General features: G+C 33.9%; 4 protein-coding genes across 4 annotated transcripts; 2 read left to right on the top strand and 2 right to left on the bottom strand.

The window, feature by feature from the left end:
• Window positions 1-4976: 4976 nt before the first annotated feature.
• Window positions 4977-16765, bottom strand: LOC138315660 (mRNA export factor GLE1-like). The gene is made up of 5 exons (XM_069256846.1): window positions 15798-16765; window positions 14343-14987; window positions 8520-8566; window positions 7879-8025; window positions 4977-6486 (listed from the first exon to the last, which is right to left on the bottom strand). Exons 1-5 carry the CDS (start codon window positions 16552-16554, stop codon window positions 6403-6405), a joined length of 1680 nt encoding a protein of 559 aa, XP_069112947.1. The 5' UTR covers window positions 16555-16765; the 3' UTR covers window positions 4977-6402.
• A 27-nt stretch (window positions 16766-16792) lies between these two features.
• Window positions 16793-26841, top strand: LOC138308834 (60S ribosome subunit biogenesis protein NIP7 homolog). The gene is made up of 11 exons (XM_069249858.1): window positions 16793-16902; window positions 19996-20082; window positions 22690-22756; window positions 23161-23217; window positions 23829-23834; window positions 24249-24260; window positions 24596-24652; window positions 24959-25051; window positions 25322-25384; window positions 25774-25935; window positions 26502-26841. The coding sequence occupies exons 1-11, from the start codon at window positions 16847-16849 to the stop codon at window positions 26619-26621; spliced, it is 780 nt and encodes a 259-aa protein (XP_069105959.1). The 5' UTR covers window positions 16793-16846; the 3' UTR covers window positions 26622-26841.
• Window positions 26842-28287: 1446 nt separating this feature from the next.
• LOC138315650 (cdc42 homolog) lies at window positions 28288-36404 on the bottom strand. The gene is made up of 5 exons (XM_069256834.1): window positions 36261-36404; window positions 34929-35064; window positions 33687-33869; window positions 32741-32938; window positions 28288-31755 (listed from the first exon to the last, which is right to left on the bottom strand). Exons 1-5 carry the CDS (start codon window positions 36332-36334, stop codon window positions 31666-31668), a joined length of 681 nt encoding a protein of 226 aa, XP_069112935.1. The 5' UTR covers window positions 36335-36404; the 3' UTR covers window positions 28288-31665.
• A 4668-nt stretch (window positions 36405-41072) lies between these two features.
• On the top strand, window positions 41073-59832 carry LOC138308826 (myb-like protein D). The gene is made up of 4 exons (XM_069249846.1): window positions 41073-41193; window positions 56766-57537; window positions 58175-58674; window positions 58796-59832. Exons 1-4 carry the CDS (start codon window positions 41073-41075, stop codon window positions 59830-59832), a joined length of 2430 nt encoding a protein of 809 aa, XP_069105947.1.
• The last annotated feature ends 5293 nt before the right edge of the window (window positions 59833-65125 follow it).

Raw genomic sequence — 65125 nt, 5'->3', positions numbered from 1 at the left:
CGGTTGATGTTATTTAATATGATTTTTGAAAGCAAACAATTTTTCCTAGTTTTCAAAAATCAGGCATTCAAAACAGGAAGTGCATTTTGTTTTATGAATAAATAAGTCAAAATATTATTTTTTTCTACCCAAAATCGTACTCAAATCGTCTGAAAATTACTGAACTTTTACAACATATCAAAGTTATTCTTTTATATTCAACTATTTCAGAGTTTATCTAAAAAAAAACCTAAGCACATACAGAGGTACATCTGCCGATCGTTAAATTGGAGGAGTTGCCAATCTCTATGTATATATGTTTCCGCCGCTACCGATTCATATGGAAAAAATACAGTATAGACTAGTTTAATTGGTTGGCCTACAGCATTTTAGTTGTATTGAGATGATTTTACTGTATATAAAACATTAATTGTAACTGAATTATTTATAAAAGTTAAAAATGCTCCACCGCCGAAAGAGCATAAAGCAGTAGTGTAGAACAAATCATTAATAAAAGTTAAAAATAGTATATGGCCTATAAATTTGAACATTGAGGAACGCGATGAGTAATGTTCCTGGTGTCCGTCATGGTTCCTGACAGAGTCTCTTGCTGTTTTTTGTTAAAAGGTACGATTTAAACCAAGATAAATCTGGTGACATCAATAAGTAAATGAAGTTTTTCTAATAAAACAACATGGTCCACTAATTAAAATCTACAAATAATACTCCAGTAAAAAGACCATGTCGATATTTTTTACCATGAATTCCCAATATTTAACAAACAGCATTTTATAGTGTAATTCTTGGTGTAAATTGAGTTGGCCTACTTGTATTTCTTAACCCTAAAATATTGAAAAAATATATTTAAATGGGATAAAACACAATCATGAACATTTTGCTGGATTTTAAAAGGACGATATTTTTCCTTTTGACATGCAAACTACCATCAACTGAAAGCTTCTTTTTTTCTGTTATGGATTAATTCTTGAAAAAAACCGGCGCATTTTTGTAGCCCAACCCACACATACAATGTACACACATATATGTGAATACAATTAACTGAGCACTACATCTTTTAAAGAAGACAATTTATTGTGCTATATGGCATCATTAATTCCAATATGGTAGAGTTTGTGTAACTCGTGACTTTTTATCCATTTAAGGATTAACTTGAATAGATTTTTTTATGTAATTGAGTGTTCTCTAAATAAACCGCGAAGCGGTTTATAATGAGAGTACACTAAGATTTTTGTGTTATATCTCCATAACATTAAAAAAATCTATTCAAATTAATCCTTATAATTCAATTTACTAAAGATAATCTCTTCAATATTCAAAATTTATTTTTTGGACTCTTTTGCCTATGAAATCATTACGCCGTCATCTCAGCCAACCAGCAGCAACCTAACAAACGGCGACGTCATTTTTTCATTTATGGGCTGATAAAGTAAATTTTTAAGCCAATGAAAATGCTTGTAACAAGCAAAATTGAATTACAATATCTGTAATTTCCCGAAAACTCCAACATAACCCATATACTACCGCACATAACTTTATACCACCAAACCAGTCAACTCCATTACATACAATAATATTGATAAACTGGTAAAACTCATTATGTGACGGGTTACTAAAATCTCACTGATCACTATTTCAATACATACGTACGTGTATGTTTAATGGAAACAGCGCATGGTAAGAAGAGCAAGTGCTTTGATTTAATGTGGAACATAGTTGGATAAATATAGACTTATAGGCTTTTAAGTACAATTGATTTCACCCAACATAACCCAAAACAGCAAAAGCCAATCTAATGCTATCAAAAACCACCCACTACAACTTTATAGTTGGCCTACTATACAAACAAATCAGAACAACCCAAAAGCACCTAAATATACCCAAAGTACCAAAAGTACTCAAGAATAATTTCTTAGCTTAATTAACTTATCAGTTATCTCAACTGCAAGCAAAGCCATCCGAAACCGAATAAATCGACAAAACTCCATAGCAAACCAGTCGTAAATACAATCGTAAATCAGTTTCATAGCACACCCGTACACTATCCAACAGTCACTGACAACCCAATACAGCCAAAACAGTACAGCTCTTCATAGCACACCCGTACACTATCCAACAGAACCCAGGCATCACTGACAACCCAATACTACTATTAAATAAAAGCATTCCGTTATTTCTCCTATTACAACCCAAATTTCCCGTTAAAATCAAAGTATAGGTATCATTTCTTCAGTCGTGTACTCTGTATCCAAATTCATATTTCCCGTTCCACAAGAACAGGAGATCTGATCAAGCAACATTATTTATGGACTTAACAGCAAGTTTTAAACGAATGCACCATCAGTTGTTCTTTTTATGGACAAATATAAACGAGGAAAGAAGCAAAGTTAGAGAGAGAGAGAGAGAGAGAGGAGAGAGAGAGAGAGAGAGAGAGAGAGAGAGAGAGAGAGAGAGAGAGAGAGAAGAGATCGGGAACGATGGCCATGGACAAGTGATGTCAAATGACAAAAAATATTAAAGGCCCACTACCTTTCCGGAGCAAAATTTAAAGGTTTCTTAAAAACATTACTAACAAAAGAAAATATATGTCAATGGCTTAAGACGAGGTTACAACACCAAACATATGCAAGATTTCCTGTCTAATGTACGATAACAGTGGGATTCATTTCGCTGTTTTGCCTTCTGGCGCAGCGATAGTCAACTACCGCACGGCATTTAGGACGACGGCGGGAAACATAAAACGACCCGCGTTATGAAAATTAACATTTTATTTATTCTAATGAAACAGTTCTGAAGGTGATGATAAGTGTGCTAGTAAACGTATAGTTAATAACTTCTGCAACTCTACAAAATTATCGATCTCGTTTTACATTCCTATTTTAAAAATTAAAAGCCGTTTCGGAAAGGTAGTGGCCCTTTAAAGAAGAGGCGTCATAGACCATCAACATTCACACATTATATAGTATGTAAAAATAAATATAATTTGTCTGATTTCTAAGAGACAACAAGCTTACAAAGGACGGCATTCAAGCTGGAAAAAAACCCTTGATGCATTTCAATTAAAACAGAGTTCCATTTGTAGATTGAGCGGTCATATTAACATTATACCAGGACACTTTTTCATTATCGCCAACTTGTGTACACCGTTTATATCAGAGAGGGAGTGATGAGCATTTATTAGTCTCTCTGTCTTATTTCATCTTTTGGGGGAATAATAACGGATTTAAACAATTGATGAATACAAGAACTCTTGAAAAGATGTAAAAGAAGAAGAAAAAAAAAACACAAAAAAAAAACCATGATAAATAAAAAGATTCCTGCGAACGATAAACTTTTTCTGATTCATTGGACGATATACTTTCGCATTACGGCAAATAAAAACAATACAATTCAGTTAAAAATTATGTTGCATATTTTATTATTTATAATTCAAATACATGTATCACAGAATGTTGTCAGAAAATAAGTAATTCTTCCTAATGTTAGATTGACTAGAAATATTAGGAGACAGTCGCCCTATCTATTAGTATATTTCACTGTGTGGATCGTATTACATCAAATTACTCCATTACTTCATATACTGTTGTGGGTAATGTTTGTTGTGGGTAATGTTTGTTGTGGGTAATGGGTAATGTTTGTTGTGGGTAATGTTTTTTGTGGGTAATGGGTTATGTTTGTTGTGGGTAATGTTTGTTGTGGGTAATGTTTGTTGTGGGTAATGTTTGTTGTGGGTAATGTTTGTTGTGGGTAATGTTTGTTGTGGGTAATGTTTGTGGGTAATGTTTGTTGTGGGTAATGTTTGTTGTGGGTAATGGGTAATGTTTGTTGTGGGTAATGTTTGTTGTGGGTAATGGGTAATGTTTGTTGTGGGTAATGCTTGTTGTGGGTAATGTTTGTTGTGGGTAATGTTTGTTGTGGGTAATGTTTGTGGGTAATGTTTGTTGTGGGTAATGTTTGTTGTGGGTAATGTTTGTGTGGTAATGTTTGTTGTGGGTAATGTTTGTTGTGGGTAATGTTTGTTGTGGGTAATGTCTGTTGTGGGTAATGTTTGTTGTGGGTAATGTCTGTTGTGGGTAATGTTTGTTGCAATCCTTTCTTCATAAATAGGAAGTTATGTTATAACCATGGTAGTAAAGGGATATTAAAAGTCTAATATGTTTGAACTGGGACGTGACATCAATTCAGTAAAATTGATTTATAATAGATAATACTTAAAATCTGATAAAACTGGCTTGGCAACATGTATGTGATGTATTACCAAATACAGAAAAACGGAGAATAATAAAAAAAAACTGATTACTGAGGACAAATAAGTAAACATACATGTTCATTATGTCAATATTAATAACAGAGGAAATAACTGCTTTTAAAGAAAATAGAAATTTTTATATTACACTGTACATTTCCTGAAAAGAAAACAAAGGATGAAAAGTAACAAAAGATACGTGGACTTTAGACAAGCCCTTATAATACGACAGTTTTGTTGTGTGTGGTATTGACATATATTGACAGACGAGTCAATCAATACTTATGTGTGGTACATGTATATGTGTTGCCAAATATAATTCAAATTATGTAACTTAGCGTAAATCGAGTCATATACATGATGCAGTTCAATTTAGATATACTATTTTATACAGGGTAAATGAGATTCACTTTCGTTAAAAATCAATTTATTCAACAACGTTTCCCCATATTGAAACGGCATTTTATAAGTTTTTCTTTTTCATTAGATAATACATATATATATAAAAATATATTTGCATACTGGTCAGAAAGAAATTCAAGTTCCTTTATTCACGCCCAACTAGAAATCTAAAAAAATGTCAATCAGCATGATTTAGTAAGTCACAAATCTATATCCATTATATAATCGTGTCTAGAGATTCAGTACCAACTTTGTCTGCAAGTGACATATTACAGGAATATTGAATCAAAGGACAGTAGCAAATAAATAGACGTACATGATTGGATTTCCACTCCACATCACATTTCTCTATTCTGCATTTTATAATTTAATAACGTACTTTCAAAGAAGTTGGAAGCATGATTTGTTTCCTCTCTCTATATAAGTGTACTACATATTACAAACACGTATCCGGGGAAGTTTTGCCTGTCATCATAAGATCAACAAGATCTCGTATCATTTTTTTTTTGTATCACTGGATAACCTTTGATTTTCTTGACAAAATGTAAAACTGTACATAAGGTACATCCAAGTAAGTACGTTTATAGAAGCATATTACTTCCTTACAACATTACAGATACAATAGCAAAGTGAAATATAGAAACCATTAGAGTGTCACATAAAGATATTATATATAACAATACGAACAAGCATTTCCGCTTTGTTTTATCACAGATCTTTTTGGACTTTATATAATCCCATAAAGTTAAACACAAATGTAAAAATAAATTCAATAAAACATTTGCTATTTTTATAAGATTAAAATAAAATAAAATTCACATATAAATCCCACATTTGCCCCCTAAAACTAAGGGCCATACATGACGTATTTCTAAAAGAAGATAAAATCATAAACTTTCTAGTAAACATTTTTAAAAATCGTGTACACGTATAAGAAACAAGATCTAGCAAACAATGGAAACATACGAGGACATTTTTTTTCGAAATTATGATTACACGTCGACATGTAATTTACTTTCGTAGTAATTTTCTTTCAAATCCTAGATGTTCATCCGAGAATAGTACCATAATTATACAAAGTATAGTAGCATAATAATGCCCATGTCTCAGCGTAAACTGTCCTTTTCGTTACCACAATGGACCTATGAGCCTACTAAGATACCATGTTACAGACTAGAATACATCAGCAGGATGATAAAGGCTATCTAGTATATAATGATCTATCCTACTGGAAGCCGTGGCTGACTACATTCGGAGTCCATCATAAACATCTCGACATTGACGCACAACTAGAAATTAACATAATCTTTTAATTTATCATGATTGTATTAAATAAAAGGTATATACATGCAATATAAGCAGGTAGTCTTTTACATTCACAAAACATTCATTGTGGAATAAAATGTTCAAAATGTTTTTAAAAAATGAAGAAACATTAGATTATATCAAAACTAGAATTAGTAATCAGATTCCGAGATCTTCACATCTATAGAAAAACAATTCTGGACATTTGAGCTGTATTTAAATGAAATATAGGACCACAAAAATTGTTAAAAATAATGATTTGTTTACAATCAGCTTACACACTCTTCTCCAAGCAATATCACCACACACAGATATTTGATACGCGATAGGTGTAGTCAATAACGACCCACACAACTCTTAACCATACATTTTCCCATCACAGACTCTATACGACAAAGACTAGGAACTTGTCGAAATTTGCCTTTTGAGTATTTTCTAATAATGTATACATGTCATAAAACTATTCCCTTCTTCGCACAAAATTCTTGAAATCTTTGTTGTTCTAACTCTGTCATGGCTTTATTCAGGGCATAAATCTGAAAAATAAGGAATAAAATTAGAGATTTTAAGCAAAAACCTTCAAACGGTTAAACATGCTAAATACACATGTACATGACTTTTGACCTCAATACAATATTAACGTTACAGTGCTCAAACATTGCAACAAAATCGGAAATCGATAAAAAAAAAATCAAGAATACTCATGTAGTCTACATGGTCAGATAACGCAGAACATTAACCGAAATATGAAAACAGAATAAATACTTTTATTACAAAGCAGACTAGAAAAGAGATTGTACTACGATTTCGTAACAAATGACGACACAAGGGAAATAACTATAGAAATGTTAGTGTATAAAGCACAGTTACTCGCACCTAGATAGCTTTATCAAAGCAACTGTTAATAATACACCAATAGTGGAGTTATTTTTGAGATCGGGAATGACTTAGACGTGTGTACTGAGTACTATAATCTGAAGACATAACTCGGAAAAATATGCTATTTCAGATCGAGCGAGACATCAAAACATGCTCATAGCAGGTACATCATGAAAATGATATTTTTTTTTTTTTTACACTTTTTAATCACGTTAAGGATTTGCATACAAAGGCGAAGTAGGTTCAGTAACATTTCTCAATTCTTTCGAACTTGTGAACATAAAGTTTTCCACTGGAAACATTGCACACAATAAGAACAACAATCTCAAGTTAAAGAATTTTCCTGAACTTCTGTAATGTTTTTCTATACAGAATATATGGTAAAAGGCGTTTTCTTAAGTTAAGAAATATTAATGAAACTCGGCTCTGTTTTTATAATGCATTTGGCGTCCTATGACGGGATGATTTGATCTGGTTTATTTTTTTTATCGAAGAACGGCCTCTCGTGAATGTGGTGTTTTGCGTTTGTGAAGTGCGAGATGCGTGGTTTGGAAGGCTGGTATATTCGTGTTGTGTCTTCATGTATAGTGAAACTATCATCCTTTTTATAGTACTACATGATAACATCAAGGAAGCATGCCACCGATGACACACCCCACCCGGTCACATTATACTGGCAACGGGCGAACCAGTCGTCCCATTTCCTTAATACTAAATATAAGCAGGAGCAGAAACTAATACCTTTATAGATTATGTTGTGTCTCGATCAGGGGACAAAACCCAAAGCCTATCTCACAGGGGCGAGCGGTCAATCGAAGGCCAAAACTGAGGTGGTGGTAAAATAAAACCGTCACAACGACATTACTTTTACATACACCTCAATGAGATTTGGACGGTACATTGTTACATGATAATTATGTGTTAAAAACGCTACCTTCGTTTATAATTTTTATGAAATCACGCTTGTAAATGCCTTGTGACACTTGCGGACACTTTTGAGGACACTTTAAGAAAACATTAACAAAGATACGTAATCCAATTTTATATACCTCATTTCGTTGTTTCATTTTTAATTCCTTCTCTCTATCCTTCATTTGAAGTTTCTCCTGTCTCGCCTTTTCCTCCTTTTGTTTCTCCATCTTTTTACTAGCTTCCTTTTCTAACACTTGAAGCTTTAATTTGACTGCTCTTTGTGCCTGTAGACGATAAAAAGAGAAGTACGTAATCTATAATTTCAACACGAAACGAGAGGCATATGGACGTAAAAGAACGCTTTAAGGGAGGTATACACATTCCTTTCTCTTGAAAAAAAAATCAACAACATATTATTTCCTACTTCTAAATGGTGTTGAATTCTAATTTGTTTGGATGAGCTAATAGTATATCATATTGACCTACATTTTAAATAGAAAATAGAAATTACTTTGAAAAAAATTCATTCATTACCAAAAAAAGAAATATATATAGAAAATGCAGGAAGACATATGAATTTATCACGTTTTGACTATGATTAGTTTCATCTTTCTAAGACTCATCAATGATGTTTTATACTTATCACCTTCTCGTTCAGACTCGGTCAGATAGATTAGTGTATACAGCCTGATTAAATCATCACAGATTAAGACAGGAGAATAGAAAACATTACAATTTCTCCAAATGAAAACATTGTTTATATGAATTCTCAGCATACCCTGATGTCATTCATGCTATGGACATATTCCACCTTCTTCAGTTGATCTGAAACAGGGAAACATAATTTTTTATTTAAATGGCAAACCCTTAAATACCTTTGAAGTAAACATAGACTTACCAACGATTCGTTACATTACAAACGTGATATTGTTCTTTAAACATATATGGCCATATGATGGTGCTTGATATTTATTTTGTACATCTTAAGTCATGTCTACTGAACAAAAAGATACACAAAATATTTACGACTACGGCACAACAGTTGTTTTGTCATTCAAAACCTCGTCAGATTTTCCTGTATATAGACATACATTGTATACTGTTAATAGGTAAGCCATACAGGTAGATTTGTTGTTTCGTTCTGTTAGGACCTAACAAAGTACATCATTCATCTGTTTAGTGCTTTAGGACTGTCGGGAGACCCCGATGACACCGGCACCAGGCACACTGATGCTAGGACTTTGTAAGTGATGTCTTGGACAAAATCAATAGCGACAAAATCCGAAATCTAATTCGGATCAAAGAAACATTCTTTGATAATGTATAGTACAAATGATCCGCTTTAAATATTTGAAAGTTTGCTTTTTGATGATATCACATTGCCTTTAAATATTAGACAATTAAAACCAAGCATATCAGAACTATTTAGGAAACAAAACTAAGTGAAAAAATACTATATGGCACCAGCAAATAAAAAAAACATGTACCCTAATTTTGAGTGCAGTATATTTATAAACTCAATGTCCCCATAACTGTAAACTTACCTGGCGATATCAATCTATTCTCCTTTGACGCCACATTAACTAATGTTACACGGGATTGTTCAGATACCTTTGGTAATTGTACATTTGTTACTGCTGACGAAGTGTTTTTAGATTGTAAACCAGTATTACCCATTGTGTAATACATCTTGATATTTAGCGAAAACTTTCACACATCTGTTTCTATCAAGTTTCTATCGAATCCTTGTCCAAGGACAGTCAGAAATATCGAAATATATACATGCTGAACACTCGGTCACTAATACTGCTAGTCCTTTCAGAATGTATCTTTATATTCTAGGTATCCAGATCGAGATCTCATGTAAAGCGGTTTCTCGAGGTGACCTCCCTCCAAATGTATTGACTGTCCTTCATTTGCATAATCATCAATTACATTTCCATATTCAAATCACATACATGGGGTTTGTTTACAATAAGTCCATGATTTAGACCACATATACGATTAGGCTTGTAGTAAATGTCTGTTTGCTTATTCACTACTTCTATTTGGTTCAGTTACAAATTATCCTTTTGGTAATCCATCTGGCGTAGTAAATTTGAGACACTTCATTTAGCACTGAGAATCCTTCCACCACAGAGCTTCATTATGGTAGCTGAATAACTACCATTCCCTGTACATTCTCTACCGTCCAGATTTTGTTCTTTCACTATTAGAGCAGAAATTTAGCTCTTCTAACAATATTCCATTTGCCAACAGAATATACATGTATATATATTTATATAAATATCGAATTACACTTATGCCTAACCAACATACAGGCACACTTTATCCTGCCCTATCTAGACAGGTTAAATAATCTATAGAGTTGTATAATACACAAATAATCCAAGTGTAGGTTTATGAAGTTTTCTGCAATGACCACTGTTTAAAAGAACGAGACATGGACGTTTGCCAAAACTTCTTCAATTTTCACTTCTACAAAATCAATTATGTGTATGTAATTCAGAGGAATAAATGGGTATCATGCAATGGTTGTATAAAGAGCAAGGTCAGTCGATAACGACTTTAATAAGTTCTTCAATGAATCTCAATATATACAATTAATCTAATGCATGGAAATGTAACCTTTGCTCATAGTTGTTGGGTTTTTTTTTTAAGAAAAAGGCGTAGGTATAGTTACCCCATCGTGTGCCCCATTGATGTTAACATTAATCCTGAGTTGATCCTTAGGTAAAGGGTCGAATGTGTACAGCAAATACACCCGAATGTGACTTGGAAACAATACTCAAACAGTTTATCATCTAAACAGGTATTAAGTACTTCGATCTACATTTTACCTTCGACATAGGCTCTGTCGTTCAAGTTAACTTTTCAGACTTGCCTTTTGATTCAGAATTAATGTGTACAGAAAGATAAGCTCAGATCACTGATGATTACATAATTTGTGTTTTTATCACCTTCTGAACAATACATATCCCGACTCGATTACATAGAATCATGTATATCAACATCATCTATTTTTGTTTCCAAAAAAGTGCCGTAAATAAAATTATTCGGAATCTTACTGACAGTTAATGTCACAAAAAGTGTATAAAATATTTCCCTTTTTCAACGACATAAAAATATATATATATATACCAGTGAGTAATTTTACCATTCAATATACGCAATGTCCATCGTTATTTCAATTCAAGTTTTGAACATAGTCCCCTTTGGAGTTTCAGTCAAACTTTGCCTAAAGTTTAGGAGCTGCTAATCAGCCATACTACGCTGAGTAATAATATCATATCTATCATCAAGGGTATATTCTATCAGCATTTCTTTTAAGAGCATTGGTCTCCATTTGAATAAGGATAATTTGGATAAGGGAACCCATCACTAAGAAGAGTGTTGCAGACTAATAGTACTTCTCTTCCTTGGACATATTTTAGCCCTCTTCCTTTGAACAATGTCAACTTGATTCTCCTTATAGATAATCTTCCGTTGAACTTTAAAGATGCTCCACCGCTGACAAATGGTATTTTTTCATTATCAAATACAGGAGCAGAAGATTTAGTATTTTCCTTCAGTTACAACAGTTACTTTCTTTACGCCATTACCATCATTAAAAAGTTTGAGCTTATTGTTTTACTTTAAGTTAAAAATATGAAAAATAATTAATTGCATCCCGAAAAAATTCCGTGGCACTATATCCTATATGGAATGAAGTACTAATTGCGCATGCACCAAAGGCAAAATAATTTTTTTTTTTTTTGTTAATTAGACATATATATACATGATTAAACACCAATTAATGTTCAAATGATGAATATCATTTATGCTCTGTCGGCGGTGGAGCATCTTTAAGTTATATTAAAATTAAACATTATTGTTTTAATTTCTTGGAAAACAAATTTAACATGTTCGCAACTATATGATCTGTCATCCCTCACCTATAAACTAATTTTCCTTAAGTGAAACATGGCATAATTGCCTCTCTTGGTTCGCAATACCCGGGCCAACTGTAACATTTATGACAAATATTGCATATTCCTTTCCCGAAAGAATGAAAGAAAACATTTTTTATCACGCTGAAAAAAACAGTATGATTCACTGTACAGATGCCGAAACGTATGTAGTTCACACCCTTTCCTTAATATCTGACCCAAAACTATGTATGGTATATATAACATCACCAATGTATGTAATACATTATCAAGTGATCACTTGATACCTAGTCATTTGAACAAAAAATCATATTCTGAAACATAATACCATGTTTGTCAGTGTTTTCTTTGAACGAAAACATGGTTCATTGAACTAACGAGTGAGCAACATTCATTATTAACTGTAATGTTACATTTTGTTTCACCTATACCTTACGTGAGCTCATTGTGTCATAAATAGGAGAGCTGTATCAACTTCTGATCTAGTACGACATACTGCTATCAAAGTGGGCTAGTTATCTCAACAGTCCTACAATCATTTTAATAAATACTGCTGTAAGAATGAGTTTCTTTGACGTTGTTTTTTTTCACTGAAGAGAGCTGCCATCCTTTGATCTGAAGTGAGTGTCGTTGGTAGCTACCTCCGGTTATCTATAACAGCTGCCTCCTTTTCATCTATAGTATGCGCCTGTGGTATATATGCGTTTGGTGGTATCTTGAACTAGTCTTTTCAGATCAAATAACATTGGCATGTTGCTCATTGATCCCAGAGAACTTTGTCCATTTCGATAAAAAGGACACAGTCATGTAAAAGATAGCTTACCATGAGCAAGTTTAATCTTTTATTTCCAAGCATGGCACATTGATTGCATGAAGAGAGCCTTATCCCTTTTGCTCCCTTTTGCTCCACAGTATGGCTTATTAATTGCAATAAGAGAGCCACATTCCCTTTTGCTTCCCAGTATGGCTTATTTATTGCAATAAGAGAGCCACACCCCTTTTGCTTCCCAGTATGGTACACTAATTGTAATAAGAGAACCACGTACATTTTGCTTCACAGAATGGCTTATTGTTTGCAATAAGAGATCCACACCCCTTTTGCTTCACAGAATGGCTTATTGATTGCAATAAGAGATCCACATCCCTTTTGCTTCACAGAATGGCTTATTGATTGCAATAAGAGATCCACATCCCTTTTGCTTCCCAGTATGGCTTATTGATTGCAATAAGAGATCCACATCTCTTTCGCTTCCCAGTATGGCTTATTGATTGCAATAAGAGAGTCACATCCCTTTTGCTTCCCAGTATGGCTTATTGATTGCAATAAGAGATCCACATCCCTTTTGCTTCCAGTATGGCTTATTGATTGCAATAAGAGATCCACATCCCTTTTGCTTCCCAGTATGGCTTATTGATTGCAATAAGAGATCCACATCTCTTTTGCTTCCCAGTATGGCACATTGATAGCATTGATTAATAAGAGATCCACATCCCTTTTGCTTCCCAGTATGGCTTATTGATAGCAAAAGAGAACCACATCTCTTTAGCTTCCCGGTATGGCACATTGATTGCAAAAAGAGAGCCATTTTCCCTTTACTTCCCAGTATAATTGAATGCAGTATGAGAGCCACGTTCCCTTTGCTTCCCAGCATGGCGCATTGATAACAATGCATTGACAGCCATGTCCCTTTTTCCTTTTGCTTTCCAGTATAATTGACTTCAACAAGAGAGCCACACTCCATTTGCTTCTCAGTATAATTGATTTCAATAAGAGAGCCACATCCCTATTGCTTCTCAGTATAATTGATGGCAATAAGAGCAACATCCCTTTTGCTTCCATGTATGGCACATTGATTGCAATAAGATAGTCCCATCCCTTTTTCTTCTCAGTAATAACAGATTGCAATAAGGCAGTCCCATCCCTTTTGCTTCTCAGTATAATAGATTACAATAAGGCAGTCCCATCCCTTTTGCTTCTCAATATAATAGATTGCAATAAGACAGCCCCATCCCTTTTGCTTCTCAGTATACATATTGCAAGAAGAAAGACTCATCCCTTTTGCTTCTCAGTATAATAGATTGCAATATGAATAAGACAGACCCATCCTTTTTGCTTCACAGTATAATAGATTGAAATAAGACAGCCCAATCCCTTTTGCTTCTCAGTACAATTTTGCAATAAGAGAGCTACATCCATTTTGTTTCCCAGCACGGCACATTGATTGCAATATAAGAGCTACATCCCTATTGCTTCCCAGTATATTTGATTATAATCAGAGAGCTACATCCCTTTTGTTTCCCAGTATGGCCCATTGTTTGCAATAAGAGAGCCACGTCCTTTTTGCTTCTAAGTATGGCTTATTGGTTGCATTAAGAGAACCACACCCCTTTTATTTCAAGCACAATGCACACTACTTATATTAAGAGAATCAATTTTTTTTTCTCATGAATGGTATACATTTCTTGCCTTAGGAAAGCTAAATGCCTTTGACCAAAAGCATTTTTTCTTAACTTTTCATGCTTTTCTACAGATAATTTTAATTCAAGGATTTCCTTGAAATTAAGGAATGTTCATGAATGAAACTGGGCCCAGGTAATATTATCTAATTTCTGTGAAATCTATTATTATAATCTGAGCAATGAATGATTTGATGAGAAGGGTGGAGACTTACCAGGTGTTGGTGTAGCAGGAGGTGCACAGGGATACTCCATTCCCAAGTCCTTCATTGTACCAGAATGTTTCTCGGATAAGTACACTTTTGTCACCTTGGCGACTTCATTGACTGATGTCTGATAATAAGTTACACGGTTTTCATTATGAAGTAAAGACTTTGAGGTATTTAGTAAATCGCTACCTGAAGAAGTATGTACACTTGGTTCTTGACATGGATTTTGTTGCACTAGATTATTAATTGTCATTTGAGGCAATTTATCAGGAGAAGCTTGAGAATCTACTCCTCTTCTTGATCCTCCTGATGATTTACTGTAAGGCTTCAAAGCATCAATTTGAGCAATTTTGGGCCTCAAGATTTCTGACATAGCACCAGACCTATGAGAATGTTTTGATGGTGAAACTGGAACTTGTTCCTGTTTTGTTAATGTTATAGGTTTACACTGCGCTTGTAGAACACTAGTAAGATTTGAAAATGAACTGTCATTTGCAGAGATTCTATTTGTTGTCTCTTTGTCTGTTTTCACTTTTGTTGCTGGTGGTATCATCTTCATCTTGCCCTGCTGGTAAAGTCTATTACTTGTCTGTAGTTTCACTTTCATTTTCGAACTCAGTGTAGATTTTGATCTTTTTCTGTTCTTTTTACCTGTTAAGAAAAATACAGTCATAAAAGAAAAGATATTTCATAATGCTTGGATTTATCGACATTACCTCCATGATTATAAAAAAAATCAATCGCCAGGGACAACTTAGGCCAAAAAAAATTATATGCATGTTTTAGGTTACATGACTGAAAAAAATAGGGTAGGTCGGTCGGGAATTTATTTTATTTTTTTGTTTTATTTATTTTTTTTAGGAGAGGTGGGGGAGGAGTTGAGTGGCTTTATTACTACATTACAAAGTAGGCTGGCTAGAAGTCTTTTATTTATCATTACCATAATTGAACTTTATCTGGATAAACTTAAAGCCAGCGTAAAAATCTAAATTGAAAACTCAACACACTACATTTTTGTTTTGAAAAAGTGTGATAAAATAGGTAGGGTCAGAGGTAAAAACATAGGGTATAGGTAGGGGTACCTGAAACATACATTTTTTTTTTTTGCCTTATCCCCATAATTAGAATTTTACTTATTTTCTTAGTTATTTTAGTTTAGAAAAAAGAACTATCATTTTCTTGATGTTTAATCAAAAGACCAGTAGGACTATTTTTAATATATATGGTTGTAAGACCATAGTTTGACTATAATTTCATAATAAACAAATTACCAATTCAATATATTATCTTTCATGGATCATTTATATATTCTAATTTCTCTCCCAACCCATCAAAATTCATTGCAAAATATGTATGCAATGTTTAAAAGACAATGATAAAAAATAGATTAAAATTGTTCACTGGATACAAGTAGATCTATTCGCACCACAGACACTCTCATTGTATACAATATATATGTACCTTTCTTTGTGGATGATTTATTTGGCACGTTGATGGCTATGTCAGGTTCCTGCAGATAAGGATTTCCAGTTAAAGGAAAGGTATTTGCTAAATTGTCCTTCTCTTCAATTTGATCATTATTGTCTTCATCTCTATCATCTTCATCTGAAGGGCAAGTATGATTGTCGCTCTCTTCGATAAAACCACTTTTTACTGTGGTGGCCGTTTTGCATCTCGCAAGATCTGTGAACTCATGATCAGGTGGCTTGATGTCTTTGGATGTGTTTTCACGAACTACACGTTGTCTTGACGATGGTGGTCTTCGGTTCGCTTCGGATGTTAATAATGAATGGATATCAGCTACATCTAATGCACGACTGTTCTGTATTTGTGATAATGACTGCTTTACCGTAATAATACCATCTGTAGACGGCGTTCTCTCTGGGAAAACAAGAGGCTGTGAATGAGATTGTATCGCCCTTTGGCCTGAATGAGGACTGGCAACCGACACATTAGATTCCTGTACAACAATTGTTTCATTGATGTCAAATAAATTGTTCCTTGTGGAAATAGTTGAAAAAGCTGATGTTGGTTTGCTGGTAGAGCCAGAGTGTGTTAATCTGATGACAGCAGGGCTAGCGCCGTCCATATACATGGGGACACGTCCCCCTAGGGCACTCCCTACAGCATCTGAATCATTCCCTGGGGATGCTGAAATTGTCCTTCGAAATGTAAAATCGTGGAATTTACCCTTCGTTAGAACTGATTGTGCAGTCATTCTTTATGCTTTGATGGTATCTTACACACATGCCCTGCAACAGGTCCCTTCGTAAGCCTCTCAACTTACGTTGATGCCCCAATTAGTCCGAAAGGGGCTTGGGAAATTTATTTACACCGCCATTTCGCTTCACATTTACCATAGCAACCGGATAAGGTTGTTTTCGGACACTCTCTGATTTTTTCCTTATCGTACATTAGTGTCCCAATGCGCATGGCCATTTAAACGGAACAGCACGCATGCAACTTCCGGTAGAAATGCACATGGTTTCAAGAAAGAAAACAGTCTTGAGATGAGACCGCTTACAGACGAAGAGACGAAAATATTTTTCGAAAAACTATCTAAATAGTAAGATGTTGTTAGAATGACATGATATGTTATTTTGTATTGACATTTAGATATATTCTGCTTTTGTTTAAATCAGTGTGTTGACACTCATCCTCATAACATCCTTACACCTCTACGAGCAGTCTAGTATATATAAGCAATATATGTTTTTTTACCTATTCAAGAATTCATATCAGAACAGATTTAAAAAAAAACGAATATTTTATATGGTATCTTGAAGCAAAAATATCGTTCATGAAGGTAAAATATTTTCTCATAAAACGTTTTGGGTAAATCAAACACAAACGTAACAAAAATTAAGGCAAATGTATTTTATTTATTGCCGTAGAAGTTTAGAAATGAAATATAAGTAATAGTGATTTTAGATCGATCCTAGCAAAGTGTACAAGATCTACTGATTTCAACAAATTGAATAGCAGTCATCGTCACCAATGTCACTCAGTCATGTAGTCAAATCAGGTTGGTACTGTGAAAAGAGGGCCACGTGCCAAAATATATACTCTGACCGGGCCTTGAAATATAAGATAACTAGCCCAAGTTTCATGAACATTCCTTAAATTTATGGAATCCCTTAACTTTAAATTCTCCATAGGAAAACAGAGGCATTACAGATTTTAAGGGAGGCTCCTTAAGATTTTTTCCTTAACTTTAGTAATGCTTTATTGAAATTAAGTTAAGGAATTCCTTAAAGTTAAGAAATGTTCATGAAACTGGCCCCTGAGGTGTTAATTAATTACCGATTGCCATCATACAATTGACATGCCTGACAGCAGACATTTTTCATGCAAAGTCTTAAGAGTCAACTAAAATCGGGACACAGACTATAAAAAAGTATGCATCCTTATTACATTTAAGGTACCTCTGCACGTACTGATGGAAAAACTTGGCAAAATTTATGTTGTTGTAAAGGTTTGTAAGACGCTTGCTTGTTGGAAGAGACAATTTGCAACTAATTCAAACATCAGAATGACCTTGAAACTGACAAGTGAAAATGAAGCCTGTAAAAATTTGCCTTGGCTTGTCATATTTCCTGACAACAATATGAGGAGCTGTGAAAAAATTATTTATTTTTCATTTTCGGAAAATGGGAGCGGGAAATCCGTCGAACAAAAACTCAAATTGGAATGGCCTAAACATAAAATTAAATACTTATCCTACCAGAACTGTATAATATTCATTTACTATAATGTGATGTATAGTTATATATTTTGTATGCAATATTTTACTAAAAGAACGTCCAACTGGGGTTATACTCCAGTGACAAATAGAGTGGTGTAAGATTTGAATACATTACCTAAAAAAGTGGTGGAAGCAAAATTATTAAATAGTTTCAAAAGCAGTTTGAATTATCACTGGAAGAACCTGGAACTGAAATTCAAGCCTAACTGTTATTAGTCAACTACAACTTGATCAACATAGATTATTATAGAAGAACAAAAGGACCTTTAGAGATTTAGTGGGGTTATCACGCTAATCTTGATTTGATTAGGCTTTAGATAGTGATGTGAGGATTTAGTAGGGTTATCTTGCTAATTCTTACAAATGAATAGACTCAAATGCCATATACACGTAATAGGAAGAAAATGAACGGCCTACAAGGGATAGACTTTTTTTATCATTTTATTGTTTCGTAACAACTCTCTCTTTGCATGCGCAAACCAGAAAGTGAACAATGGAAATTTATCAAGGTCAGTCATATAAGCTTGAAGCTATCGACATCAAGACTGGAAAAACAGTTAAACATAATGAACATGATCATGAGATATTATAACAAGTAGGCCTTTGATGGTGAAGTGACTGAGAGTGGCCTTTGATGGTGAAGTAACTGAGAGTCGGACACATACTTGTAGAGATAATTACACTTGTATCATCAGATACTCCAACAATGTCGCGTTGTATCTAACAGATGGTAAAATAATGTCAAATGATAAATAACCAGACCAGTTCTCTCCCTTTTTATGGGAGCTATAGATATAGTACATTTGATCATGATGTACAATGTACATAAGTATCAGGAAATATCCAGAATTAAAAGGTTACGAACAAGTGAATACACCTGCTGTCAAATATTTTCCGATGTTTCTGGGTACCTAGTGACATTAATATGACATGATATATATTGTATCGTATACCAAAATAAAGATAAATTATCTGACTGTTGATTGAGAGTATTCCAATTATACCATCTTATAACGATCACACTTTTTCTGAAATTGGGTAGTGTTATATGGCCAGCCGAGTTATAGACCTTAACACAGTGTTACATTTATATATAGAAAAATGTCTTTATAGCCAAACGCCTGTGATTGAGATACCAGATAACTGACAATCATCATATGAAAAGGAAAACATCAATATAACATTAAAATGAAACAGTTTACAGGAATTAAAGAAATATGGTCACTCAGAAGGAATAATCACAGAACCTTGCCTACACTTAATTCTTAAAAACAAAGGCATAGACTGAGAGTTATTTCTCATTTCTAGATTGCATAATTTAGTATAAATAACTTGTAAATGTTAAAGATGCTCCACAGCCGACAGACCAAAAATGGTACTCATCATTTGAACAACAATTGGTGTTTAATCGTGTATATATATGTATAATCAACACAAAAAATAATATAAAACAATTCATTTTGCTTTTGGTGCATGCGCAGTTATAACTTCATTCTATATAGAAATAGTGCCATGGAATTTTTTCGGGATGCAATTAATTATTTCTAACATTTTTATCTTGAAGTTAAATTAGAAGCTCAAACTTTTCAATGGTTGTAATAGTTGTAAAGTAAGAAACTTTTGTAACTGAAGAGAAATACTAAATTACCTGATCCTGTTTTTGATAGTGAAAAAATGGGAGCATCTTTAAACTTAACTTATTTGCAATGATGTACAGTTAGTAAGTACATGTAGATAATTTTTAAATTATCACAATCACAGCGTAAAGCTTATATTTTGATAATGATAATCAAAATACAAAATATAAACATATTCAGTAAAAAATTTGAAATGGATATTGGATATTTAGCTTATGACTTTATTACTTTACAAGTTAAAAAATTACATTTGTATATTTCTTTTATCTTCTTTCAGCATTGGTGAGAACATAAAGTTATTGCTAGATCGTCCTGATGGATCATACTGCTTCAGACTACACAGAGACAGAGTCTTTTATGTCAGGTAAAGGTTATTATCTCCCCTTAAACTACACAGAGACAGTATTTCATATCAGGTTACCATTATTATCTCCCCCTTACACTACATAGAGACAGAGTATTTCATATCAGATTACCATTATTATCTCCCCTTACACTACATAGAGACAGAGTATTTTATATCAGATTACCATTATTATCTCCCCTACACTACATAAGATGACACAGTATTTTATATCAGGTATACCATTATTATCTCCCCTTACACTACATAGAGACAGAGTATTTTATATCAGATTACCATTATTATCTCCCCTTACACTACATAGAGACAGTATTATATATCAGATTACCATTATTATCTCCCCTTACACTACATAGAGACAGAGTATTCTTATATCAGATTACCATTATTATCTCCCCTTTACACTACATAGAACAGAGTATTTCTATATCAGATTACCATTATTATCTCCCCTTACACTACATAGAGACAGTATTCTATATCAGGTTACCATTATTATCTCCCCTTACACTACATAGACACAGAAAATTCTATATAAGGTAACGGACGTTATTATCTGTCCATTACACCCCTACACTACAGAGACAGTAAATTCTATATCAGGTAACTGTTATTATCTCCCCTTACACTACATAGAGACAGTATTTTATATCAGGTTACCATTATTATCTCCCTTACACTACATACACAGATTCTATATCATAGATTATCACTAGAGACAGATTCTATATCAGGTTAGGTTATTATCTCCCTTACACTACATAGACACAGATAATTCTATATCAGGTTAACGGTTATTATCTCCCCTTACACTACATAGAGACAGCATATTTTATATCAGGTTACCATTATTATCTCCCCTTACACTACATAGAGACAGCATATTTTATATCAGGTTACCATTATTATCTCCCCTTACACTACAGAGACACAGAAAATTCTATATCAGGTAATGGTTATTATCTCCCCTTACACTACATAGAGACAGAGTATTCTATATCAGGTAACTGTTATTATCTCCCCTTACACTACATAGAGACAAGCAGTATTATATATCAGGTTACCATTATTATCTCCCCTAACACTACATAGAGACAGTATTCTATATCAGGTTAACGGTTATTATCTCCCCTTACACTACATAGAGACAGTATTCTATATCAGGTAACGGTTATTATCTCCCCTTACACTACATAGAGACAGAAAATATCTATATAGGTAACGGTTATTATCTCCCCTTACACTACATAGAGACAGTATTCTATATCAGGTTACCATTATTATTCTCCCCTTACCACTACATAGAGACAGGCATAGTCTATATCAGCGTTACCAGTATTATCTCCCCTTACACTACAGAGACACAGAAAAAATTCTATATCAGGTAATGGTTATTATCTCCCCTTACACTACATAGAGACAGAGTATTCTATATCAGGTAACTGTTATTATCTCCCCTACACTACATAGAGACAGTATTATATATCAGGTTACCATTTATTATCTTCCACACCCTCCCACTCTTACACTACATAGACACGAAAAATTCTATATCAGGGTAACGTTTACATTATCTCCCCTTTACACTACATAGAGACAGTATTTTATATCATGGTAACGGTTATAATCTCCCCTTACACTACACAGAGAAAGTATTCTATATCAGGTTACATATTATTATCTCCCCTTACACTACATAGAGACAGTCATTCTTTATTTGACTATATCATCTACCGGTTACACCTACAGAGACACAGAAATTTCTTTATTACAGTACAAGTTGTGGGTAAAGCCGAGTGATTTGATTACTGTGTTTCCGTTACAGTACAAGTTGTGGGTAAAGCTGAGTGATTTGATTACCTGTGTTTCCGTTACAGTACAAGGTGGGGTAAAGCCGAGTGATTTGATTACCTGTGTTTCCGTTACAGTATAAGGTATGGGTAAAGCCGAGTGATTTGATTACCTGTGTTTCCGTTACAGTATAAGGTATGGGTAAAGCCGAGTGATTTGATTACCTGTGTTTCCGTTACAGTATAAGGTGTGGGTAAAGCCGAGTGATTTGATTACCTGTGTTTCCGTTACAGTATAAGGTGTGGGTAAAGCCGAGTGATTTGATTACCTGTGTTTCCGTTACAGTATAAGGTGTGGGTAAAGCCGAGTGATTTGATTACCTGTGTTTCCGTTACAGTATAAGGTGTGGGTAAAGCCGAGTGATTTGATTACCTGTGTTTCCGTTACAGTATAAGGTGTGGGTAAAGCCGAGTGATTTGATTACCTGTGTTTCCGTTACAGTATAAGGTATGGGTAAAGCCGAGTGATTTGATTACCTGTGTTTCCGTTACAGTATAAGGTGTGGGTAAAGCCGAGTGATTTGATTACCTGTGTTTCCGTTACAGTATAAGGTGTGGGTAAAGCCGAGTGATTTGATTACCTGTGTTTCCGTTACAGTATAAGGTGTGGGTAAAGCCGAGTGATTTGATTACCTGTGTTTCCGTTACAGTATAAGGTGTGGGTAAAGCCGAGTGATTTGATTACCTGTGTTTCCGTTACAGTATAAGGTGTGGGTAAAGCCGAATGATTTGATTACCTGTGTTTCATTTGCTTCAGTATAATTAAGGTGTGGGTAAAGCTGAGTGATTTGATATCTGTGTTTCCGTTACAGTACAAGTTGTGGGTAAAGCTGAGTGATTTGATTACCTGTGTTTCCGTTACAGTACAAGTTGTGGGTAAAGCTGAGTGATTTGATTACCTGTGTTTCCGTTACAGTATAAGGTATGGGTAAAGCTGAGTGATTTGATTACCTGTGTTTCCGTTACAGTATAAGGTATGGGTAAAGCCGAGTGATTTGATTACCTGTGTTTCCGTTACAGTACAAGTTGTGGGTAAAGCTGAGTGATTTGATTACCTGTGTTTCCGTTACAGTATAAGGTATGGGTAAAGCTGAGTGATTTGATTACCTGTGTTTCCGTTACAGTATAAGGTATGGGTAAAGCCGAGTGATTTGATTACCTGTGTTTCCGTTACAGTACAAGTTGTGGGTAAAGCTGAGTGATTTGATTACCTGTGTTTCCGTTACAGTACAAGTTGTGGGTAAAGCTGAGTGATTTGATATCTGTGTTTCCGTTACAGTATAAGGTATGGGTAAAGCCGAGTGATTTGATTACCTGTGTTTCCGTTACAGTACAAGTTGTGGGTAAAGCTGAGTGATTTGATATCTGTGTTTCCGTTACAGTATAAGGTATGGGTAAAGCCGAGTGATTTGATTACCTGTGTTTCCGTTACAGTACAAGTTGTGGGTAAAGCAGAGTGATTTGATTACCTGTGTTTCCGTTACAGTACAAGGTGTGGGTAAAGCCGAGTGATTTGATTACCTGTGTTTCCGTTACAGTATAAGGTGTGGGTAAAGCCGAGTGATTTGATTACCTGTGTTTCCGTTACAGTACAAGTTGTGGGTAAAGCTGAGTGATTTGATTACCTGTGTTTCCGTTACAGTACAAGTTGTGGGTAAAGCTGAGTGATTTGATTACCTGTGTTTCCGTTACAGTATAAGGTGTGGGTAAAGCTGAGTGATTTGATTACCTGTGTTTCCGTTTTACAGTACAAGTTGTGGGTAAAGCTGAGTGATTTGATTACCTGTGTTTCCGTTTACAGTGGGTAAAGCTGAGTGATTTGATTACCTGTGTTTCCGTTACAGTACAAGTTGTGGGTAAAGCTGAGTGATTTGATTACCTGTGTTTCCGTTACAGTATAAGGTATGGGTAAAGCCGAGTGATTTGATTACCTGTGTTTCCGTTACAGTACAAGTTGTGGGTAAAGCTGAGTGATTTGATTACCTGTGTTTCCGTTACAGTATAAGGTTGTGGGTAAAGCCGAGTGATTTGATTACCTGTGTTTCCGTTACAGTATAAGGTGTGGGTAAAGCGATGATTTGATTTGATTACCTGTGTTTCCGTTACAGTATAAGGTGTGGGTAAAGCTGAGTGATTTGATTACCTGTGTTTCCTTTACAGTACAAGGTGTGCATAAAGCAGAGTGATTTGATTACCTGTGTTTCCTTTACAGTACAAGGTGTGCATAAAGCAGAGTGATTTGATTACCTGTGTTTCCTTTACAGTACAAGGTGTGCATAAAGCTAAGTGATTTGATTACCTGTGTTTCCTTTACAGTACAAGGTGTGGGTAAAGCCGAGTGATTTGATTACCTGTGTTTCCGTTACAGTACAAGGTGTGGGTAAAGCTGAGTGATTTGATTACCTGTGTTTCCGTTACAGTACAAGGTGTGCATAAAGCTAAGTGATTTGATTACCTGTGTTTCCGTTACAGTACAAGGTGTGCATAAAGCTAAGTGATTTGATTACCTGTGTTTCCTTTACAGTATAAGGTGTGCGAGTGATTTGATACTGTGTTCGTTCAGTAAAGTGTGTAAAGCCGAGTGATTTGATTACCTGTGTTTCCGTTACAGTACAAGGTGTGGGTAAAGCTGAGTGATTTGATTACCTGTGTTTCCGTTACAGTACAAGGTGTGGGTAAAGCTGAGTGATTTGATATCTGTGTTTCCGTTACAGTATAAGGTATGGGTAAAGCCGAGTGATTTGATTACCTGTGTTTCCTTTACAGTACAAGGTGTGCATAAAGCAGAGTGATTTGATTACCTGTGTTTCCTTTACAGTACAAGGTGTGCATAAAGCTAAGTGATTTGATTACCTGTGTTTCCTTTACAGTACAAGGTGTGCATAAAGCTAAGTGATTTGATTACCTGTGTTTCCTTTACAGTACAAGGTGTGGGTAAAGCTGAGTGATTTGATTACCTGTGTTTCCGTTACAGTACAAGTTGTGGGTAAAGCTGAGTGATTTGATTACCTGTGTTTCCGTTACAGTACAAGGTGTGCATAAAGCTGAGTGATTTGATTACCTGTGTTTCCTTTACAGTAAAGAGTGATTTGATATCTGTGTTTCCGTTACAGTATAAGGTATGGGTAAAGCTGAGTGATTTGATTACCTGTGTTTCCGTTACAGTATAAGGTGTGGGTAAAGCTGAGTGATTTGATTACCTGTGTTTCCGTTACAGTATAAGGTATGGGTAAAGCTGAGTGATTTGATTACCTGTGTTTCCGTTACAGTACAAGTTGTGGGTAAAGCTGAGTGATTTGATTACCGAGTGATTTGATTACCTGTGTTTTCGTTACAGTATAAGGTATGGGTAAAGCTGAGTGATTTGATTACCTGTGTTTCTGTTACAGTACAAGTTGTGGGTAAAGCTGAGTGATTTGATATCTGTGTTTCCGTTACAGTATAAGGTGTGGGTAAAGCTGAGTGATTTGATTACCTGTGTTTCTGTTACAGTACAAGTTGTGGGTAAAGCTGAGTGATTTGATATCTGTGTTTCCTTTATAAATTACAGTATAAGGTATGGGTAAAGCCGAGTGATTTGATTACCTGTGTTTCCGTTACAGTACAAGTTGTGGGTAAAGCTGAGTGATTTGATTACCTGTGTTTCCGTTACAGTATAAGGTGTGGGTAAAGCTGAGTGATTTGATTACCTGTGTTTCCGTTACAGTACAAGTTGTGGGTAAAGCTGAGTGATTTGATTACCTGTGTTTCCGTTACAGTACAAGTTGTGGGTAAAGCCGAGTGATTTGATTACCTGTGTTTCCGTTACAGTATAAGGTGTGGGTAAAGCCGAGTGATTTGATTACCTGTGTTTTTGTTACAGTATAAGGTGTGGGTAAAGCCGAGTGCTGAGCAGCAGTTTGTGTATGGTCACCACGTCATGAAGTCGGGCCTTGGCAGGATCACAGAAAACACACCACAGTACCAAGGGGTTGTTGTGTACAACATGAATGATTTACCACTGGTAAGGCATCAGTCTTCAACATCTGTCATGCCTAGATAGCAGAGGAAATCCCTATATAGATATCCACTGGAAAACAAAAGCTTTTTAAAGCTAATAATAAAAAATCAGTATTGGGTATCTGAGAAAAATTCTTTGATCAGCCCTCCCTCACCCAACTCTTAGCAGCTAGGTAGAGGAAACTTTGACAAGTCTCCCTTTCTCCCTATAAATGGCTCATATAGAAAGTTCAACGTGTTACTAAAGTTCTTTTCACAGGCAGTAGACAATGCTTTTATGACATTTGATGGCATCATATCTATAAAGTAATCATAGGCTATGGGGGAGATATATGTCATGATTTTCTGGCAGGTTACATACATGTACTTCTTGTTTTATGCAATAAAATATACTCCATACCTTAAAAGCTTACATTTATTAGACATCAGTTGATACTCCAAATAGTATAGCCTGAACACATGATAATTACCGAAGATCTTATCATATTTTGTTTTATAAACTCTTACTGTATCCTGTTTAGTTACACAACAGATTTACTTAAAGTTTTAACTCTATATCGTTTTTCACAGGGCTTCGGAGTTGCAGCCAAGTCAACACAAGAATGCCGACACACTGACCCAATGACCCTTGTTGCCTTCCATCAGGCAGATATTGGAGAATTTATCAGAAATGAGGACACCTTAGTGTAGCATTTACTTCTGGGAGGGGGACATAGACAATGTTACGGAGGACTGGTTTCATGTCAGAAAAATTTATCATGTAACTGAAGTGTTGCATTTCTAAAATTTACTGAATTAATGGGCTTTCTGACAGCGGCACAGTGCATTCATTAATGTTACAATTGTTTTCATATTCATCATTGGATAATATTAAACTAGTTGTCATTAAAATTAACTTAAGATTTTGAAATGTATTTTGTTTCACTTTTTTTCACTATAAATATAAGTTACTGAGTGAAATTGTACAGTTTGATAAGTATTTACCAAGCTGCATTCCAATAGCTTTAATTCGGCTTTACCCATCCCCTTACATTCAAAATGGCTGCCTTTTCTACATTTTCCTATTGTTTTGGTGTCCTGATGCACAGTTGATAGGACATATAAAAGGGCCAGTCTGAGTAGTCATTTCATGTTTTGAAGATGTACAGTCAGATGATCTTGGTCGAGTCTTGGGTGTACAGTTAGATGACCTTGGTCCAGTCATAGGTGAACATTCAAATGACCATAGTCCAGTCACAAATGTAGTCAAATGACCTTGGTCCAGTCTCGGGTGTACAGCCACAGGTGTTAAGTAAAATCACCAATTTTTGATGATTAGGTATATAGTGCTAGGTATATTTTATTTGAACGCTGATGACTTTTAAAGGTAACTTTGACAATTTTACCGTAGAGATTAATATAATCTTACATGGGTCTTGTCAATTTGACAGGGATATCTCAACCTGAGTGAAAGATTGTAACTGGTCAACTAGAGGCTTGCCGAGGGTTGGCAGCCAAAATCTTTCACAAGGTACAAGGGCCAGAAACATCCTTGGGGGATTAGGAACATATTTTGCATACATTTTGGCTCTGACCCCCGGGGGCAAGCGAGTTAAATTGCTATTAGTCATAGAGTTCTAAATGGAATGTAACCAAATTTGGCCAGAAACATCCTTTGGGTAAGGGGAACTTAAGTTTGGTTAAATTTTGGCTCTGACCCACCAAAAGAGGTGTTTGAGAACAGTACAGCTCACCTCTGGCAACCTTAGACCTTAAAGCTTAAAATCTTGCATGTACATATTTGGCCTCTTGAAATCTTATTGCCACAATGACATATCATGTAATCATTACGCTTCTATCTAAGCAGAAATCAATGTCAGTTTAGGGCATATTGAAATTCTCAAAATTCTTATTTTTCATTCGTAATTACTTGTCAATACCAAAATCCAAATTTATAATCCAACATACATTTGTATATATATATGAAGAAATTCATGTCAGTTGTTCACAGATATCAGCATTCACATGAACCAACTTACACTTGGTCATTTCGGCCCATTTGGGCCTTTTGTAATTCTCAAAATGAAGCATTTTCTTTATTGAATTGATTGTTCATACCCATCACAATACTTATAATCCTGTATTGATATGGAAATCAATATCGGCTGTTACAGATAACTACTTCAACCCCAAAACCTTCACTGAACCTGGTAACTTCCAACGCCAACTCTAGTGGGATTTCATAGGCTGCTCTCTCTTGGAGAGGCAAGCTAAAAATAACATTGAAATATGTATATATATCCATCTTTACTTTGTCTCAAGATCATCGATATATGGACGATATGCTAGTTCGCCTTAAAACATAACAGACAATGTATTTCCATTAATAGTGTCAATTTTAATTGTCAGATAACCACAGACTTCTATACATCTTAATGAGTACAATGTTTAAATGCTTTAATGTTCTTGATTGATTCAACTTATCATTAAAATGGAAATTGGGGTGGAAAAGGTAAGCCAGCTTTGAATTACTGAACTTGAATTAGTACACTGCCACGCAAACATATTATATCGCAGCTTAAAAGAGGAGTTTTCTTATCTCATTAGCATTTCCAAATTTAAAGTCCTTTTCTGAAGAGCCCAATATAAACAGACTGATATCGCCAAAACACTTCATTAAGGATAAAGAAACCTTGAGAAAGATTTAGTGTAAAATGAGACAATGCATGTGCTTTTCCCATCGAAATACACTTGACTTGTTTAGCAGTGAAACATTGACAAGTAAATGAATAAGGAAACAATCTTAGACAAGTTTGGCACAATTAAAATTAACTTTCCGCGGAACAAAAGTAAGCAAGATGTTGGTAACGAGCAAGCGTGTGTTGATTCTGCAATATTTTACACATGTATATAGTGTATATCAGGGACAGTCTACATGGTAATGTTGTTCTTGACTCTCGTATCATCTGTGTTATACAAGGACAAAGCAATATTGCAATAACATTAAATAAAAGTTACAATTCAGCAACTGGCACAGAGAAGTGAATATATACACAGGTTGATCTCTAAATAATAATCATCTAACAATGAAATATATACAATAGACTTCTTAGTAATAGGTAAGTGAACAAAGATATGATATCTAGATACCACTTAAAGAGTATATAATGTAGATTTAAAATGAGGAGGGCCACACTTGGAAACCAAATAAGTTATAAAATATCTCTCTCATTTCTGATCAGTTTTCAGGACTAAATTGTTTTCACACAGAAGACAGGGCATTATTGGCCGACTATGCTTTACTGTAGATTGCTTGGTCTATTTAGAATAATAGAATATAGGAAAACCTGCTATCACTGAAACTTCATACATTATATCCTGTACCAGTATAACTAGAACTGGAAGGTAACGTATATCATTGATGGATACCCACATAATCTAAAATCTTAAATAGCACGACATGTGTATCCTGAAATATATGGGCCAGAAACTGAGATGACAAGCAGTATGAATCTAAGACAGGTAACATCTAGCTAGTATTTGTTGAGTACAATTACAATGGATTATTTACATACAAATAAAATATTGAGTGCTTTGTTTTATTATTTAATTATACTAATACTTTTTTTATTGAAAGACATTATTTTCATATTCATGTGTTCAGAATTATCATCAAAGCACACTATTTCCTATGTCTTTTCTTGGAAGCAATACATAATAAAAATACATTTTACTTTTTTTTTTAATAACTTTTCAGATCTATTTTAACATAGGGACACAAGAAATCTGTACAGTATCAAATGCAGTATATTCTGAATTTCAACAATCACCATTAGTAGTTTAGCACAAACACAAGTTTTAATTTACACTTTTAGGTGAGAGATGTTTACTACTGTAAAGTGTGTTTATTGACAACTTAATTGCTGAAGAGAAGTACTGAGTCAGGATATATATTTTAAGAATAGTCATATATTGTATATACAGATATATTTCTTTCTTCTTTTCCTCTTCCAGTTATAACATACAAACACTCATGTTCCCTTATATGGTCAAAAATATCCATAATGTATGTAAAATAGTATTTTCTCCTAACTATAAAAGAAATGATTGTTTTTCCCATAAATGGTAAAATAACAAGTAAGATCAAAATTTTGACAATATTCAAGCTAGTAAAAAAAACCATGAAACTTCTCTCATACTTTTACGTTCGCAGTGCCTTAATGCAAATGTATAATGTTTGTTAGCTAATGTTTCAACATTCGTTTTTGACTTTTCAAATATCTGATATTAAATGTGTATGGCCAGAAATTTTTACCATTAATTTTTATATGAAAATAATAATTTTTGGATACAATAATTATGATTTACAAAAATTTCAATATAATGCATATAAATACACAACTGATGTGTACATTTGAAATTTTATATATTTACAATACAAATATTCACTTCAGACACACTCAGCATCAACAATCGATTCACACACATTTTCATTTCCACTCATCATTACAACACAACACTAACAGGAAGCTTTGGTCTACAGACATGCAGCATATAACATTTTACTCTTCTCCACAACGCCAGAAAAGCCTGTCAAATATATACTTCACACAATATTCCGATTTAATTTGCTTGAATAAGATGGATTCAAAATTTATGTTTAAAAAAAGAAGGGTTTTCTAAATTATGTCTTTAAACTGAAGTAAATATAAAGGAATTTTCATGCATATGTCTAGCATAATATTTTTTTTTAAGACTTACAGAAACAAAACATACCTGTATGTGGCATAATGCATTTCGTATCTAAAATCACTTCGTAGACACTGTGGAGATATATTCATACTGACTACTGTTCTCTGGTAATAATAGCACTTGTTATCTCTGCAGGCAAATCATTTACATTGTATAGGTATTATGATATATATAGTGGGGAAACATTTAACAAATCCTTATCATATAGCCAACGAGGGAAAAATTATAAGTAATATTGTCACTAAATAAATCCTCAAAAAACAAAGGTCAGTACATGAAAGGTGTGTACATGCACAATTTATGACATGCATATATCATTGTATATATTCCTTGAAATACGATTTCTGAAAAAAGATTGAGAATGAAATAAATCTAATATCGATAACTTCTGAATGTTTGAAAGAAAGAGAAAAGGGAACAGTTATTATTTCCACAATGCATACATAATCTTCGATAATCGGCCTGCTGTACATGTGAACAGGATTTTCTTAACGAGAATATAAAGATTTATATATGTATATTTCAGGCAATCTATGAATAAACATTTCATTTAAATACAGCAGCAACATATTTCAACGGTCCACACACATGGAGATTAGTCTAAATATTAAATGTAATTGAAATCTGTGTTTCTAGTGGAGTAAAGTACAAATATTTCCATATTTAAGTTGAAATAATGCCAAAAGTTAGATACCCAGGGATCCATTTTTTCTACACATAATTTATAATCAGGTTGGTATTTGCCAGGAAACTTTAGCTAATTTATCATAGATTGACATAAAATGTAGAATAACCTTTCCTATTGTTTCCATTCAATTTTATAGAAAACTGATTGCTGTTTGAGCTTAGGATAAATCTCTGCACATAACTAAACCGGCCTACAGATTACTGTAGATCGTGATGTGTAGCTAGTTTAGTCTGCTTATTTTACGGTCACTCTGAGCTCATGCAGTTCTATCAGTCAGTTTGAGTTTTTGAGTGCATTAAATTGTGTTCCCTAAGTTTATAACAGCACACACTTCTTCTTCTTGGGTGGCTCTGGGGGCTCCAAAGCTGCTAGAATGGCCTCATCAAACACATTCTTTAGTCCTTTCTGTAACAGCAAATGCAATAACTTTAACATCTTTTCAAAAGATTTTGTTCAACCCTCTCTTTTCAAAGAAAGATAATATATGTGATATTTTTCTGTTTCTAAAAATATCAAGCTTTGCTATATATATATATATATATATATATATATATATGGGTACTGTATACCATTTGTTTACCTTTATCAAGATATCAATTTTACAACCTGCATATATACAAGTCTTAAAATTAAACGTATTACTTGTATACAGTTGCAAAGTGGAAATACTGGAATAGACATCTTTCAAGATATAATTTATTTTCTTGAGGCAAAAATCAAGTGTTTATACAAAGTTTACAGAAATAAACGTTAACGATAGTTTATCCTAGAATAAACAGATGGCCTAAACTCTTTCTGTACTTTGTATTCTTTTCGAATTCCGTACTGGAATTAGTAAATCGTTTTTTTGATAAATTTATCACAAAATATCCAGTTGTTGTGTGCTAGTTTATTTAATTTAAATATGATTGGTTCAGTGCAAAATAATTTAATGAATTTCTTAAAACTGGCATCAAGATTTTTTTTCACATTGCAATCTGGAGTGAAGTGCGACAAACTGCCATTTTGTTTATGATAATAACTTCTGTTTCATTTGTCTTCCTCCACTGCCATTAAAACGATATACATGGTCAAAATAAGTATTTATTTAGCATTTCAGAAAGATTATTTGGAACTCAAAATCCTGTCGACTATTAGTCTACAATGGGGAAGAGAGAAGGTAAAATCCTGTCGACAGCGGTACAGAAAGAGTAAATTAATAATAATATCATTACTGTCTAGCTATTGTAACATAAATTTATTTGACTTAACAAAATTAATAAATATCATTTTAATTGTGATGTGACAATAGTGTTTTTACACACGTGTGTCTTTTGATACTTATGACATGACTGAACGGACCTGTTTGTTAATTATTATTTATGATTTAAGCATTCCCTGATAACTTTACCTGGGTTAGAGCAGAACATTCCACATATTTCACAGCTTTTAGTTCTCGGGCCAGTTTCTCTCCTTGTTCTATGGTAATAGGCTTTTGTTTATTCTTGGCTAATTTTTCTATAGTTGTAGCATCATCTCTTAAATCTAACTGGGTTCCAACCAATAAGAATGGCGTTTTCTGACAATGATGTGTGATTTCTGGCACCCACTAATTCAGGGAGAGACAAGTCATAGCATATTATAGTCACATTCATTTAAATTGAAACAAACAGCAGTGTTTTTCCTGCCTATATATTTGGGGCCGAAATAAGGCCCCATTCCCATTGTATTTCTTGTTATTTTTTCCCAAATCTATGTCTAAATTTCCCAAATCAGTGAGTTGACGTCTATTTTGTGTGACGAAACAAAAAATTCTGGAAATCCCAAGTTTGATTGTCGTATTTTAGTATACATTCTTATACTTGATTCTTAGAGCAGGATAATTCTTTATTTTCTACCTTTTCCAAAATTTCCATAAACACAGTTATAATTTTTCATTTCCTACTTTAATCGCACAAAATTTCCCAATTTTCACCAACGGCAATTTCCCAAAATACCCAGGAAAAACACTGTAAACAAAATATTATACTGCAAGCTAAATAAGTCATTTGATTTATAATAGAAGAATTACTTTAGTTTCTGTGGAATATGAATTTCATATGGTCCATAATCAATTGGATTAAAATCTGGTAAAATAATGATGAAGCAATAATTATCAAGTGTGTTTTCTATCCTCGATATGTATCAAAGTATTGAACAAAAAATATTTTTAACCTTTTCCAATTTCAAAGATGTTCAATTGAAATATGTTTTTGCCAAAAACTCTCATAATCAATTTTGCATATAAAGAATATACTGTATTCTATTACAGCAAAGAATAAGATTATTTCACATTCAGCCTACAGCCAGCTAATTACCTTTTCTTTCACATTTTCAAATGATGATGGTGAAACTACTGAAAAACAGACTAGAAAGACGTCAGTTTGTGGGTAACTGAGTGGTCGAAGTCTATCGTAGTCCTCCTGTCCGGCGGTATCAAATAGCCCCAGTGTGTACGGCTCTCCGCCAATCATTACCGTCACTGCATAGTTATCAAATACCTGTAAAGACAAGATGTCACATTAAGCCAAGGAGTCATTTTACCAATATATAAAGTTTCTAATTCAATGGAAAAATGTTATGGATATCATCTTAAGTATCTGAAATGTTAAGTTTGTAGTATGTAATGTGATGATCATCTTGAAAAAGTTCAAGAGACTCTTTTGGCCCTTAACATGACAAGGATAAAACAAAAGTGCAAATCTAATGGATGTTCTCTGTGATTTAAGTAAATTCCAATCCTTAGAACTAATCGAATTGTAATGCCAAAATAAATGGCTACCAATGTAAAACCTATATATTTTAAACCACCATTTCAGTTACAATTAGTTGTAAGTCCAGGTGAGGTCAGCTCACTGTTGGTGGCAAGGGTTCTTGAATAACATGCTGACACCATTACCATAGTTCGTGCATTATTGTAATCTGTGTAACAAACTCAACTAAGATATCTATAGTTGTTCACACATTGTTTTTTTTTTGGTTGAATCTACAGCCGAACTTCTGCTGTTTCCCCTAGCCAAAAAATGCCTTATTTTCCCAATTTTGAAGTCAAATTTCCCAATGAAAACTGATAAAATTCAATAACATTTGTGTTGATAGTTTGTACCAATTTTCAATCCTAAATGTGTAAATATAGGCTACATAACACATTACTGAAAACAAATAATTTGGGATTAGAAACAATTTTTATTTCACAAAATGAAAAAAAATAGTGATATGAGTTATACTCATGTCAATATTCTTTTCATTTCGTGAAATAAAAATTGTTTCTAATCCTAAAGTATTTGTTTTCCTAGGTCGCAAGGTGCACTTTCAGTTCAGAGACGTTTTTCAAACATTCAAATAGTTAACTGTTTTTAAGTTCTATGACAATGATTCCCAAAGTTAACTTACATTATTAGTTGTCTAATCATTATTTTTTCCACATAAGCACAGAGTTTTTTTTGTATAAAAACAATCTCTGTTCAAGGTCGGAAATAGCACTTGGGAACTAATAATGGAGTCGGAATCCTGTCTCCGGAATTCAGAAATTTAGTAACTATTTGTTGACTTGTACTTACTGTAGGGACATATTCAGATGGAAACTTGTTTGTTGTGTAGGAGATCAGTAAACAAGTTTTACCCACCGCACCATCACCAACAACCACACACTTAATCGTTTGCATTATGACTTGACCAGATCCTTCAATCACAGGTCTGTAAGAAAAATTTATACTATTAAATCAAAAAGTAAAATGTTTTTTTTTCATATAATCATAAAATATATTACTCACAAGAATAAGCATACTCCAAAATAAACTGATACTTATTAGATGTAAGATAAAAATAATTGTATTATGAAGAAAACGAAATCTAAAGTCATGTGCACTTGACCAGTGTACGTATGAGACAAGTATTTTGTTTCAAAAGTAAAGTTCAGCCCACATTAGACTAATACAAGTGATTTTGTTTATCTATTTTAATTTCCTGCTTGAGTCAAGCCCAATCTAACCCATGTTAAGTTATATTAATATGACACAATCTTTAAAAGAATAATATTTCAAAATTAAAAGAATTCCTTAAAGTTCAATGTAATGTACAAGCTACAGATATTAACACACAAACCCTTTATTTGTTTATTATAATAAATATCAAAGTATTTTCTTTGATGGTAACGAGTTAACAATCACTTGTCATTTTTAATTATGTCTTTAGTTAAATAATGTTGTTTATAAACACATTATGAGGATATGTTTAATTTACAACCAATTGCCTGCGTCAATTATACATTCTATTGGGTTGGTACTTAGTCAGACTCAAGAGATGTTTCATTCGATGATGCCGGCCATTTAATTGTGAGCATACAAAGACTCTGTTTTGTGTACTGTATGACTCATTATTCATTTCTCCGACCACAGCATTTTAATTAAAAGAAACATTAACTATATATTTGATATATCCAACTCAAATAGAGAATATACTGAGCGAAACCAACCCATAAAGACGCATTAATTTAAAACATAAAGGGCGAGGTCTAGTCATCGACTTGCAATCCGCCGTCCATTCTTACCCGAGTTACCGGTATATTATTCATGTGCCTATGAACACTGTTGCTAATGGATTGCTTTAAAATGATATTGACGAAATAAAACAGTATGAATACACAAAATCCACGATGAAGCATCAAAATAACAACATTCTGAATATGATCGTGAAAACGGCTAATATTTCCATGTCCGCCATTTTTCCTCGATGACAGTTGATAAGGGGCTTGGCTCATGTTTGCTAGAGTACAGAAGTCTATTTGCAACACATACAAACCATCACTCGTTACAAATACCATCAATTGTCTCCAAAATAATCATATAAATCTGCTTACAGGCCAAATAATACATAATTTCACATATTAGTACCTTTCTGGATTTCGATTTCCGGGGTGTTTTATCAAATGGTCTTGAAACTCCAACGGAAATTGCCAACTGCGCATGCGCGAACTGATGTAATAACTTATTTTTAGTAGGCCTATATAAATCGCTCCGGAAGCTACACCAGTCTTATTTCTCCTGCAAATGTAGAGGTGCGTCGACGGTACCGCGACTTTATAGTATACATTGAATGTTCTATTTTTAGAGAGCATTTGTCGGTTTATTTTAAGAATTATTTGATTGACATAGGTCTATAAATAACTGCGTTAATGTAAACCCAGAAACATTTCAAAGTTACACTTTCTGTACATGTAATTATAATGTACATGATAATTATCAATAATACTGGCAAGGGTTTATAATCATCAAGGATTTATAAGTCTCATATACGTCCTTGATAATCATCTACGTCTCAGCTATACTATTTTTCCTTCTTCTTTCTTTCCTAATAATATCGATTGTATGTATTAAGTAATATTAAAATATATTCCGGATAATCTGCGGACAATGACATGTCTGGGACTTAATTAATTAATTAGTATACATACAATTGTACATGTACAAATGTAGATACACGTACGTAACATATTGATCGGTATTGCGTTTTGTTTGTTACATATTATGAAATGTTGAAAAACAGACCAATTAACAAATAAAGAATATATCAACAGAAACATAATATGTTACTTCCTTGACCCATATATAGCGAAAAGGAAAACGTACCGTGTTGATATTTTTAATATCTACTGATGCAAAACGTCTTTTAAAAGTTCTAGTTTATATATCTATATATCTGAGAGATGTCACTAAGTCATAACCGATCCAGTATAGACCGCATAAAGTCCAAATCTTTTTTGCTTTTTTTATTCAATACTTTCGAAACACGTTAAGTACAACAGGCCGGGACTCATGCGGGCAAAATATGCGATACTTAAACACTCGTTTCTTTTATGGTTGTATGATTTTTAGTTATTATAAAAAAAACCAACTCAGAATGCTCAGTCAAGACGATTCACTATACAAACAGTTTAACTTTGTTTCATTTTACGTTTCTGACCATATGATAAAACAGTGTCGTTTTGTGCATGCTGACAACACAGTATGCGAAATGAACTAATTCATCCATATCCATTTCATATCACATCATACTACTTTAGTATTCACCACTGGAACCGATTAAAACGTGTTTTCTTGGCCACGAGCTACGATTTCTTGCATGCCTGAACATATTTGTAAAACAAATATAAATGCTTTATACTATAGTAAGTGTTCTTGCTATATCAAAATTCAAAAAATTCTATATTAATCTCCTCTCTATTTTCGCAAGCATAGCACTATACAGTTCTTCTGTTGTATTTTGTTCTGATGTTACCGCTGGCCGTTTATAAAATTGTTAAATACTGACTGGCGGGAAACCGACCCGCGTTTATGTTCATTTTATTTATTTCCCAGAAAGTAATGACACGTGTAACGGGTAAGTTAATAACGAGATATATATCGATGTGCGCGTCATGCATGCATAATAAAAATAAGGATATCCATTAACGCATTATAAATAGAACTGATAATTCATTTATGGATATAGAACTGATATTTGAAATGATGTCCTTGTCTCTTTATTGATATCCATTTTCATTATTATCGGTTTCATCGAATATGCAAGAGTTGTCTTTCTTGAAACGCCGCCCCACTCTCTTGCTACACGCGTACGCTGAAATAGAAGTGAATTTGTCTTTGGAAAATCAAACAAATGTTGCTTTTATTCGTGCCAATTTTCTTATATCTATATTCTTTTAATATATGTTTAGAATTCAGCGACACGACGTTCTACTGTGTTAATCGCAATTTAGGTATTCTTCATTGCCGAGTTCCATTTGGATGCAGGGCAGTTAGACTTGAACGTACGTAGTTATGCGGCAAACTTTGCTTCTCAAAACTTTGTTTTACTGCGAATTTCGAGTTTTTACTGATATCACTATAAAAATAGTCTTATTTCAGTACTACCACGTATTGTTGTAACGTGTAACAAAAACAAGTAATCAAAATGTAGCTTCCATAGTTTTAATTGCAACTCATGTATTTTTTGCATTGGCCCATCATCTGCAACTACTTCACGCTTACAAACTTAATTTTTGTCATGTAACTTAAGTAAAATGTGTGGCTGCTGCAGATTTCAAGATTTTGAATTACATCTCTCTATCTTTTTAGCTCTCCTGGTCCAAAGGACCAAGGTGAGCTTAAGCAATACCATGGCGTCCGGCGTCCGGCGTCCATCTAGAACGAATATGCGTACCCGGCCTACTATACCTTTCGGCCGGGTACGAATTGGTCCCTATGTGTCGTAGTGGAGCACTGCCTCCGAAAATCACTCGGGCATAGTTTTCTATACTTTTTTGTAGGTTTCCAATTTTTTTATGCGTATACATGCATTTACATATTATTTTTGTCCAAAACAAACATAACTACCATTCTTTATATCTACCGTACCGCTCACAAGACGTCAAATTCACAATTTGTGGACTTGCCGTATAAATTCCCTTCAGAAAGACCTTCATATGTAATATGTTAAATAATAATTCCTCGATGAGAATTCGATATTTTATGTGGTTCAGTTTTATTGCCTAGTAGGTAAGCGATATCAAACAAGTACGATAAAAATACAAACAAACGTTTTATAATGGTTTGCATAATCATTACTTTGCTCCATTAGCAGTAATAGGCACCAATTGTAGCTCTAAAGACGACACCATTTTCTGTCAAAAAGTCTTCTGAGCTACAATATTGCAGCTAGCGTCCATCGTCCGTCCGTCGGTCAACAATCGACTTCTTCTCTATAACCACTGGTCGGAATTCAACAAAATTTGACTGGTAGCATCATTATGGGATATTGACTGAAAATTGTACAATTGATGGGGCTGACCCCCAAGGGGCCTGAGGGGCGGGGCCAAAAGGGGTCAATTTGACTGTTTCCATATAAACGACTTCTTTGAAACTAAGCACGGGATTGCACTCATAATGCAATGGTAGCATCCTTATAGGGTGGGGATTCAAAATTATACAAATGATGGGGCTGAATCCCAGGGGGCCTGAGGGGTGGGGTCAAAGGGGCCAATTTGGCTATTTCCATAATGCAATGGTAGAATCCTTATAGGGTAGGGATTAAAGTTGTACAAATGATGGGGCTGACCCCCAGGGGGCCTTAAAGACGGGGCCAAAAAGGTTAATTAGGCTACTTTTTTTCATATAAATTACTTCCTCTCTGAAACTATGTATTGGATAGCATATTCGTATGGTATCTAGAGCATTAGAGAATTACTCAAAAAAAAAACCCAACGACGACGACAAAAAAAAAAACAAAACAAAAACAGGTGAGCAATACTGGCCCTCTGGGCCTCTTGTTTGATAATCTCAGGAAGGATAATACTGTTATAGGCCATGGGCTAGGAGGGTCCCACATGCACCCCCCCAAACCTCCGAACCAATATTTTTCTTAACCCTTATGACCCACTGATCACAAATCAAAATGTTAACATTGCATAAGTTGGGATGAACTTCCGGTTATGACGTCATCAAAATGGCCACCATCTCGAATTTCACGAAGAAATGAAAAATGGTCATAACATTGACATTTTTCAACCTAAACAAATGAGGTATCAAAGTGACCACAATAGAACAATAAAAACATATCAGGACCAAATAATCAAATATATGTAGTGGATTTTACGCAAGAAGTGAAAAAATAGGATTTTAAGCTCAAAAATGGTTTTTTTTTAGTAAATTTTTCATATTTTGCTTGACGCAACAAAAATGTTTTCCAACAGCAAACTATTATTTCTAATTAGTTTTTTGTCCACTAATAAATCAGTTTAAACAAAAAAAAAACAACCAAAAAAACCCCACCAATGTTAACATTGTGTAAGTTCCGGTTATGACGTCATCAAGATGGCCGCCATCACGAATTTCACTAAAAAAATGAAAAAAAATATTTCAAAACATTGACATTTTTCAACTGAAAGAGATAAATGAGGTATCAAAATAACCACAATAGAACAACAAATACATAACAGGACCAAATAATCCATTATATGTAGCGATTTGTAAGTAGGAAAGGAAAAAATAAGATTTTAAGCTCAAAAATGGTAATTTTTCAGCAAATTTTTCATGTCTTCACGCAGCAAAAATGTTTCCCAACATTTATTATTGATCGTAATCAGTTATTTGATCTCTTGTCAATCAGTAAAAACAACAACAAAATATATAGAAATGCAAAAGAGAATTATTGTTATACCATCATTTGGTTTACAAAACATCACCGTTTGCTTATACAGGGCATATGATTGTGTATTTTTCCCAAACCGCCGACACTACAGTTTCCTGATGTCTTAGAATTTCCTGAATATAACAGTGGCTATTGAAATTGCTATCTTAACAAATTTGAATTTTAGGTTGGCTGAATATCTAAGTGGCACTTTCATGTTCGAAATGTTGTACACTAGTAGCGTCTTAAACTTAATTATTACAGCAAAAACGCCAACTAATAGTTATATGGTATCAAATTAAAACTGAGGTAATTCTGTCATTCCGTAAATACCATAACACTTTCCTAAACGTTTTGTGCCTTTTAAAATGAGCACATCCAGTGTTATTTCCTGTGTATAACGTAAGGAAATGTCAGATGGTTACTTAACAGTGTCACAAATTTCTTTCACTAGTTCTTTGTCTTCGATGGCGATGAGCTGATGAGCTGATGTGACATTACATAACCGGGCTGCCATCGTGGTTGTAGCTTGTCAACCGTCCATGGCCATAGTTAACATAAGAAACATCAGTTTCATGGATGTAGGAGCTCTTCCTGTTTCCAACCTAGTGATTCACATATCGTATATGATGTTCCAGACTATCAGATCCACATTCTGCGAAGGTTTGAGCTGTTTCTCCTTAATTCGTATGAAGCATAATTCCTCATTCTTGTGAACCTTCAGTGACCATAAATGGCACAGGTGGATTCTTTGAGGTCATAAATGAGGTCTGCAGTGAAGTTCCACTATTTGCCAAGTCTGGAAAGCACTGTACAAAACTTTTTTTCTGGAGAGTCTTCAATGGTCTCTTTACGCATACACCAGATGTGACAAAACCATCACCTTCAAGGGAGTGGGAAAAGTCAGACCAATGAAAAACATTTAACATTAATGGCCTCATTAATGACCTCGATGATATCACCTGTACCATTTATTGTCGCACGAGGGTTCACGAGATTAATGAATGGTACTTCATACAAATTATGGAGCTATTGGCTACGGAGAACCAATTCCACAAATCGGAGAATGTGGATCTGGTGTAGTTTCCATTCTGCCGAACAAGTCTGAAACAGCATATACGATATGTTAGAATCTGAGGGAGATCCCACATCTCTGAACCTGTTGTTCCTGATATGAACTCTGGCCAAGGATTGGTTATGAAAGATGACAGGCTAGAACAACACTGGTAATGTATTGTCACATCAGCTCATCGACATTGAAGACGACGCTCTGGCTTTCGACAAATTTGATACTGATATCTCGATTATTCTGATGATTTGGACTACCAGCTACCAGACATGCCGAGTCTCTTCAGTGGATGGAGCAGTGAGGCGAGAAAGCACGCAAAATGATAATGGTTATCATTTAGAACCAGTGAAAGAAATATGTCACACTGCAGTAACCATCTAACATTTTGTCTATGCTATGCAAAGGAAACAAACAATGAATGTTCTCATTTTCAAAGACACAAACGTTCTGGAAAATGATATAAACGGAAACACAGGCTTAGGTTATATTTGTTACTCTATCAGTAGGTGTTGTGCTGTAATAATTATTTTTGAAACGCTGGTCAGCGTCAGCGGTTTGGAGTTCGAAAAATAGAATATGTGCATTATACGCACGTGGTGATGTTTTGTAAAACTAATGAAAGTATATCTTTTGCATTTCTATATATTTTTGTTTTTGTTTGTGTTTTTATTGATTTATTGATTGATAAGAGACCAAAAAACTGATTACGAATAATAATTTGTTGTTGGGAAACATTTTTGCTGCGTGAAGACAAATATGAAAAATTTGCTGAAAAATTACCATTTTTGAGCTTAAATTCTTATTTTTTTCATTTCCTACGTACAAATCGCTACATATATTGGATTATTTGGTCCTGATATGTACTTGTTGTTCTATTGTGGTCATTTTGATACCTTATTTGTCTACTTCAGTTGAAAAATGTCAATGTTATGAATATTTTTCATTTTTAGTGAAATTCGTGATGGCGGCCATCTTAATGACGTCATTACCGGAACTTATACAATGTTAATATTGTTTTTTTTTTTTTGTTTTTGTTTAAAATGATTTATAAGTGGACAAAAAACTAATTAGAAATAATAGTTTGCTGTTGGGAAACATTTTTGCTGCGTGAAGACAAATATGAAAAATTTGCTGAAAAATTTCCATTTTTGAGCTTAAAATCCTATTTTTCACTTCTTGCGTAAAATTCACAACATATATTTGATTATTTGGTCCTGATATGTTTTTATTGCTCTATTGTGGTCATTTTGATACCTCTTTTGTCTACTTCGGTTGAAAAAATGTCAATGTTATGACTATTTTTCATTTTTTAGTGAAATTCGAGATGGCGGCCATCTTGATGACGTCATAACAGGAAGTTCATCCCAACTTATGCAATGTTAACATTTTGATTTGTAATCAGTGGGTCATAAGGGTTAAGAAAAATATTGGTTCGGAGGTTTGGGGGGGGGGTGCATGTGGGACCCTCCTAGCCCATGGCCTATTAAGATTCCAAAGTTGAACACCTCAACATATGGGAAAAGATCTTTTAAGTATGTTGCATCCCAGGCGTGGAACAGCTTGTCGAACGATCTTAGACTAGTGGTAACTACGGGACGTTCCGAATCTGTTAGTGTATACATAACATGTACCATATGTAACTAACCTTACCAGTTGTGTTGTCTCTCTTTGACTCCTTTCCTTTAAGTTATAGTCACAAATCCGTTGTAGTCACATGGTTAAACACATTTATTTAATTGTTTTTTTTTTAAAGTTTTATAACTTAACATTAATTTTATACCTCTATAGACTATGTTAGTGGTTCTTCTGTCAATTTTTACTTTTTTATTTCTTCATATTGGCATATACTTCATTTATAATAATAATTCATTATTATTAATAATAAATAATATGCTATTAGTAATATCAGTGTGATACATAAGAGTTTAATATTAACTTTCTCTTTTATTCCCTGTGACTAAGCTATACATATAATGTTAGTATTTCTGTGTCATTGCAAAATCAGAGTATGATGACGAAAACATTGTATGGTTTATAAGTGAATGAAGCTCTAAATTATAGCTCCATAATGAACTCTGCTGCAATTATCTCTCCGAGTAACTTCAAATGCCATGCACTGTATTATGATTCTAATTCAGGTCTAGCCTGAGACCAGTGTGTTGTCCATGAAGGATACAGAACGCGAAGCTAACAATATACTTGGACAGTTCCTCAAGTTTTTAATTTACATATATATGTACCACTTTCCTTTTTATCCCCAATTCGTCTTTACAATCTTGAAAATACATGTTTCCATCCAAAGACTGGTAAAAAGAAGGGAAAACATAACAGCACGAATATTTTCTAAAATTTTTGTTAGTATTTTTGTTTTGCGTTAACTTTCGACAAAGTATTTTTAAACGCAGACACTATCTTATTTGCCCACGGACGATGACAATGTGTCATTGGTCTAAATGATACAAAAACAAAGAGGAGTGATGGGGAAATTCAATTCTTAGAGATCCAATAGCTTTGTTATAAACATATTGACACTTTCTCATTCTAATACATAATGGTGACATATCTACAGAATGAAATGGCGTATTCGTACACAATGGTGACGTATCTACAGAATGAAATGGCGTATTCGTACATAATTATGACGATGACTAACGCACACATGATAATCAACATGCATGGAGATAGTTTAAAAGGCCCGAAGGAAATGATGGTCGGTTTATGCAGATACAGCACAGTACAATAAATTAATCGTTCAATGTATCGGAGATTTTACACAAACTCCAGATAAAGGTATGGCTGGTTAATGTAACTTTTGTTTAATACTTAAACACAATGGTTCCAATTCAATACTGCCCTTAAACACAATAGTTCCAATTCAATCCTGCCCTTTAACACAATGGTTCTAATTCAATCCTGCCCTTTAACACAATGGTTCTAATTCAATCCTGCCCTTTAACTCAAAAGTTCTTATTCAATCCTGTCCTTAAACACAATAGTTCTAATTCAATCCTGCCCTTTAACACAATGGTTCTAATTCAATCCTGCCCTTTAACACAATGGTTCTAATTCAATCCTGCCCTTTAACACAATGGTTCTAATTCAATACTGCCCTTTAACATAATGGTTCCAATTCAATACTGCCCTTTAACACAATGGTTCCAATTCAATACTGCCCTTTAACACAATGGTTCTAATTCAATACTGCCCTTTAACACAATTGTTCCAATTCAATACTGCCCTTTAACACAATGGTTCTAATTCAATACTGCCCTTTAACACAATAGTTCTAATTCAATACTGCCCTTTAACACAATGGTTCTAATTCAATACTGCCCTTTAAAACAATAGTTCTAATTCAATACTGCCCTTTAACACAATAGTTCTAATTCAATACTGCCCTTTAACACAATGGTTCTAATTCAATACTGCCCTTTAACACAATAGTTCCAATTCAATACTGCCCTTTAAAACAATAGTTCCAATTCAATACTGCCCTTTAACACAATAGTTCTAATTCAATACTGCCCTTTAACACAATAGTTCTAATTCAATACTGCCCTTTAACACAATGGTTCCAATTCAATACTGCCCTTTAACACAATGGTTCCAATTCAATACTGCCCTTTAACACAATGGTTCTAATTCAATACTGCCCTTTAAAACAATGGTTCCAATTCAATACTGCCCTTTAACACAATGTTTCAAATTCAATACTGCCCTTTAACACAATGGTTCTAATTCAATAATGCCCTTTAACACAATGGTTCTAATTCAATACTGCCCTTTAACACAATGGTTCTAATTCAATACTGCCCTTTAACATAATGGTTCTAATTCAATACTGCCCTTTAACACAATGGTTCTAATTCAATACTGCCCTTTAACACAATGGTTCTAATTCAATACTGCCCTTTAACATAATGGTTCTAATTCAATACTGCCCTTTAACACAATGGTTCCAATTCAATACTGCCCTTTAACACAATGGTTCAAATTCAATACTGCCCTTTAACACAATGGTTCCAATTCAATACTGCCCTTTAACACAATGGTTCCAATTCAATACTGCCCTTTAACATAATGGTTCTAATTCAATACTGACCTTTAACACAATAGTTCTTATTCAATACTGCCCTTTAACATAATGGTTCCAATTTAATGCTGACCTTTAACACAATGTTCCAATTCAATACTGCCCTTTAACACAATGGTTCTAATTCAATACTGCCCTTTAACACAATGGTTCAATTCAATACTGCCCTTTAACATGGTTCAATTCATCTGCCCTTTAACACAATGGTTCTAATTCAATCGCCCTTTAACACAATGGTTCCAATTCAATACTGCCCTTTAACATAATGGTTCCAATTCAATACTGCCCTTTAACATAATGGTTCAATTCAATACTGCCCTTTAACACAATGGTTCCAATTCAATACTGCCCTTTAACATAATGGTTCCAATTCAATACTGCCCTTTAACATAATGGTTCCAATTCAATACTGCCCTTTAACACAATGGTTCAATTCAATACTGCCCTTTAACACAATAGTTCCAATTCAATACTGCCCTTTAACACAATATCGTTCTAATTCAATACTGCCCTTTAACACAATAGTTCCAATTCAATACTGCCCCTTTAACACAATAGTTCTAATTCAATACTGCCCTTTAACACAATAGTTCTAATTCAATACTGCCCTTTAACACAATGGTTCTAATTCAATACTGCCCTTTAACACAATGGTTCCAATTCAATACTGCCCTTTAACACAATGGTTCCAATTCAATACTGCCCTTTAACACAATGGTTCTAATTCAATACTGCCCTTTTAACACAATGGTTCTAATTCAATACTGCCCTTTAACATAATAGTTCCAATTCAATACTGCCCTTTAACACAATGGTTCTAATTCAATACTGCCCTTTAACACAATGGTTCTAATTCAATACTGCCCTTTAACACAATGGTTCCAATTCAATACTGCCCTTTAACACAATGGTTCTAATTCAATACTGCCCTTTAACACAATGGTTCTAATTCAATACTGCCCTTTAACACAATGGTTCAATTCAATACTGCCCTTTAACACAATGGTTCTAATTCAATACTGCCCTTTAACACAATGGTTCCAATTCAATACTGCCCTTTAACACAATGGTTCTAATTCAATACTGCCCTTTAACACAATGGTTCTAATTCAATACTGCCCTTTAACACAATGGTTCTAATTCAATACTGCCCTTTAACACAATGGTTCCAATTCAATACTGCCCTTTAACACAATGGTTCTAATTCAATACTGCCCTTTAACACAATGGTTCTAATTCAATACTGCCCTTTAACATAATGGTTCCAATTCAATACTGCCCTTTAACACAATGGTTCTAATTCAATACTGCCCTTTAACACAATGGTTCTAATTCAATACTGCCCTTTAACACAATGGTTCCAATTCAATACTGCCTTTAACAAATGTTCTAATTCAATACTGCCCTTTAACACAATGGTTCAATTCAATACTGCCTTTACACAATTGCTTAACAAGTTCAATTCAATACTGCCCTTTAACACAATGGTTCCAATTCAATACTGCCCTTTAACACAATGGTTCCAATTCAATACTGCCTTTAACAAATGGTTCTAATTCAATACTGCCCTTTAACATAATGGTTCCAATTCAATACTGCCCTTTAACACAATGGTTCTAATTCAATACTGCCCTTTAACACAATGGTTCTAATTCAATACTGCCCTTTAACACATAATGGTTCCAATTCAATACTGACCTTTAACATAATGGTTCTAATTCAATACTGCCCTTTAACACAATGGTTCTAATTCAATACTGCCCTTTAACACAATGGTTCCAATTTAATGCTGACCTTTAACACAATGGTTCTAATTCAATACTGCCCTTTAACACAATGGTTAATTCAATACTGCCCTTTAACACAATGGTTCAATTCAATACTGCCCTTTAACATAATGGTTCTAATTCAATACTGCCCTTTAACATAATGGTTCCAATTTAATACTGCCCTTTAACACAATGGTTCTAATTCAATACTGCCCTTTAACACAATGGTTCTAATTCAATACTGACCTTTAACATAATAGTTCTAATTCAATCCTGCCCTTTAACACAATGGTTCCAATTCAATACTGACCTTTAACACAATGGTTCCAATTCAATACTGACCTTTTACACAATGTTTCAAATTCAATACTGCCCTTTAACACAATGGTTCTAATTCAATACTGCCCTTTAACACAATGGTTCTAATTCAATACTGCCCTTTAACATAATGGTTCCAATTCAATACTGCCCTTTAACACAATGGTTCCAATTCAATACTGCCCTTTAACACAATGGTTCCAATTCAATACTGCCCTTTAACACAATGGTTCTAATTCAATACTGCCCTTTAACACAATGGTTCTAATTCAATACTGCCCTTTAACACAATGGTTCTAATTCAATACTGCCCTTTAACACAATGGTTCCAATTCAATACTGCCCTTTAACATAATGGTTCTAATTCAATACTGCCCTTTAACACAATGGTTCTAATTCAATACTGCCCTTTAACACAATGGTTCCAATTCAATACTGCCCTTTAACACAATGGTTCTAATTCAATACTGCCCTTTAACACAATGGTTCTAATTCAATACTGCCCTTTAACACAATGGTTCTAATTCAATACTGCCCTTTAACACAATGGTTCTAATTCAATACTGCCCTTTAACATAATGGTTCCAATTCAATACTGCCCTTTAACACAATGGTTCCAATTCAATACTGCCCTTTAACATAATGGTTCTAATTCAATACTGCCCTTTAACACAATGGTTCTAATTCAATACTGCCCTTTAACACAATGGTTCTAATTCAATACTGCCCTTTAACACAATGGTTCTAATTCAATACTGCCCTTTAACATAATGGTTCCAATTCAATACTGCCCTTTAACACAATGGTTCTAATTCAATACTGCCCTTTAACACAATGGTTCTAATTCAATACTGCCCTTTAACACAATGGTTCTAATTCAATCCTGCCCTTTAACACAATGGTTCTAATTCAATACTGCTTAAACAATTCAATTCCCTTTAACACAATGGTTCCAATTCAATACTGCCCTTTAACACAATGGTTCAATTCAATACTGCCCTTTAACACAATGGTTCTAAATTCAATACTGCCCTTTAACACAATGGTTCTAATTCAATACTGCCCTTTAACAATGTTCAATAATACTGCCCTTTAACATAATGGTTCCAATTCAATACTGCCCTTTAACAATGGTTCCAATTCAATACTGCCCTTTAACATAATGGTTCCAATTCAATACTGCCCTTTAACATAATGGTTCCAATTCAATACTGCCCTTTAACACAATGGTTCTAATTCAATACTGCCCTTTAAAACAATGGTTCTAATTCAATACTGCCCTTTAACACAATGGTTCCAATTCAATACTGCCCTTTAACACAATGTTTCAAATTCAATACTGCCCTTTAACACAATGGTTCTAATTCAATAATGCCCTTTAACACAATGGTTCCAATTCAATACTGCCCTTTAACATAATGGTTCTAATTCAATACTGCCCTTTAACATAATGGTTCCAATTCAATACTCACTGCCCTTTAACACAATGGTTCCAATTCAATACTGCCCTTTAACACAATGGTTCTAATTCAATACTGCCCTTTAACACAATGGTTCTAATTCAATACTGCCCTTTAACACAATGGTTCCAATTCAATACTGCCCTTTAACACAATGGTTCCAAATTCAATACTGCCCTTTTCAATACTGCCCTTTAACATAATGGTTCCAATTCAATACTGCCCTTTAACACAATGGTTCTAATTCAATACTGCCCTTTAACACAATGGTTCTAATTCAATACTGCCCTTTAACATAATGGTTCTAATTCAATACTGCCCTTTAACATAATGGTTCCAATTCAATACTGACCTTTAACACAATGGTTCTAATTCAATACTGCCCTTTAACACAATGGTTCTAATTCAATACTGCCCTTTAACATAATGGTTCTAATTCAATACTGCCCTTTAACACAATGGTTCCAATTCAATACTGACCTTTAACACAATGGTTCCAATTCAATACTGCCCTTTAACACAATGGTTCTAATTCAATACTGCCCTTTAACACAATGGTTCTAATTCAATACTGCCCTTTAACACAATGGTTCTAATTCAATACTGCCCTTTAACACAATGGTTCTAATTCAATACTGCCCTTTAACACAATGGTTCCAATTCAATACTGCCCTTTAACATAATGGTTTTAATTCAATACTGCCCTTTAACATAATGGTTCTAATTCAATACTGCCCTTTAACACAATGGTTCTAATTCAATACTGCCCTTTAACACAATAGTTCCAATTCAATACTGCCCTTTAACACAATGGTTCTAATTCAATACTGCCCTTTAACACAATAGTTCCAATTCAATACTGCCCTTTAACACAATAGTTCCAATTCAATACTGCCCTTTAACACAATAGTTTTAATTCAATCCTGCCCTTTAACACAATAGTTCCAATTCAATACTGCCCTTTAACATAATGGTTTCAATTCAATACTGCACTTTAACATAATGGTTCCAATTCAATACTGCCCTTTAACACAAGGGTTCTAATTCAATACTGCCCTTTAAAACAATGGTTCTAATTCAATACTGCCCTTTAACATAATGGTTCCAATTCAATACTGCCCTTTAACACAATGTTTCAAATTCAATACTGCCCTTTAACACAATGGTTCCAATTCAATACTGCCCTTTAACATAATGGTTCTAATTCAATACTGCCCTTTAACATAATGGTTCCAATTCAATACTGCCCTTTAATACAATGGTTCCAATTCAATACTGCCCTTTAACACAATGGTTCTAATTCAATACTGCCCTTTAACATAATGGTTCTAATTCAATACTGCCCTTTAACACAATGGTTCTAATTCAATACTGCCCTTTAACATAATGGTTCCAATTCAATACTGCCCTTTAACACAATGGTTCTAATTCAATACTGCCCTTTAACACAATGGTTCTAATTCAATACTGCCCTTTAACACAATGGTTCTAATTCAATACTGCCCTTTAACATAATGGTTCTAATTCAATACTGCCCTTTAACATAATGGTTCTAATTCAATACTGCCCTTTAACATAATGGTTCTAATTCAATACTGCCCTTTAACACAATGGTTCTAATTCAATAATGCCCTTTAACACAATGGTTCCAATTCAATACTGCCCTTTAACACAAAGGTTCCAATTCAATCCTGCCCTTTAACATAATGGTTCTAATTCAAAAATGTCCTTTAACACAATGGTTCTAATTCAATACTGCCCTTTAACATAATGGTTCCTAATTTAATGCTGACCTTTATCACAATGTTTCAAATTCAATACTGCCCTTTAACACAATGGTTCTAATTCAATACTACCCTTTAACATAATGGTTCCAATTCAATACCGCCCTTTAACACAATGTTTCAAATTCAATACTGCCCTTTAACATAATGGTTCCAATTCATACATGGTTCTAATTCAATACTGACCTTTAACACAATGGTTCTAATTCAATACTGCCCTTTAACACAATGGTTCTAATTCAATACTGCCCTTTAACATAATGGTTCCAATTCAATACTGCCCTTTAACACAATGGTCAAATTCAATACTTCTCTTTAACACAATGTTCAAATTCAATACCGCCCTTTAACACAAAGGTTCCAATTCAATACTGCCCTTAAACATACTGGTTCCAATTCAATACTGCCCTTTACCATAATGGTTCTAATTCAATACTGACCTTGAACATAATGATTCTAATTCAATACTGCCCTTTAACACAATGGTCAAATTCAATACTGCCCTTTAACATAATGGTCAAATTCAATACTGCCCTTTAACATAATGGTTCCAATTCAATACTGCCCATTAAAACAACGGTTCTAATTCAATACTGCCCATTAACACAACTGTTCTAATTCAATACTGCCCATTAACACAACTGTTCTAATTCAATACTGCCCATTAACACAACGGTTTTAATTCAATACTGCCCATTAACACAACTGTTCAAATTCAATACTGCCCATTAACACAACTGTTCTAATTCAATACTGCCCATTAACACAACTGTTCTAATTCAATACTGCCCATTAACACAACTGTTCTAATTCAATACTTCCCATTAACACAACTGTTCTAATTCAATACTGCCCATTAACACAACTGTTCTAATTCAATACTGCCCATTAACACAACTGTTCTAATTCAATACTGCCCATTAACACAACTGTTCTAATTCAATACTGCCCATTAACACAACTGTTCTAATTCAATACTGCCCATTAACACAACGGTTCTAATTCAATACTGCCCCAGATGATACATTTTTAAAGTCACACTTTACAATTATCTAGTTAGAATTTTTCTATTGAATTTATATCCGTAGTAAAACTGACTAATCTAAATATGTACCAGCTTTGATTTCACTTAAGTGTTCACACTGATGTGGACAATATGAACATATAAAAAATAGATATTCTAGTTTGTTATTTTTTCCGCATAAATTGCATAACGCTAATAAAACTACACTATATAATTGCTTTTCCTGTAATGAAATTCCGCGAGAAAATTTGTTTGGTTTAGACATAGTTGACGCAGAGATATGGTGTGAAGAAATCAGTGGCTTTATACAAGTTTGAAGCTTTTTACTTTGGCGAATACTAACATAGATTTTGAAAAGCTTTGACATATTACAAAGCCGACAACCTTTCACGAATGCTTCAGTTTAGGTAAACGTAGTTTTGATCCAGGACTTTATTGTTCGCATTTTGTTGTTATATTTTCATTATGGTCATCAATATACTCCGTTTTCATTTCCTTTGCCTGACCAGCTATACCATAAACCATTTGCAAAATAAAATGGCGTGTAAAGGGAGTTAAATTATAAAAATATGAAAGGGGGAGATAGATTATAAAAAAGTGTCTAAAGGGAAATTATGATAAAAAACGATGTGTTACAGGAGATAAATGATAAAAATGATGTGTAAAGGGAGATAAATTATAAAAAGATGTACAAATGGAGAAAATTTCCAAAAATATGTATAAAGGGAGATAAAACATAATAAAAAATTGTAAAGGGAGATAAATTTTAAAAAGTTTTATAATGAGAGATGGATTATAAAAAGATGTATTAGTAAGATGAATTATAAGAAAGATAAGTAAAGGCAGATGAATGATAAAAAAGTGTCTAAAGGGAGATAAATTTTATAAAAAAATCTGTAGAGGGAGATACATTAAAAAAAAGATGTATAAGGGGAGATAAATTATAAAAAAGATGTATAAGGTGAGATAAATTATTAAAAAGTGTGTGGGGAGATAAATTATAAAAAGATGCATCGTGATCGGGTGGTGTAGTGTTTAAGCCACTCACCTTTCACCTAGCCGGCCGGGGTTCGATCCCCGGCACAGACTTGAAAAGGTCAGAGGTCACTTACTCGATCAAATGGGTTTTCTCCGGGCACTCCGGTTTCCTCCCATTCTAAGACCCGTCGCGCACTTTCATTTTGGCCATCGAAAGTGATTTGTGTAAATTGTATAATAACTTGTTTCTTAATCGATGTAAAATAAATAACGTTTATGTATAAAGAAAAGATATATAAAGGGAGATATATTACAATAAAAGATGCGTAAAGGGAGATGAATAAAGGGAGTTGAATTATAAAAAAAGATGCATAAGGGGGGATAGATTATAAAAACATATGTAATGATTGGAGGTTAATTATGAAAGGGAGTTAAGTTATAAAAAAATCTATAAAAGGGTTAAATAATCAATAAATGCGTAAAGGAAGTATAAATAATGGAAATAAAAGAAAAACAGAAACATTTGCCTTCGATAAAAATGACATTTAGTTTTTCTTTAAAGCTACAGCCATAATAAAGTCATTCAGACCTAATAACATAGACTACGGATGGTTTTCTCACAAGAGAATCTATCTACATACATACCGTTAAGGGTCGATAAACTAAATAATGTTTTACATAAAATATCTATTTTTAGTACATAAACTGTTTTTAATGACAACGCATTAGCGGACGTTCACCATCAGCAGTATCTTTAATTAAAACGACACAAATATTTGCCAACACCTTCTAAAATTGATGATTTACAGACTAACACCATCCTATTCATTCGTTGCGAAACTAATTTATAGCAATATTATTGAAGGCAGTTCTTATTTGAGAAAAAGTGGCACCAGTTCATTGAATTTGTCTACATGCGATAACTATTCAAATTACGTTTTTTAAGATAATTGCTTTAAAGATGAAAGTCTGCAGACCATGGGAAGTGATTCTCTATGCGATTGATATTATAAGTGAAAATGGTGATTCTGGATAAGCAAATGTATTAGTCATGTGATAATATAATCTATCAGACGAATCTTGCTTGCTCATTTCCTGGGTTGATTTCTGTAAGTTTGAAAACAACCATGTGTTGGTTCATATTGGACTTGATGTATGTAGTTCATATAAAATTGATATCTTCAAAAAGCAACTTCGACATGCATTTGAAAACTACTTTGGTAGCAATTCAATGCTTATTTAGATAATTCAACAATTTTATTAACAGTTTTCTTCACAACTATATGCATTTTTTTATTTTCTGATACTTATCAAACTAACAATACTTAGTCCAACTCATGTAAATTACTTACAGTATGATGACCATTACACAATTAGCAGTATAGTTGCTTTAAACATTGACTATTGGCACTTAAACGTTTATTACAAAAGTGATTGAATTTTTGTATATTTTAACAACTTCCATTTATATCTTTTATGAATCTACTCCCACTCAGTTTAACATAGGTATAGTTACTGGATGTAAACGAATGAGATGGACACGTGCTTTCAGAAAGGGTGTGGTTTTGTTGTCAGCACGCATCTTTTTCCACGTTGATTTTCCTGCCGTTATATCTACTGTGTTATTTCGAAGGTCTTAAATGACACCACACGGCATGTATTAACTTGTCTTTACACGAAGATATTTGTCATTTATGCTTTAACGGTAATCACTTGAGCCAGTTTGTAGGTATATTAAATATCAAAAATATAAAATCGAAATGATTTATTAATTAAAATTTTTAAATGTCGTACCCTTATTGAGCAATAGTTCCTAATCTATTTCATAAAGGGTAGCTGATTGTAAATATCATACCAGGTTGTCGATATTGACGAAATAGGCAATAATATATTTCTTTTGTAATTAAATACTTGTATTGGATTTGTAGCAGCAATGTTAAAATTTCCATTAACCTTTAGAAATAGCGTGGCTTAGGGTTGTTTTCCGACAGATGATTTATTATCAACCTATGCTAGTACCAGCATTTATATTCAAGGAATGATAATGATATTATCAAGTAGTTTTATTTCCCACCTTTTGTTTTTGTAATATTCGCTTTGATGCACAGCAAAAAGAGAAATCGAAATTAAGTGTCTGTATGAGAAAATGTTGTTAGATATATGTAACAAAGACTCATATTTCATTTCCTTAACTTACCACCGAAGTGGACATTATAGTCTTTCAACCAGCGATAGAGGAGATATTGGTATATTTTAGTCACCAAATATCGAGATACATGTACAGCGTACTAATATAATAATATAAGTTAATTATGTTATAGTGAATAACATTTTACATTAAGTCCCCAACATCGATATTCCTCGAATATCCTTGTGATCACCAATTGTTTTATGAACCATTATCACGTGTTTTAGCATTTTACTTTAATTAATCATAGCTCTAATTGAAATTTAGACATACATAATTGGAAACTCACGAGGGTATGATAGTATCATCCATAAAATCCAGAACGCTTTTGAGTCTGTATCTTATGGTTCAGGTGTCTCTGTATTACACCTTATATTTCATCCATATTTGCACTTTTGTGGATTTTGGTAGCCACCTATCCAGTTTACCAGCATATTAATCTGCGTTTTCATATTTTATTTGTATTAACATGTTACATTGTATTACTTTCTTTATTTCCTATATTATTTGTAAAAGTATTCAGAAATAAATCGTCATAAGTATGCAAAGAAGATCATTAGATCGCCAGCATCGAGCGTTGTTGATAAAAATATGATTTTCCAATGTTGTGTTTCGTGATGTATTTATTGCATTTTCCATGTGGTACACAGCTGAAACCTTCATCAACCGTGACAGTAATATGATGTATTTCTACAACTTCTTTCTAGAAAATGTTTAAGAAATTTCATTATGGAATGAAATATTTCTATTTCTTTAACGAAGTAATCACAAGTAGTGTTGTTTTTAATCAGCGTCTGTTATGCGTAATCTGATATTCAGCTTTGTGTCTCGTGCTTTCTTCCTTACATTGATTGTCTAGTGTTTAATTAAGGATGTACCATAATCATAAGAGAGAAAACAAATCAGTTTTGTATATTTGGACTTGTATGATCGATTGAACTAGCTTCAATGAAAATCGAGGCGGCCAATACGTTCGGGTTTCCATTATTCTGCAAATTTGAAAAATTGAAAGTAAGACAGCAGAAAAGCAAAAAAAAAAAAAACAAACAAACAAACAAACATGCAAACAAAACAAGTGCGCCTACTTAAGACCAAGGCTAATAGTTAAATCGAAACATAGTGACAAATCAGAAGACGTAATTTTCAAAATTCGATGTAGGCTTATCATTTTACAATTATGAATATATAAAGTACAGTACTTTCTTTGAATGTAGGATGGGAAAACCATTTAATAAATCTACATTAAAATGCGCCTTTTCACCAGTTCGCAGTACTTTTCAATTTCATTAGTTTTATTAATTTAAACTCAATGATGATGTGGCAGTGGTGTCCTTAAAGTTTAATCAATATTCACAAGTTTTGCTATTGTTCTAAGTGAAACTGTAACTGTGTCGAATTAGTTTCTAAATATACAAGGACCTAGATTGGAAGTAAGTGTGAATTGTGAAATAATGGTTGCCCAAGGTTTTCTGAAAGCTAATCTAGTTAATCATTATAAATAATATAAACACAGTGTAGCTGATAGATTGATTACGAAACAACGCATTCTTAGAAGCAGCGGTATCAACATCAACAGCAGTAGAAACAACACGTAAAAAATCGTCAACAACTTACTCAGTTAAAGCACAAACTACAACAATAAAAGAAACAACAACAAGTACAAAATCACAAACAACATACTCAGTCAAAGCACCAACTACACCAATAATAGAAACAACAACAAGTACAAAATCATCAACAACATACTCAGTCAAAGCACCAACTACACCAATAATAGAAACAACAACAAGTACAAAATCATCAACAACATACTCAGTCAAAGCACCAACTACATCAATAATAGAAACAACAACAAGTACAAAATCACAAACAACATACTCAGTCAAAGCACCAACTACACCAATAATAGAAACAACAACAAGTACAAAATCATCAAAAACATACTCAGTCAAAAGCACCAACTACACCAATAATAGAAACAACAACAAGTACAAAATCATCAACAACAACATACTCAGTCAAAGCACCAACTACACCAATAATAGAAACAACAACAAGTACAAAATCACAAACAACATACTCAGTCAAAGCACCAACTACACCAATAATAGAAACAACAACAAGTACAAAATCACAAACAACATACTCAGTCAAAGCACCAACTACACCAATAATAGAAACAACAACAAGTACAAAATCATCAACAACATACTCAGTCAAAGCACCAACTACACCAATAATAGAAACAACAACAAGTACAAAATCACAAAACAACATACTCAGTCAAAGCACCAACTACACACCAATAATAGAAACAACAACAAGTACAAAATCATCAAACAACATACTCAGTCAAAGCACCAACTACACCAATAATAGAAACAACAACAAGTACAAAATCATCAACAACAACATACTCAGTCAAAGCACCAACTACACCAATAATAGAAACAACAACAAGTACAAAATCACAAACAACATACTCAGTCAAAGCACCAACTACACCAATAATAGAAACAACAACAAGTACAAAATCATCAACAACATACTCAGTCAAAGCACCAAACTACACCAATAATAGAAACAACAACAAGTACAAATCATCAACACACACATACTCAGTCAAAGCACCAACTACACCAATAATAGAAACAACAACAAGTACAAAATCATCAAACAACATACTCAGTCAAAGCACCAACTACACCAATAATAGAAACAACAACAAGTACAAAATCATCAACAACATACTCAGTCAAAGCACCAACTACACCAATAATAGAAACAACAACAAGTACAAAATCACAAACAACATACTCAGTCAAAGCACCAACTACACCAATAATAGAAACAACAACAAGTACAAAATCACAAACAAATCATCACAATACTCAGTCAAAGCACCAACTACACCAATAATAGAAACAACAACAAGTACAATATAATCACAAACATACTCAGTCAAAGCACCAACTACACCAATAATAGAAACAACAACAAGTACAAAATCATCAACAACATACTCAGTCAAAGCACCAACTACACCAATAATAGAAACAACAACAAGTACAAAATCATCAACAACATACTCAGTCAAAGCACCAACTACACCAATAATAGAAACAACAACAAGTACAAAATCATCAACAACATACTCAGTCAAAGCACCAACTACACCAATAATAGAAACAACAACAAGTACAAAATCATCAACAACATACTCAGTCAAAGCACCAACTACACCAATAATAGAAACAACAACAAGTACAAAATCATCAACAACATACTCAGTCAAAGCACCAACTACACCAATAATAGAAACAACAACAAGTACAAAATCACAAACAACATACTCAGTCAAAGCACCAACTACACCAATAATAGAAACAACAACAAGTACAAAATCACAAACAACATACCAGTCAAAGCACCAACTACACCAATAATAGAAACAACAACAAGTACAAAATCATCAACAACATACTCAGTCAAAGCACCAACTACACACAATAATAGAAACAACAACAAGTACAAAATCATCAAAAACATACTCAGTCAAAGCACCAACTACACCAATAATAGAAACAACAACAACAAGTACAAAATCACAAACAACATACTCAGTCAAAGCACCAACTACACCAATAATAGAAACAACAACAAGTACAAAATCACAAACAACATACTCAGTCAAAGCACCAACTACACCAATAATAGAAACAACAACAAGTACAAAATCATCAAACAACATACTCAGTCAAAGCACCAACAATACACCAATAATAGAAACAACAACAAGTACAAAATCATCAACACAAATACTCAGTCAAAGCACCAACTACACCAATAATAGAAACAACAACAAGTACAAAATCATCAACAACATACTCAGTCAAAGCACCAACTACACCAATAATAGAAACAACAACAAGTACAAAATCATCAACAACATACTCAGTCAAAGCACCAACTACACCAATAATAGAAACAACAACAAGTACAAAATCACAAACAACATACTCAGTCAAAGCACCAACTACACCAATAATAGAAACAACAACAAGTACAAAATCACAAACAACATACTCAGTCAAAGCACCAACTACACCAATAATAGAAACAACAACAAGTACAAAATCACAACAACATACTCAGTCAAAGCACCAACTACACCAATAATAGAAAACAACAACAAGTACAAAAACAACAACATACTCAGTCAAAGCACCAACTACACCAATAATAGAAACAACAACAAGTACAAAATCACATCAACAACATACTCAGTCAAAGCACCAACTACACCAATAATAGAAACAACAACAAGTACAAAATCATCAACAACATACTCAGTCAAGCACCACTACAAAGCACCAAATAATAGAAACAACAACAACAAGTACAAAATCATCAACAACATACTCAGTCAAAGCACCAACTACACCAATAATAGAAACAACAACAAGTACAAATTATCAACAACATACTCGGTCAAAGCACCTACTAAACCAATTCTAGAAACAGCAACAAGTACAAAATCACAAACAACATACTCAGTTATAACACCAACTACACCAATAACAGAAACAGCTGTAGAAAATGTAATTATAGCAGAATAATATTAGTAACAGTACCAGATTTTTTTTCAGTTCTTTTCACTCTAAAATAATGTCCGAAACTGGAATCTGAGATCGAAATCCGGTCTTTAATTTTTTTCCTAGTAAAGTGGAAAAAAATAGTGTCGGGGTAATAAATAAAGGTCGGTCATTTTTTTTTTTTTCTTTTTTTTTTTTTTTTTTTTTGGGGGGGGGGGGGGGGTAAGGAATGGTATTTTGTCTCTGTCAAAATAGGAGCAGACGAATTAGTATTTTTCATCAGTTACAAAAGTTATTTATCTTGCACCATTACCACCACTATGGACTGAAGTACTGATTGCGCATTCACAAAAACTTTTTTTTATATTTCATATTTTTGTGTTAATTAGACATGCATATATATGAATTAACACCAATAATTATTGTTCAAATGATGAATATCGTATATGCTCTATCAGTGGTAACAATAAAATCAGAAACAATTACGACAATAGCAATAACAAGAGCAGCATCAGAGGGAGCGCAAGGAGCAACAACAGTATTAATAGAAACAAGACCTTCGTTAAACGAGACCCGTATTTGCACGTGCAGCAACAATATGACAAACGGAAAAGCTACAGCTTCAATTCCAGCTACTGCAGACACTGTGTATATTTTATACTTTATTCGGAACGTCATAACTTTCTATCATACCAAAAGCTATCTAGATGGACATCACTAACATACGATGAAACAGACATAACACCATCAGGAGGTTTGTATGATTTAATGTACGGCGGACAAATAGACGGACCAAGTTATCACGTGGAAACATCAAAATGGCATAATGGATTACCGATTGAAGGACGTACATATCACCATCAGCTAAGGAAGTATATGGAGTATAATGGATTACAGACGGTATAATACCATCAGGAGTAACACCATATAATAGAATATAGCTCTCTATAAAGCGATGCAATGGCTCCCTCTGTCGCCCACTCCTCTGACCTGTGGATAACTAGCTACTCCAGGCCTCGCTTAGCCCACTCAACACAAATGTCGAGAGTTTTATACAATTAAGGCCCGAGAAGCGTATAACTAATCACTGTACAGATTGGTTTAGTTGTAATGGAATACGGTGCCGGAGGGAACAGACGAGGGTCTGGTCATGGAGCTGAAATGGCGACAAACGCTGCCAATGATTACAAAGCCTGCCATTTACCTCAAAAATACTGCAACCATACAACATTGTATGCACCCAAACATTTATCGTAGCATGATAGTAAATAAATAATTGAGGTTGTGGATCGTATTTACCTACCAAAAACAGAATAGAAATTATTCATAACGCGGATACCTTTCTCAGCGGAATACTGTAATAGCGACAATTCTGAAATATAAGATTCAACCAAAAATATGTAGGGTTTTATCAAATCATTTTATCATAAACTGTGCAGACAGGTGCGTGATATTAAAGAAATTGTGTTAACTTAGTGTCAGGTATCTATTAATGAGAACAATCACCGTCATTTGTCACCCTAATTCTCCAAGTAACCTGGGAACGGTCTCTGCTGCGATCACAGATGGCTAGTTTGGCACCATGGTCCATACCACTCACACCCAATAACTCACTTCAGAATGTTTCATTACACTTTACATTTGCAGTTATCAGATACAAGTAGGTAAATATGTATTTTGTAGCTTTTAGGGATGATTAAGTATACTAATGTGATATAAATGTATGACTATTTTACATCCGCAAATAGTAAGTCTGTCTGCTAATTTGATAGAATACTATTTGACATTCCCAGCTAATGTCTTTCGGTATATATATATAACATTTGATTCCTAGGATATCTGCGAAAATGTCTAAATCAAATTTCATATAATGCGCTATAACATGAAATGTTGTAGGATACGTTCTTTAGTGTTTCAAGTCTTCACATCGCTTCGTGGATAAAAAAAACTGAGAACAATGTTAACAGAAACCTAATAGACCTTTGTTTTATAAATTTGTATTCTTCGTTCGTGGCAAGTATAACACAATTCTTTCACAAAAATATTGATTTAATGTGTCAAATAGTTGTATTTGATATAGTCATGACGTCTTAGATAGAGATCTAATTCGTATGAAGTCATTAGGAGTTATACTTTCGTCGGGTGTACACGCAGTAGTTGCTTTTTAGAACACATTGTAAACTGCCCGATGACCAATCTTTCCAATGACATTGCTGTGTTGTGTATGTGTATTTTTAGGATATCAAATAATTTATGGTTTATCAATTTCGTCAAAATAATTGTTCAATCTATCGTAACAATTTTTTAAACTTTCTGTAGAACAATTTGGACAGCAGTCAAACCTCCTTTTGTTAAGTCCGGTTTCGTGTGTTGTCGAGGGTTTAAAAATAATTTCATAATTTCTTTTTTCCGGCCACGCTTACATCCGGGCACACAATACCACTACCCGGAAGTACTCAAACCACTGTCAACAGTTGTTCATAACGAGGCTATAATTGGCTTCCGTTAATGAGTCTATATTAATTCAATGATAGCTGGACAGCCTGTAAATACTCTCGTAAATTATCTATAATAATTAGTTTCCCATCGTAACATTATTCTAGCTTTTTATCCTAACCCAAAACTCCATTTAAAGTGAAACTAATCTAACGAGAGCATGTTTGTCGTGTTGTTGTGATTCTCTAGACTAGGATGTGATGGCTATCATTGAAAAGCTTAGGTTGGTCAGGTATCAGGCGAACAAAGGATACGCTGGTTTACGACAGGAACTGGCTACATTGCTTGTTTAAGGCGTGCTGTGTGTCCATGCGGCTATTCTAGTGTGTAAAGTGTCAGTATCAGTGACAAATATCAGCTAAACTCAGATTACGTATGTCGTCGCGGGACTGATAAATTACAATGTGTCTATAGCAATTTGTATACTCCATTGATGACTGTTTTTTAACAAATATTTACATGTTTTATCCAAATGTACATTTTCAAATCTTTATTATTTTTCATTTGGCAATACAACAAGGCGTGGAAAATTGTAAACATGCAGTGGATTTGAAATAAAGATTATTATTAACAGTGATTTATATTATAACAAAAATGTTTAGATATCCACCTACATAATAATTATTATCTTGAAATTGATAATCTGATAAACTATTTAGTCCCTGGAAATCGACTGCCTTTTTAATGAATCGTAATATCTTTATGAAATGTTTGCAGTTAAACAAAATCCGTTTCTGGATACACATTATATAACTACCTCAGGATGGCATCCGGGACATCCATTTTATAGACTTTGAAAATATAAAATGAATGAATGATATTCAAAAGATTAATAAACACATACTGTTATATGGGTGAAACAATCTGATCAGGATTCTAAGCGACTCTACATGGCTTCGGACAAGTCGTGCTCGTTGTAACAAAGGGGAAAAAAAAACAACAACAACAACAACAACAACAACAACAACAACAACAACAACAAAAACAACAACAAAAACAAAAAAAACAAAAAAAAAACAAAAAAAACAGTCAAATGTGATTGAATTGAAATTGGCCGTTTATTGACTAAATGACAATTGAAATAGACTTGTTGTTCGCACGTTGATATTTCAAATCAATGGACAAAGGTATGATATAAACGTCTGGTACAAGGTGGAGATACAAAACCGCCACACAAAAGTATAAATATATGTTCCATAGAGTTGTACAAAAACACCAATAAGTAAAAATATTAAGATGTATAAAATCAAAGGTCTTCAGAAATCACACCGCACAAACAAGGTTATGAACTGGTATAAACGAAATGTGTTATTATATGTAACATTTATATCAATAATTAAAAACATTATTAAATAATACCCCATTAAAATCTCAACTCAAGTAAAAAGAGCATGTTGGGGAGGAGGTGGGCAACTTAAATTTAAGATCAAAGTACAAATTACTGACCTTGACTTTTGTGTCCATATCAAACCTGACACCTGTTACATTGGCTGGCCTGTGCACTTTCTTTATATAACATCATATAAGTACGCATGACGTTTTCTCCGTATCCCCGCTCCCACCATCTATTAGTTAACATTGAGTAGGGACTATATCTTACGGTACATACAAAGTATCATACAATATTGTGATGAGAAACCTTCAGCATGTAAAGATTATAATAAAATGCATTTTGATTATTTATTATACGTGACTTCGGGACAGGACAAGCTTGTTGCACCAAAGGACAAACACAGACGAGTGTGATTGAATTGAAATTGTCCGTTTATTAATTAAATGACCATTTAGAATAGACTTTCTGTTCGCAAGTTAATATTTCAAAACAATAAACAAATGGGTGATACAAAACCGCCACAATGATTTCTAATTATAAATAACCATAACCCACCCAGATGGACAAGACATTTAAGGGAGATCGGGTACTCGACTTCCCCTTTTTCCCCGATAGAATCCATTAAGAAAACAAACAGCTTCAATTCCAAAGCAAAGGTACAAATTACTGACATTGACTTGTGTCCATATCAAATCTGTTAACTATTGCAGTAGCTGGCCTGTGTAGATAGTGCGTTATCTTTATATAATAAAATTAGTGTACATGACCTTTCACCTTCGTAACCTTTCGACCTCCATCTGTTAGTTAATATTGAGTAGGGACTAGATATCTTATGATACATACATAGTATCATAACAAATTGTGATGAGAAACCTTCAACATGTATACATGGTATTAAAATCTTTATTTTACGTTGCTTGAGATATTCAAAATAATAATCATTGTAAAAATGCAACAAAATAAGACAGAACAATCCAATAATTTAAACATACAGACCTTAGAGGTACATGGAATTATTTTCAAGCATAACCGTTCAATTGAATTCATGAATTATCTTTCTTCATTTATTGATGATCAAACATTCGACTTCACACAAAAAGAGTTAGATGGTTAGATGAAGAATTTCGTACATCTAGACTACTTGGCATCTGCAACCGATGGGTGGGGAGATGGCGGTTAACTCTTACGGTCGTCATGGTGTGGGGGAAGCTGGTGAAAGGTCAAAATTGGTCATCGCTACTAAATAGTGAATATTAGAGACGAAATATCAAACAATTTAACCTCTGTTACCTTGACCATGATGTGGAGCACTGATTTAATCACTACAGGACTGTGCGACCCTATGGAGAAGGTCGTCGGACATAATACCATGACACCACTGCCAATCCTGTTCTGTACCTGGAGACATTTATCGAACAAGGATCTGCAGTGCTCGTCATCATTAATGCATACCCATTCAGTGGGCCATCTATGATGCCCGCGGCTATA

The sequence above is a fragment of the Argopecten irradians genome, chromosome 1, assembly GCF_041381155.1.
Source record: "Argopecten irradians isolate NY chromosome 1, Ai_NY, whole genome shotgun sequence".
Classification (NCBI taxonomy): Eukaryota; Metazoa; Mollusca; class Bivalvia; order Pectinida; family Pectinidae; genus Argopecten; species Argopecten irradians.
Note: the sequence above shows the minus strand (reverse complement) of the source record. Positions and strands in the feature narration are given on the sequence as shown.

Coding starts and splice junctions, on each gene's coding strand:
- LOC138315660 (XM_069256846.1), bottom strand. CDS start 16,554: ATGACTGCACAATCAGTTCTAACGAAGGGTAAATTCCACGATTTTACA. Junction 8,567..14,342: donor TCCTGCTACACCAACACCTG/GTAAGTCTCCAC, acceptor TCCCTGTTTCAG/ATCAACTGAAGAAGGTGGAA. Junction 8,026..8,519: donor ATAGCATGAATGACATCAGG/GTATGCTGAGAA, acceptor TATCGTCTACAG/GCACAAAGAGCAGTCAAATT.
- LOC138308834 (XM_069249858.1), top strand. CDS start 16,847: ATGAGACCGCTTACAGACGAAGAGACGAAAATATTTTTCGAAAAACTA. Junction 16,903..19,995: donor TTCGAAAAACTATCTAAATA/GTAAGATGTTGT, acceptor ATCTTCTTTCAG/CATTGGTGAGAACATAAAGT. Junction 25,385..25,773: donor CGTTACAGTATAAGGTGTGG/GTAAAGCTGAGT, acceptor CGAGTGATTTGA/TTACCTGTGTTTTTGTTACA.
- LOC138315650 (XM_069256834.1), bottom strand. CDS start 36,334: ATGCGCAGTTGGCAATTTCCGTTGGAGTTTCAAGACCATTTGATAAAA. Junction 35,065..36,260: donor GGAAATCGAAATCCAGAAAG/GTACTAATATGT, acceptor TTTTTCTTACAG/ACCTGTGATTGAAGGATCTG. Junction 32,939..33,686: donor TTGAAAATGTGAAAGAAAAG/GTAATTAGCTGG, acceptor TCCCTGAATTAG/TGGGTGCCAGAAATCACACA.
- LOC138308826 (XM_069249846.1), top strand. CDS start 41,073: ATGGCCATAGTTAACATAAGAAACATCAGTTTCATGGATGTAGGAGCT. Junction 41,194..56,765: donor CAGATCCACATTCTGCGAAG/GTTTGAGCTGTT, acceptor ACGCATTCTTAG/AAGCAGCGGTATCAACATCA. Junction 58,675..58,795: donor AATAATAGAAACAACAACAA/GTACAAAATCAT, acceptor CACCAATAATAG/AAACAACAACAACAAGTACA.